Raw genomic sequence first — 72,089 nt, 5'->3', positions numbered from 1 at the left:
TTATGATTAATCTATCAACTAATTTTCAACAATTTTACTTAAAACATTTAATTTAACTTCCAACTTTGGCCTTCAGTAGTGTTCTATAAAAAAGTATAGATGTAAACAAGCCCTTGACAAAATGTAAAAAGGTACAAATTTGTAAACCAACATAACAAAAAAAGAGAATATCAGCAAATACTTTTTATATGGAATATTGTTGTAATGATACCAAAATTATGACTTCGATATGATACCAGACTAAAATACCTCAATACCTTTTAACTCAATACCTAATAACTTTTTACTTTTTATTTTTATATTTTAATGCCTCAACTTTCTGGCTAATTGCTGCCCGTTGCCTTCACCTTCTCAGCTTCTAAGTTTTGCTGGATTTGTTAGCTGCTGCTGCCTGCCTGCGTTGACCTGGCTAATTAATTAACCCTCACTGCATGCTGCTCTTGCTGTTTGGCTTGCACCGTCTTGCTGTTGTTGTTGCTGCCCATGTCTCCCCGCCGCATGGTCTTCCATAGGCTTCCTGCTTGGCCTTACTGGTAAACTACGGTACGCTTATTGCTGCTTCACCTGGCTTCGACTGGTAAGACTTTTCCTTTGCCTGCACCTGTGCTTGTTTGTTGAGCCACCAAACTCTCCAGCCTTCTATTGCCTGCACACGCGGTCATCTGCCATGCAAATTGCATTCCAATTCAAGCTGCAACTCTACAGTGCCGATAATGACACTTTTTCTGCTGAGTTTTGTCTTGCTCTGGGGACACGGGCATATGAATGTCTCTTATGAAACCTCTCTAGTGAAGGCTTGGGGTCCCTCATTTGTTCCCAGTATGACTTGTTCCAGGCCAGAGTTACCTGTGCAAACACTACAGCCCCTCTATGGTGCTCCTTCTGAATCCCTTCTCCACTCTTTGTGCCTTGCTATTCTGAAAAGCTTCACTGTTTTATCTGACAATGATCTTATGTTGTTTTTTAACTCACTACATACTAAAAAAAATGCTGTGAGCCTTGGTGCAACTATGAAACAGAGATGTTTGATTATTATGTTATTAATTTACCAGCAGCCATATCACCCTGTAGCCCAAGACTGGTTTCCCACTGAAGCTAAGCAGGGCTTAGCCTGGTTAGTACGTGGATGGGAGACCAAACTGGGAAAACTAGGTAGCTGCTGGTAGAGGTGTTAGTGAGGCCAGCAGACTCACCCTGTGGTCTGTGTGGGTCCTAACCCAGTATAGTGATTGGGACACTATACTGTAACAAGCACCGACCTTCGGATAAAACGTTAAACCGAGGTCTTGACTCTCTGTGGTCATTAAAAATCCCATTTGGATGTCCTTCGATAAAGAGTAGGGGTGTAACCCCGGCATCCTGGCCAAAATTTGCCCATTGGCCCCTGTTCATCATGGCCTCCTAATCATCCCCATATATATATATACAATTGGTATCATCCCTCAGTCTCCTCTCCACCAATCAGCTGGTGTGTGGTGGGGGTACTGGCGCAATATGGCTGCCGTCGCATCATCCAGGTGGATGCTGCACATTGGTGGTGGTTGAGGAGATTCCCCCCTTCTATGTAAAAGCGCTTTGAGTGAGTGCCTAGAAAAGCGCTATATAAATATAAATGTAATTAATTAATAATCTGTGGTGATGTGCAGCCAAATCCTGATGATAATATGCAGATATTATAATTATTTCAGAAAAATGGCTCTCTAAATCAGTCACAGACAAAGACATTGCTGTCAGTGGATACAATGTCTTTAGAACTGATCGGCCTCGTAAGGCTGGGGGCTTGGCTATATATATAAAGAGCAAGTTCATTGCTAATGTAGTTTTGTCCATATCTGTGAGTAAACAACTTGAATTTCTGGCTCTAAATGTTGAGGTGTACAAAGGCATGACTGTCACTGTTGTTGGAAGCTACAGATCAAATCCAAATCCAAAACATCCAGAGAAATCTACTCTAATTGATTTGCTATTGACAAATGCCCCCCATAAATTCTCTGAAATTGGTGTGTTTGCTAATGACATCAGTGATCATTGCACGATTGCTGCAGTTAGAAATGCCAAAATTCCAAAATCTAGGCCTCGATGCATTGAAAAACGTGATATGAAACATTTCTCCTTACAAGGTTATACGATTTATTTTATTTTAATTGGGACAGCATTAGGCTTATTGATGATGTTGAAATAGCCTGGAAATACTTTCATAATGGATTTTTGCAACTTATTAATAAACATGCTCCATTGCGTAAGTTTAGAGTCAAGGGACGAGACAACCCTTGGTTTTCGACGGAGCTTAGCAAACTTCTTCATGAGAGGGATGTGGCTTGAGCAAAGGCTAGGAAATCTGCCCATGTCCTCCCCTTGTTAAAGGGAGGAGATCCTACCTTGTTAAACAACTATAGGCCTATCTCCAACTTGTTTGTGCTGTCAAAGGTCCTAGAACGACTAGTAAGTGAACAATTGAAAGAATACATGAGTGTTAATAATATTCTCTCAGAGTTTCAGTCGGGTTTCCGAAAGGAACATAGTACCATCTCTACGTCACTGAAGGTTGTGAATGACATCATTGAGGCACTGGACAGCAAAAAGATGTGTGCAGCTCTTTTCATCGATCTTTCTAAAGCTTTTGATACGGTGAACCATTGTATTTTAAAACAGAGACTGCTCAACATTGGTCTTTCTGAGAAGGCAGTTGGTTGGTTTGAAAATTATCTCTCAGATAGGACTCTGAGAGTCCTCGGTGCGTCACTTTTGACTGTATCTCTTCAGGTTTTTTACAAGTATCAGGGGTTCCTCAGGGATCGGTGCTGGGCCCACTATTATTTACCATTTATGTAAATGACCTCGGTTAAAATGTCCACAATGCTCTGTTTCATTTTTATGCTGACGATACAATCATTTATACCTATGGAGAAACCCTTCATCAGACTTTTCAGTACATGCAGGATGCCTTTGAAAACTGTACAATCTTGGTTATCTGACTTGAAGCTTGTGTTGAATGCAAATAAAACTAAGACGGTCCTGCTTTCAAATAATAGGAACTCTACAGCTATTCCTCCAAACATTGTTACCCTGCAGGGAAATCTAATAGAGCGTGTGGCTGAGTATAAGTACTTGGAGCTTTTACTTGACGACCATTTGACTTTTAAGGCTCATATCCAAAATTTAGCCCAGAAACTTAGGTTACAGCTAGGGTTCTATTTTAGGAATAAGGCATGCTTTTCTCTTGCAACAAGGAAGAAATTGGTTGAGGCTACTTTCCTGTCTCTTATGGACTATGGTGATTTTTTATACATGCACGCCCCTAATAAATATTTGCAACAACTGGATTCAACTGATCATGGTGCACTGAGATTTATTACAGGGTGCAAACCCTTTACACATTGTTGCACTCTGTATAGTCTAGTCCAGTGGCCCTCCCTTGCCCAGCGCAGGCTAACCCGTGGCGATTATTTATATATAAATCCATCATTGGGACACTGCCCCCTTATTTATGTAGGCTTATGTCCTTCAAGGCCAGCACTCGCTCTCTGCGGTCTAATGATAATCTCCACCTGGTTGTGCCTAGGGCTCGTACAGAGTTAGGGAAGCAAACATTTAGAAGTTCTGCCCCATCAGCGTGGAACCTGTTACAGAATGACTTAAAACTTGATAACTTGGTCTCCTTTGGTCAATTTAAGAGGTTAGTAAAGTACCGGGAAGCAGGCACAATGGGCACCTGTCCCTGCTTCCCAAATTAGGATAAGTCTATGGTGACAATAGGATTTTATGTCTTGTATGTATGTTCATTGTATTTATTGTATTTTGTATTCTATGTGAAACTTTTATTGCTGCTTTCTTGGCCAGGGCTCCTTCGCAAAAGAGACTTGTTCTCAAAGGATTTCCCTGGTTAAATAAGGGTTAAATAGATAAAAAAAAATCACTACACTAGATCTTGTACATTGACCTTCTTTTCCGGAAGTGCTGCGCTTTCAGGGCTGTTTGACATGGTGTTGTATTTGAGGTAAAAAATTATATAAATACTGTTCGGTTTATCACACAAACTGATCGTTTCGAGTCTTAAGACATTAATGTGTCGTCATGAGCTGCATGGATTAGTTTGAAGTTGTCTGTGCATGTTTCTTTTACCCTAATAGATTTAGTCACCATTGACATCCATTATATGAGTGACACACAGCAAAGGTTGAAGTTAAAAATCTCCATTTGTGTTCTTCTGAAAAAACAAAGACACCTACACCTTGGATGGCCAGGGGGTAAGCAGATAAATGTCCAATTTTCATTTTTGGGTGAACTATCCCTTTAAGAGCTGCACAGACCAAAATTCATTGTAACACCCGATTTCTCATTCAACTTTGTATATGTTCACTAAAGACATATTCGACTGCGTTTAGCCGAATACTCACCGGACATGAATTTGCACATATTTTTAACCATTCAAAACCAATAATCCGCGAAACTGGCATAGCAATCTGTCTGAGTGTGCACGGCTGCTGATTTATACTTCTGCGTCGTCGCAAGTTACACGTTGGTTTTTCTTTTATACTGACCGCTAGTTAGCAGTGTCCATGGGCATGTTGATGGTGTAACCTACAGTATCAATAAAAGCCGAAGAAGAAGCGGCTTGTTTACATTGTCGAACTATCAGCAGCAGTGATGGCAGCAGACAACGGCTTTTCTTGTAGCTTGAGTTGTAAAAATTAAGCATCTCTAGTTGATTAGTAGAGTTACATAAGAGGCGATCTGGCGCTGGAGTGCGTTTTTGAAATCATGCGGAGCTCGTGGCATTTTACCGGTCAAGTACAGGTATTAATACAATTTCATATCGTAACCAACTTACCCAGTCGACTAAAAATATTGACGTCGACTAAGTAACAGCGTCGACGTAGTCGATTATATCGACCCATCGCGACAGGCCTAATATCAAACACACTTGCACATACATGTATGAAACTCGGTACACATCTATAAACAATCACAGATCTGTAAACAACCACACATCTGTAAACAATCACAGATCTATAAACAATCACACATCTATAAACAATCACAGATCTATAAACAATCACAGATCTATAAACAATCGCAGATCTGTAAACAACCACACATCTGTAAACAACCACACATCTGTAAACAATCACAGATCTGTAAACAATCACAGATCTATAAACAATCACACATCTATAAACAATCACATATCTGTAAACAACCACACATCTGTAAACAATCATGCATCTGTAAACAATCACAGATCTCTAAACAACCACACATCTGTAAACAATCACAGATCTATAAACAATCACAGATCTATAAACAATCACAGATCTATAAACAACCACACATCTATAAACAACCACAGATCTATAAACAATCACAGATCTATAAACAATCACACATCTATAAACAATCACACATCTGTAAACAACCACAGATCTATAAACAATCACACATCTATAAACAATCCCAGATCTGTAAACAACCACAGATCTGTAAACAACCACACATCTATAAACAATCACAGATCTATAAACAATCACAGATCTGAAAACAACCACACATCTATAAACAATCACAGATCTGCAAACAACCACACATCTATAAACAATCACACATCTATAAACAATCACAGATCTATAAACAATCACACATCTATAAACAATCACACATCTATAAACAATCACAGATCTATAAACAACCACAGATCTGTAAACAATCACACATCTATAAACAATCACAGATCTATAAACAACCACAGATCTGTAAACAATCACACATCTATAAACAATCACACATCTATAAACAATCACAGATCTATAAACAACCACAGATCTGTAAACAATCACACAGGTTACAGATTATAATACTTCATTTTAGGGATGCACCGATATGAACATTTTGGCCGATACCGATAACCGATAATTCTTAATATTTGAAAGCCGATAACCGATATATTGGCCGATAAATCTAAATACAAATTTTAATAAACTCTGAGAGCCTGATTACAAAAACAAAAGGCTCACCATTAAAAGCCATGTCCCAAACACTTCAACATAAATCAAACCTATACACTACAGTAGCCTATTTGAACCAGTGTGAGATTCCTTACCTTTTCAAATTAATTTTACACTCCTATGGCCAAATTTTTTTTTTTAACACTTTACAATAAGGTTTAATTTTTGTTAGTATTAGTTAACCGACAATGAATGAACAATACTTCAACAGGATTTATTAATTTTAGTTCATGTTAATCTCAACATATTCAGACCCAAAGTTGTGTCTTTTAACATTAGGTATGAACTGTGAATGGACTGTTACAAAACACAAACATTTTATTACTAAAAGAAACAAAGGTTATTGCTCTCTGTTTGTTCATGATAGTTAATGCATTAATAAAATGAGACCTTATTTGTAAAATGTTACAAAAAATTATATTGTCTAAAAAATAAAAATAATATACCTAAATAATGCAAACAAGTAATTTGAACAGCATTACTTAGGCTGCATAATAAAGAATCAGAATGCAAGTGCATGAAATAACCTCCGCACAGACGATAAAGAAATGGTTTTAATCAAACCATATTGTTGATGGAAATGATACGAGAACAATAAAAGTGCTAATTATAAAAAATAATGCTTCTGTGTTTTTGAAAAAAAAAATATGTTTAATATTACAGTAATAGTAAACATCTGTAATATTAGTCTAGTCTAGGAATAATGTTGCTGTTTGAGAGCGCGCTGAAGCTGGAGAGAATGAACGAACAACCATAAACTGAAGCGCTTAGAAGTTTAATTAACAACTAAACGCATCATATATGAGAACAATCAGATATTTATACAAAATAAATATAATATTACAACTTATATTAGCACAAAATCACGCATAGGTGAAGGGTTATAACTCCTGTGGATGCTCTTCCCCTGTTTGAGAGCGCGCTGAAACTTAAGATGATCACCGGTACAGTGAAGCACTGCGGGTTATTGACTTAACGAAACACATCCTATATGACTTTAATCAGATGTTTATACTACAAAAACGTAATATTACGACTTACATATGCTTAAAATGACGCGAATGCACAAGCGAACTTGACTGTGCTGGTCAGAATGCGTTGTTGACGCTTCCCACAACAGCGCGCTGAAAAACAACTAAACCCAGAGAATTCACTACGTTTTATAACAGAAATATTCTCATTGCAGTGTTATGTATAGGACAGTCCCAGTAGTTATTAATGCTGTGCATTTCTGTTTGAAATGCGCGCGCCGGTACAATGAAGTGCTTTACTGCATCGTTAATTAACTCAACCAAACGCATCCTATATGGGATTATATACACAAAATAATAAATATAATATTACAACTTACAATGGCACAAAAGGCTGTGAATGCACAAGCAAACTTGACTGTGCTCGTCATGAAGGTGTAACTCCGTGGGCGCGCGCTGAAGCTAAAGACCGGTACAATGAAGTGCTTTACTGCATCGTTTATTAACTCAACTAAACGCATCCTATATGATATTACATACACAGAATAATAATAAATATAATATTACAACTTACAATGGCACAAAAGGCTGTGAATGCACAAGCGAATTTGACTGTGCTCGTCATGAAGGTGTAACTCCGTGGGCGCGCTCTTCCCTCAACAAACGCGCTGAAACACAACGCTCTTTTACAGCCTATTCTATTCTCATTATCATTTTATGTAGATTATAGAAGACTTGCGCTGCACATGTTGCACATAACTGTATTTTCCTTTTCGAAGTCATTCCAAACATATTTAGAGCAATTCAAACCCATCATGGTAGACAGCGCGTCCGTCTCAGCTGAAGGAAATAATACATTATCTATCGGCTTGACTATATCGGTCAAATTTTCTTATTGGACCGATAACGATAACATCAAAAATAATCATTTATCGGCCGATAACGATATGTTGCCGATATATCGTGCATCCCTACTTCATTTTATCCAATCTCAACAGGGCCGTCCTGTATGAGTGGACGAATACACAGGCTAATTACCTTGTATGCAGTTCAAAGTAGGGCTGGGACGGTATGGATTTTTTCTTACCGTGGTTGAAAAGCAAGAAATTCCCGCGGTTCAGCGGTAAACCGCTTTAAACGGCACCCACTCGACTTTCGTGCACAGCCGCACACGCACACACCAGCACAGGCAATTGAACATAATAAGGAACATGTTTATTTTACATTTATTTTTTCATGTTTAGAACAGGAACAATTAGAACAGAAATGGAATGATATCTGAAAAAAAAGTGCTGGCAAAACGAAATGACTAGACTATGGTTTACATCCCAGCCTTCATATTTTTTGCTGAGAGAGCAGATCAGATCACGACTGAGAGATATGAAGATAGAACAGCATAAACAAAGACAAACAAACACATTTTTATTTATCGGTATTGATCAGTAATATATATTTATTTGTTTATTTATTTCCAATATTTTTACTATAACGACTTTCGCGCACACCCGCCCATAAAATATAATATATTATTTATTTTTATAGTATTTATATTTTTATATTACATATTTTTAAATATTCAGGCTATTAATTTACATTTACAATTTACATTGCGTGTGCGCTTTTGTCTCAAGGTGGTTCAAGGCTATTTAACGAAGACTTTAGGCTAATGATTGTACATACATATATACATATATATATATATATATATATATATGTACGCTACTGTCTCTAGCTTAACACCATCACATCGTTATGAACCAATTGCTAAACGTTAAGCTTTCAGCTTAAAAGAGGGGATTGAAAGATTATATGTGTATATATTCTGAGTATACGTTTTCTGCAAACTTCATTTTCTGAGCATGAGAGAGGCAACAGGTGTCTCCTGTTTTTTCAGCTCTTGGTGTGTGCGCAAGCACATTCCATTCTCCGGCCGTGTGTACAGAAACGCACAAACCTAGCTGTTATCATTTCTATGCGACCAGTCTGTTCCTGTTTTTTGTTACTACCAAGGACGTTCAACTGTTGAACTTATCTCTATGTATGGTGTTACTCTTCTGTTCTTATAACGGACACACACACCTAACTGTAAGGGCGTGGATTAATGGTATAAATATCACTGTCTTTTTGCTGTATCTCTGAGAGCTGCATTCTGAATAAACCATATTGACTTCATTCGTGTGATTCGTTGACTTGCACTCTCCCAGGATCCTGAAGCTGTTTACTGATTGCTGAGCAGAGACTGAGACACACAAAGACACAGGGAATTAAATTTCTTACAATATATATATATATATATATATATATATATATATATATATATATATATATATATATATATATATATATATATATATATATATATATATATATATATATATATATTATTTATGTTTATGTTATTTATATTACATAAATAATTATATAGGCTATATGTATAATAATAATTTATATTTATGTTATTTATATTACATAAATAATTTTTACATATTATATTATTATATTAGGCCTATTTTTACATTTTAATTTATATATAGGCCTATATGCCTCTCGTGTGCGCTTTTGTCTCAGTGGTGCTATTTAACGAAGGCTATTTAATTTAACAAAGTGTCGCTGCTCACACTACCGTGATTGTATATTACTTATTATTTATATTTATATTATGTATGTTTACATATTCATATTAATTTATATATCTCGTGTGCGCTTTTGTCTCAGTGGTTCAAATATTTAACGAAGGCTATTTAATTTAACAAAGTGTCGCACACTACTGTGATTGTAAGCCTGCCAGACGGATATCTTTTTCGATAGCCTTTTAATGAAATTGGAATTTCAGAATCACATAGCCTACTTATATTTAATTGCCTACAATAGATTATTTATTGATTATATTGAATGAAATTTCGCAGGCCCAGCTTATTTGTAGTCAATCTTTCCCAAACAGAGTTGGAAGAGAGTTAAAACTTACCAGTACTAAGGAGTGCTGAGGCAGGTCCAGCTCAGTTTGTTCTTTCTGAAGCCGTGGCTTTTTTTTTTTTTTTTTGCAGCTATGGGAGAAAGCGGTCACCAGCGGTCGACACAAACCCATGGCCCGGGCGGTGCGTTCTTTTTCTGCTTTCATGACTTCTATCTCCCTACCCGCTATTGTCGGCTGCGCAACCACGTGAGAGAATTGTGTTAAGCACGTGCAATTAAAAACTGAGGCCCTGCTTATGCGCCTGTATTTTATGCTTTAGTAAAATTAAATTCAAATTATAGGCTAAAAGACATAACACAGGTACAAATGGAATGTTATAATGGAACATTGCGCTCCCCAACTCGCGAAAGGTCGGATTTGCTCCATCTTTTGATTAAGTTTTGTTTAGAAAACCTTGAATCCATATAAGACACACGTCATTAGACACAATCCATGTCATTAGAATCAATGAATCCATGGAATTAGAATCAATGAATCCATGGAATTAGACACAACGTGCACACATGGGCAGGCCAATGTTTTTTTTTTTTTTTTTCTTCGGTGATGGCGGTGACCATCTCAGACCCGCGGTAGGCGTCACGTGACCGCGGTATTGCGGTAACCGTCCCAGCCCTAGTTCAAAGCAATAGATGTAAAAAATAACTTTTTCTCATCCGAGCAATTCAAGTTAAGATAATACAGCAGAGCAATTTGAGCAAATACTCCTAGAGAACTAATTTCTCCACAAGGATGCACTTATCAAACAAATCAAACGATGCACAACCAAGAAACAAAAGACAGGGGTATTTATACAGAATCGCTTACATTCATCTCAATGCAGTTTCTTTGGGTTTTTCCAGAGGAACTGAAACTGCTGACCGGCTGTCAGTTGTCTTGTGTCACCCCAACGACAGAGGATGCTGGTTTCTTCATTCTTTGCCATATTTGGATTAGGGTCTTGTCTCATGTGTTTGTGCGCGTGTATGTATCAGGAAGTGTATTTGTAAGTTCACAATACCTTTCAATATTTATATAAGAATCCTCTCTTACAATAATCACAGATCTATAAACAATCACAGTTTATAAACAATTACACTCTATAAATCCCAGATCTATAAACTATATGATGTAATCTTTCTCTTATTGGTTAAATGCACAATCTGCCTCTTTTACTCTTTCCTATATCTTTCTGATTTTCTGTAATAAACTAAGATTTTATAACCTCCTTTAATTATTCCTTTAACTGCCAAATACACTGGACTGGGAAGGGCACGCAACAGGAAATAAAACTTATCAAGCATGTTAAAGAAATAGATATAACCCTGAATATATGAATAAAAACTTAATCAAAGTCTCACTTGTGTGACTAATATTCCCTGAGACACAGTTTCAAATCTACACAATATAATATAAGTGCACATCAAATACTTCACCAATAAAGAACACAGGAAGACTATATGACATTAAGACAATGTATTTAGGCGACAAGATAATGTGCAAACCGAGTTATTAATGTAAACATTCAGACGCTCCTTATAGTAAACAATATAGTAATCACTAATGAAGATAAGATACTTACACACAATCCACAAAGTCTGTCCCTTCTGACTACTTTAACTGTTAATAACTATACACAAGCACATCTCTGCATTCTCAGAATTTCTCACTCTCTGGTCTCTGGTTCTCCGCGGGAAGTTTTGGAGCAGTCCAAATCACCAGCAGAGGTGGGGGAGTTTGGAAGAGTCCATTTGAGAGGGTGGCCTTCTTAACATTACTGATGTTTTATCCATAAATCACAGCATTGTCTTTCAGTAGAGCAGTTTAATAGTCTTTTGTCATATATCCTGACTGGAATAATGTGTTTGTAAGAGCAAACAGTCAGAATAAAGTGAGATGATCTGCTGATGATCCTGAATGTCTTGTTGAATGAGTGTTGATAGTCTGAGGCTCATCAATATTAACAGAGCTGCTGAAAAGACTCTTTATTTCATCTCAATAGAAATTTTTTCACCTCATTTATTATGATGATGTCTTCACATCTCCTGTAAAATCACACTTAAAGCTCATTTCATTGCTGTCAACAGACTGAGGTGTTCTCATGTATATTTATTTTTGCTCACCTCTAAAATTATTGAATTACTTACTCTCTCTAACGTTATTCCAAACCTGTATTCATTTCTTCTGTTGAACACAGACGGTTGAATACCAGACAGTTAATTGATATCCATATTATTTCCTACAATGGGGACCAGCAACTGTTTGGTTTCCAACATTCTTTAAAATATATTTTATGTCCAACAGAAGAAAGAACTTTATTCTGGGTTAAAACAGCTTGAGCGTGCGTAATCGATGACAGAATTTTCTATGTAGTGAACTATCCCTTTAATGTTACTAAAACAACAAAAGACAAAGAGAAAAATCAATCCGTGCGCTTGACTGAAAAACATTAATACTGTTATGGTTTGGCTCAGGCAGGAAGACAGGCAGAGGCAGAGGAGTATCTCAAATGTAGTTTACTGAGGGAAGATTCAAAAACACATACAGGGATTGCATAGTGGGTGGAATAGGGGGTCCACATAACGGGGGGTCCACACAACGGGGGATTCACATAACGGGGGATTCACATAAGGGGGGGTCCACATTACGGGGGATTCACATAAGGGGGGGTCCACATAACGGGGGGTCCACATAACGGGAGGTTCAAATAACGGGGGGTTCACATAACGGTGGGGCCACATAACGGGGGGTCTTTTAAATTTGACTAAAAACTCATTACTAAGGCTCTTACAAACACATTATTCTAGTCAGGATACTAAAATCATATAAAAGTGCTTAATTAAGGGATTAAAGGATAATACGATAATTTACCACACAATGACATTAACACAATACAAAAACACTACACTCAGTTAAATAACTACCATAATGTCCAAATTAATCTAATTATAGTTTGACTTTATAATAACTACATTCAATATAATAAATTAATTAGATCATTAACACGTTAGTTATGTGCATGGTGGTCCAGTGGGTTAAAACCATGGAACTGATATGCAGAAGGTTGCTGGTTCAATCCCAGCGGTCACCACCAGTGTGTCCTTGAGCAAGGCACTTTACTCCATGTTACTCCAGGGGGATTGTCCCTGTAATAAGTGCACTGTAAGTCACTTTGGATAAAAGCGTCTGCCAAATGCATAAACTGACAATGATCATAAAACCTTTAATAATAAAGAGCACCACAAAGCAATATTTAATGTTCCCAGTTTCAAAATTAACATTTATGTATAGATTTAAAATGTCTCATGTGGCTCAATATAATGCAGTATCTGTTTTATTATATTTTAACAATGTAAAGCAATTAACAAATCTGATCTGTTAAAAATGTGAAAAGAATAAAGTAAAGATAAAATGTGAGCTCAACACTTGAGGTGATTCCCATCAATTCCCCTCACAGATCTCAAACTTTGACTTTTGACTTTACATTCAGTCACAGTTCTCACTCAAACATCGAAACAATCACACACACACACACTCGCTCAGGTCTGAATTAACTCAACACATGTTCCTCTCATGCACTAAATGTTTATTTCAGGAGGAAGACGCCAGAAAAGATGTTCCAGTAGCGCTGAGCCCGATGAGAACAATACAGAACTGAGCCTGTCGCTTCATCAAACTCTATAAAGTGTGTGTGTGTGTGTGTGTGTGTGTGTGTGTGTGTGTGATGGCGTGTAATTATGAGGAGAAATACCGCAAACTGCTCGACTCACCTCAGAGACTTGACGCTGAAACTCAATGGGGGAGGGGCGGCGCGCGCGTATGGGACACCCCAGAATAGCATATTCACATTTTTACAATTTAATTTTTTAGAATTTAACTCCAGTTACTAAAGAGATTCTACATTATACAATAGATAATAGAATGTAGTGGTAAATTATACCATAGTTTCTGAAGTGGCTACTTCAGCTCCGAAAGAGTTTGAGATCATTCGATTTGGTTAATTTACTTTAAACTTTATTTCTCTTTTGACAGATCAAATATTCTAATATTTACTTAAAAGTGTTGACATTATATAATTTATACATTGTAAATTACCCACACAGCAGGAGTCTCCTATGCAGATCCGCTTTCAAGTCGCCAAACCCGCGTGACTGTCACATTCGTTTTGGCGCTGCCCAGAGGACCAGCTCCGCCTCTGGGCGGCTCCGTAAATTCTACTGTCAAACAGCGGGTCCTGAGCGGACCCATGTCGGATGCGCGGACGTGGCTTTACTGCAAGGGTTGAACTACGTAGCATGTCACCAAGAGCCAATATCAGTCGAGAATATTTTTGCTGCGACACGGCTGTGCTGAACCCTCTTTTGAGTAAGCATTGATGTATTGACATATTGCGACATTCACAGTAAACATTGTTTTTTTATCACTGTATACTAATGATTGTAATGATGTTGTTTGATATTAGGACAACTTTAGAATGTTCACTCGTGGATAATGGTAGCTTCTAGCTAACTTAGCTGTGCATTTTCTAAGTTTGCATTTTGCCAATTTTGTTCTTGTGTGTGTGTCTGCCATCCTCTTTATAATGAAAATTAAGTTTCGGCATTTTAATCACTGTTTGAGTCGGTTCAGGCAACTAATGCCGCCCATTTGAACGTCAAAAGTGCAGGCTTCTGCTAGTTATACCGTCTATTACATTGAAACCATACCTTATGAACATACCATATGAATATAAACTTTTCTTGTGTCGTCTGGGGTCTGATAAACAGTAACGTTAAGTTAAATTAATCAAATTCAGTGTCCACAATGCAAAACTGTAACGTTAGCCGTCATATTTCACGGGACCCTTGTGCACGGATTTCATGTCACAGCTTTCGCCGCTGTTTGTCACTTTGCCTATAGGCAAATATATTATAATATTATATACAATATACTGTTAATTTGGCTGCCATGACTTCGCGAGTACGACGTCTTGTCGCTGTTCCAGTTGCTCGAGAGGGAGCGGATGACATTTCGCTTTAGTTCAGTAGAACAGACAGCTCTGCAGAGTCGTGTAATTACAACTTTATGACTTTTCATAAACAGCTGAAGGAGCAGCGGTGCGACACCTAATGACTTTTATATTAATTACATGTATTCATATAGCAGACACTTTTATTCAAAGGGACTTACAAATGAGAACAATAAAAGCAGTTAACTAACAGTACAACAATATGCAAGTGTTACGACCCTAATTAAATTTGTATTCCGAGAGGTCTCATATTACGCTATGGGAAAACTCCTTTTCTAGAGAATATTGAAGCCAAATTTTTTGTGACTCAGTAAAGTTGCACAGCAGACACAGATGAGCGTCTAGAGCGGCCATTGGCTGTGCTGCAGCAACTGCACGAACCTACGGCGAGGAGTCTCAGACACTTTAACCAATCAGGGCACTTTCCCCCCTGGCACGTCAGAGCCCGCCTAAATGGGCGTGGCTTATGGCTATAATATCCCTAGCCTAGGAAACAAAACATTAATAAATAAAAAAATCACACAATTGTGCACATCATTAAAAGTGTAGGCTATTGTAAGACAGGTTTGAATTAAAGGTCAAAATAATAGTAGTTTCTCACAGCAGGGGTTCAGCGAAATAAATCGACAGCAGGAAGTAACTGTTAGCTGCCCAGCTGGAAGCCCTGCCAAATTAGGAGGGACTATTTTGTGGCAGCCAACAGTATCGTAATAATATACAATATGATTACGTCATACTAGGCATTTCTTTATATATATATATATATACAGAAAGAAATGCCTAGTGTGACGTAATCATATTGTATGTATGTATATATATATATATATATATATATATATATATATATATATATATATATATATATATATATATATATATATATATATATATATGTAATTATTTAACAGACTTGTACACTCATTCATAAATTATATTTATACAGGTACAAATTCATAATTTCAAATGTAGCTTAATGTTTGTTTTTTGTATCATGTCTATGATCTTCGTTAATTTATATTTGATAAACCTTTTTTAATAAAATATAAAATAATTACTAATAGAAGTAGGCCTAGTTTATTTAAATAAGTAAAAAAAAAAAATATATATATATATATAAATTGATATAATAACTTATTTGCCTGGCTAAAAGCGGTATCCACCTCTGACTTCTGGTTATTAACAGCAGATAATGTCCGGTTATATTGGCAGGTATGGTTGACTCATCTGCCAGTGGCAGCTACTTCCTGCTGCCAGCGGCTGATTTTTTGCAGAACCCCCTCTCATGACATAATATATGATGATGGGATGGTGTACTGGCCAAACTTTAAGAGCACTGAACGTGTGAAAAGGGCAGCTGCTACAGGCACGTGCAGAGGGGGGGGCTTTGGGTGCTCGAGCCCCTGCCCTTTTTCAAAATGAATCAAAAGTGCCCCTCTCAGACAAATATCAAAGATAATATCGTGGTCAATAAAACGTGTATAATAAATAAATGTGATTATTATAACATGACAATGTATACAATAGTAACGAACGGCTCAAAAGTCGGATAATTTCTGTTGAGGCGTTGCCATAACGCGTTGATATGGGTTGCGTGCGTTTTGATGGGCAGCTGATTTTACACTGTTCGGAAATGGCTCTCGAGCCAAATATGGTCCTTTCAGAGAGTGTGTGGCCTCGCGGGAAAAAAGTAAGCCAATGTTTTTTTTTTTCATCCATAATCAGAGCTAATGTGTTGATTTAATTACAAATCTATATATTAGCTATATATTTTAAAGTATTACACAATTCACCAATGCCCGTTTGTCATGTATAGGCTATACAACAACCAATCGTGATCTGGCAAAGCAAGTTCAAATTCCATTGGGCGATGTGAAACGGTAATTTTCTTATTCATAAATCGGTTGAAAAATACATGGACAGACGAACTAACGTTTGTGGAACGATTTCCTGCGGTTTGTCTCATTTTATAAATTGCATCACTGACAAAATGGATTTTAACAGACAACAAACAAATCCCTGCACAAAACCACAGCAGCAAACGTCGCAATGGTAAGTAGTGTTAAATTCACTTGTACTTATGTATATTGATACACCGTTTACTATTTCATGAAACTATCAAAGTTAACAAAACCCAAGTGCCACCGGCTCCCACAGGCCTATTAAGCGAAGTGTAGGCTGGCCAAATGGTTACATGAAAGGACTGATTACCATTTTTGAATATTATGTAGCATTATGAAATAAGTCTCTTATGTTCATCAAGCCTGCATTTATTTGATAAAAAACAGCAATATTGCGTAATATATAAAAATAATGGTTTTCTATTTTAAAATAATTTAAAATATAATTTATTCCTGTGATCACAGCTGGATTTCCAGCATCATTACTCCACTCTTCAGTGTCACATGATCATTCAGAAATCATTCTAATATGAGGATTTAATGTCAATGATGGAAACTGTGATACTCTTTTCAAGATTCTTTAATTAATAAAAAGTTAAAAAGAACACAATGTAATAATATTTCACAATATTAGGCTACTGTTTTTTTCTGTATTTTTGATTAAATAAATGCAGGCTTGATGAGCATAAGGATATATATACATATATACATATATATATATATATTCAACTTTATTGTCATTACACAAGTACAGGTACAAGGCAACGAAATGCAGTAAGAGGCTGGTTCGCCCGAACAGGGTATATATATATATATATATATATATATATATATATATATATATATATATATATATATATATATATATATATATATATATATATATATATATTGCCCCTTTTTTACATTTGAGCCCCTGCCCCTGACGAACTCTCTGCACGGCCCTGAGCTGCTAACATGGAGAAGCATGAGCCAAACTGGCCAAAATATGATATAAAGGTCGTCGGAACTTGTGGTAAGCCAATTCATAAAATTCTTGTTTAAAAATAATTTCAAGGTTGTTTCTCCTTCTGCTTAGAATAACGTATTATTTCTATGTTCTGAAAATGCCCATGAAATTGTCTTTGCCTTGCATTGTTTAAAATTTTCCATTTATATCTACTTCTACTATTCTTGGTCAGCTCTCTTTTATAAGAGATATTTTGTGTTCTCAATGAGACCAACCCGGGGCCTGTACCATGATGGTAGTTCAACAAACTCAGGGTTACAGGATAAGTTTAGAGTTGAAAAAACCAAACCAATCTATTCAGGCTTTGTTGGTCCCATGATGCTGATCATCAGCTTTCTCTGTCAACTCAGGCTTTGATCCTGAGTTTAGGAGTTTAGCTGTGACATCAGTAGTGAACAGCCAATCACATGCTGTGGATCAGTGGAACTGAGATTCATTTCTCTCTTCTGCAGAATATTACATGATTGAAAAATATTAAAAATGTAAACAAATTTACACAGCAAGAAGAAAAGAGCTGTCTATAAAAGAGGACAACTTCAAGGCAAGTATGAAGTTAGTTTAGTTGATATATAATCATTCCAACCACTATAGATAGATTCTCAAATAGCTTACCTGATCTGGCTCAGCTGCTCAGTGAACCCAAACAAACAGATGAACTAGAGGAAATGGCTAGCAGTATGAGCACGATTTTATCTAGCACATTAGAAATTGTTGCACCAATTAGATTAAAAAAGGTTAGAGAGAAAACTAAAGCACCATGGTACAACAGTGCTACACATGTTATCAAGAGAGAAACTCGTAACTTAGAGCGTAAATGGAAACAAACAAATTTAGAGGTCTTTAGAATCGCGTGGAAAGACAGTATGTCACGTTATAAAAAGGCCCTAAAAGCAGCCAGGGCTGAGCATCTCCGCAAAATAATAGAAAATAATCAAAATAACCCAAGGTTTTTATTTAACACCGTGGCTAGACTAACAAGTAAACAAACATCGCCTGAGCAAAATATTCCGTTACAGTTTAGTAGTAATGATTTTAAGAATTTCTTCACTGAGAAAATAGAAAGCATCAGAAACAAAATTGTAAATGTACAATCTTTAATGATGTCTTATGATTCAACCGCAATTATCGTCCCTCAAGAACTACTACACCGCTTTACAACTATAGGACAGGAAGAGCTAAATAAACTTATCATTGCATCTAAACCAACAACATGTTTATTAGATCCAATACCCACTAAACTACTGAAAGAGTTGTTACCTGTAGTGGAAGAGCCTCTTCTCAATATTATTAACTCATCTTTATCTTTAGGTCATGTTCCAAGAATATTCAAGTTGGCAGTCATAAAACCTCTCATTAAGAAGCCACAATTAGATCATAATAACCTAGCAAATTACAGACCAATTTCAAATCTTCCATTTATGTCTAAAATACTAGAAAAAGTTGTGTCCGCTCAATTGTGCTCTTTCTTGCAAGAAAATGATATCTATGAAAAATTTCAATCAGGATTCAGGCCGCATCATAGCACAGAAACCGCGCTCGTTAAAATCACAAATGATTTACTTCTAGCTTCTGACCAAGGCTGTATCTCAATACTAGTTCTACTTGATCTTAGTGCTGCGTTTGATACTATAGATCATAAAATACTCTTAGATCGACTTCAAAATTATACTGGTGTTCAGGGACAGGCATTAAACTGGTTTAGATCGTACTTATCAGACCGCTACCATTTTGTCTGTTTAAATGGGGAAAAATCAAAGATGACGTCAGTAGACTATGGGGTGCCGCAAGGATCCGTGTTAGGCCCTCTGCTATTCTCAATATATATGCTGCCACTTGGTAATATTATAAGAAAACATGGAATTCATTTCCACTGTTATGCTGATGACACTCAATTATATATTTCATCACGACCGGATGAAAACGCTAAATTATCTAAACTGACAGCGTGTGTTGAAGATATTAAATACTGGATGACGTGTAATTTTCTGCTATTAAATTCAGATAAAACGGAGGTGTTACTTATTGGTCCAAAAAACTGCCCACAAAACCTCTCACAATACAATTTTACCTTGGAAGGATGTCCTGTCACTTTATCCACTACAGTAAAAGACCTGGGTGTTATATTAGACCGCAACCTGACATTCGAAAATCATATTTCATATGTTACAAGAACATGCATTCATGACCTCGAGATTAGATTACTGTAATGCTTTATTAGCTGGTTGTCCTGCATCCTCGAGGTTCAGACTCGCTGTCCCAGTTTAAAACTAGATTAAAGACGCATCTCTTTAGCCAAGCATTCACATTATAATTATCTTTTTATACTACAGTTAAATCGGATCAAAAGCATTAATATAATATTCTGAACAGCAGCTACGCTAATCATTTCCCATCTGCTTTTCTGTTGTTATCTCGGGACACTAGTCCCGAGGTAAATAGTTTGTCAGCTCCAGTTTGTATCAGCCTCTCATGGAGACTTCAGATGCCCCGACACCTGTGATGAGACGACTCCACGCCTGTGAAGAGACGACTCAACGCCAGCGTTGTTATGGCCTAAATTAATACACGATTGATTAACTTTTTCGAACATTATTCTTTAACATTGTCTTTCTAACATTTTTACTGTACATCTATGAAATGCACTTTCTGTAAAGCTGCTTTGAAACAATGTGTATTGTGAAAAGCGCTATACAAATAAATTTGAATTGAATTGAATTGAATGAGCCTCAGACTATCAACACTCATTCACACTCATCAACAAGACATTCAGGATCATCAGCAGATCATCTCACTTTATTCTGACTGATTGCTCTTACAAACACATTATTCCAGTCAGGATATATGACAAAAGACTATTAAACTGCTCTACTGAAAGACAATGCTGTAATATCTCACACTATCTCACACACATACTAATGACACTGAGATAAATAACTATCCCACAACACCATATGTCCATATTAATCTAATTATAGTTTGACTTTCTAATAATTACATTGATTGCAAGTTATTAAATCTAGGTTTTCTGCAGGTTTTGTGAAGTTAAATTTAAGACGTTTAAAATTTAAGAGCAGTTAAAGAATAAACTGAAGGGAACATAACACATCAATATGTTCTCTAAATGTCTCACAATGAGTTTTATTAGTGAAACTTCAAAATTTGAAAATATAATTTCCAACAGATCTCCATAACTTCTGAATTAATTTTACCAAAAAAAAAAAGAAATCTTGTAACTAAAACAAGAACAAATATCTGTCAATGGATTTATAAAAATCAAGTTAATTCAAACGCAAGTAATTTTCATACCCAATGACAGATATTTGTTCTTGTTGCATAAACGTGGAGTCTCCAGAAGTGCAAGGTGCCAGGATCTCAGAGACTTCCGTTAGGTAAAGAATCCTAAAAAATGACCCCCACTAGATAAGAATCACAAGCTGAAGTGTTGTAAAATACATGAAGAAGGTTTTTTTATAGGCTTTATGGACAGATAGGTTGAGAGTGACTCTTGAAGGACCAGCACCACATCCTCTAGCACCACTGTTTGAAGAATTCATCTTCCAGAATCTGGCAGTACGTTTTGGGAGTTCATTTTTAGTCCATCTCTGCAAAACGGACTTCAGGATGGACTAAAATGAACTCCCAAAACGTACTCCCAGTTTTATCCTTACCAAAACCCACAATCGTGATCTCTTAAATATGTTGTTAATTTCTTTATTTTATATGCAAAACATTTCATCCACAAGCACCCACCCTCAAGCTTATGAAATAACATTTAATTGCATTATAATGAATTATTCAAAGATATCTAACCTTGTTATTGTTTTTTCTTTGTATATAATGTATGCAAACCCATGATATTTGTTTTATTATTAGGATTGTTAAAGATACAACCATGTAATTATAAAATAAAAGATAGGCCTATGAGTGACAGGTGCAGTAACAGCTCAAAGCATCAGTAACTCCACAGCCTGTGCGGTTTCCCTCAGAGTCTGCAACGAGGACCTCTTTCAGCTGCTCGAAGATCTCACCTTGGGAGAAAACGATACTCGGTTACTTAACGTAACCTCGGTTCTCTCTAGAAGAGGGAACGAGTATTGCGTAAGTTCCTTACGCATCGGGAAAGTATTCTTTCTTCGAGATTTCTGAAAAACCCAAAATTATCCTTAATTTTGTAACATTGTCAACGCAGTGCGGCAGCCTGGCAGACCATAGCAGGCTATTCCAGCGTGCTATTGGCTGCTCTGCTGGCAACTGCAGCAGCCTATCGGTGAGCCCGCGTGACGTGGCGACCAATGAGGGCGCTTCGCGCCCACCTGGCTTCATTTGCCTACAGGTGGGGCGTGGCCACGTGTATATAAGCAGGGCTCACGGGCTGCATATTCGGTTTTCGTAGTTCTGAAGCGTAAAAGCCCGCGGGGCGCACGGCAAGGAACGCAATACTCGTTCCCTCTTCTAGAGAGAACCGAGGTTACGTTAAGTAACCGAGTATCGTTCTCTTACGAGAGGTTCTCTCGTATTGCGTAAGTTCCTTACGCATCGGGAACACATTGTCAACGCTGTGCGCACCTCGCGTACAGCATATGTATCCCAGGGAACCGGGGACCATAACACTGCTCGGGCAGGGTGGACGGTAAGGAAAACGGGCCACCACATATACAGACACTTCGTTCGAACTGACGGGTGGTTACAACGGGTGGTTACAACACCCTGTCTTATGAATGAGGGAACGGCACCTGCCGGTCGCCTTCAAATTCACCACACCTTGTCTCATGAATGAGGGAACGGCAACGCCGGTCGCCTTCAAATTCACAATATCTTGTCATATGAGTGAGGTAACGGCACCGCCGGTCACCTTCAAACTCACAACAGCTCTTTTCGTAAATGAGGGAACGGCACCGCCGGTCTCCTTCAAATTTACATAAGCCTCGTACCGAACTTACTACCAGTATGTGAGCTATGTCTGCGCAGAATCACTGGGCAGAACCAACAGCCTTATTGAACTGATAACACTTTCGCCTGTAAGGCAGGAACTTCCAGATTGTAAAATCTCACGAACGTAGACGGGGAGGCCCAGCCTGCCGCCATACAGATATCGTGGATGGAAATCCCTCTGGCCCAAGCCCACGAAGAGGCCATGCCTCTAGTGGAGTGTGCTCTGACACCTAGTGGGCACTGCAGGTGTTTGGAAGCGTAAGCTACTGCAATCGCGTCCACTATCCACCTGGACAGGGTCTGTTTCGAGGAGGCGAGACCTTTAGTGCGCCCTCCAAACGAAACAAATAGCTGCTCAGAACGCCTGAAGGCGGCGGAGCATGTGACGTAAACCCTCAATGCCCTGACAGGGCAGAGGACATTGCCACCGTCCCCCTCGTCGGGTGCTGGCAGAGGCGAGAGGGAGACAATCTGCGCCCTGAAGGGAGTGCCTATCGCTTTGGGGACATAACCATGCCTCGGCCTAAGAATGACCTTGGAGTCATTTGGGCCGAACTCCATACACGTCGGGCTCACTGAGAGCGCGAGTAGATCCCCCACGCGTTTTACTGAAGCCAGAGCTATCAGGAACGTGGTTTTTAGCGAAAGGAACCTTGGTTCCACAGTCTCGAGCGGTTCGAAAGGATGAGCCTTCATGGCCTCTAGGACCAAGGCCAGATCCCAAATAGGAACCGATGGGGGCCGCGGGGGATTCATCCGTCTGGCTCCTCTGAGGAAACGGATGATGAGCTAGTTCCTTCCTAGCGTGCTGCCTAGCGTCGTCTGAGTGAACGCTGCTATTGCCGCTACATACACTTTGAGCGTGGAAGGGGACCTGCCCAGTTCCAACAGCTCCTGGAGGAAGGAGAGCACCCGCTGGACCCCACATTGCTGTGGATCCAATCCCTTGGAAGCACACCACTCAGTGAACACCGACCACTTAGAACTATATAACCGCCTCGTCGAGGGGGCTCAAGAGTGTGAAATCGTGTTCATAACGCCTTCGGGCAGGTCAACGGGTATCCGTTGGTCACCCATACATGCAGAGACCATCGCTCTGGATGGGGATGCCAAACTGACCCTCCTGCTTGAGAGAGGAGGTCTGCTCTCAGCGGAACTGGCCAGGGGGGTGAGTGCGACAGCTTCACCAGCTCTGGGTACCAAATCTGGTTCTCCCAGCGCGGCGCTATAAGGAGCACCGGACGGCGCGTCTCCCTGATTTTCGCTATGACCTGGGTCAATAGGGAAATCGGCGGGAAAGCATACAGCGGGAGGCTGGGCCAAGGTTGGGACAGCGCATCCTCGCTTTTGGACAGAAACGTCGGGCAGCGGGCGTTCTCTTTTGTTGCAAAGAGGTCGAGCTCCGCTCTGCCGAATAGGCGCCATACCAGCTGGACTGTCTGGGGGTGCAGGGACCATTCTCCTGGGAGAATGAGGCCCCTGGACAGCTTGTCCGGGCCCACATTGAGGTGGCCCGGTACATGCGCAGCTCTCAGCGAGCGCAGCGAGCTGTGTGCCCACACGAGCAGGCGTTCCGTCAGATTGCCCAGACACCTGGACCTGACACCGCCCTGCCGGTTCACGTAGGACACCACCGTGGTATTGTCCGACCGGACCAACACGTGGTGTCCTCGTATAAACGGGAGAAACAGCTTGAGCGCGTTCTCTACCGCTATCATCTCCAAACAGTTTATGTGTAGGAGTTTTTCTCCGCTCGACCAGAGGCCCGAGGCCGGTCTGCCCTCGAAAACGGCGCCCAAACCCGAGGTGGAGGCGTCCGTCGAGATGACTTTGCGGTGTGAGATAGCTCCCATTGTCACTCCCCGCTGGTACCAGTCGGCTACTAACCAGGGCTCTAGGGCTGAAACGCAGCCCTGAGTCACTCTGATCCTGAAGCCTCCGGACGCCCAGGCTCTGTGAGGCACTCGGGCGTTTAACCAGCGTTGCAGCGGGCGCATGCGCATTAAGCCCAGCTGGAGCACAGCTGCAGCTGAGGCCATACGTCCCAGCATCCTCTGAAAAAGCTTGAGAGGTGCGATTTTGCCCGGCCGGAAGTACGCAGCCATGCGCCGAACTTGGCGCGCGCGTAGGGGTGACAGGCGGGCTGACATTGCCGCAGTGTCCAGATTCAAACCCAGAAATGAGGTTGATTGCGTGGGCACTAATGAGCTCTTGGTCCAATTGACCGTGAGCCCCAGGCTGTCCAGATGGCTGAGCAGCATTGCCCTGTGGGCGAGGAGCTCGGCCTCTGATTGCGCCAGGATGAGCCAATCGCCCAGGTAGTTCAATATTCGCACCCCTCGATTTCTCAGGGGAGCGAGGGCCCCGTCCATGCACTTCGTAAATGTACGGGGTGCTAGTGACAGGCCGAACGGAAGGACGGTGTATTGATAAGCCTGGCCGTCGAAGGCGAATCGTAAGAATGGCCTGTGACGCGGCGTTATCTTGATTTGAAAATATGCATCTTTCAAATCTAGGGAAATTAGCCAGTCTCTCGGGCGAATATGCGCGAGGATCTGCTTGGTCGTGAGCATCTTGAACGATCTCCTCATAAGAGCTTTGTTCAGACGCCTCAGATCCAGAATCGGTCTGAGCGACCCATCCCTTTTTGGCACGAGAAAATACCGGCTGTAAAAGCCTGACTCGCTCATAGAATGGGGAACCGGTTCTATAGCCCCTTTGCACAGCAGCGTGGCTATCTCCGCTCGAAGTAGATGTGCTACTTCCTCGCTCACTCTCGTCTCTGTACGCGCACAGAAGCGCGGAGGGCGGCGAGCGAACTGCAGAGTGTAGCCGTGCTTCACTGTTCTCAGCACCCATTCTGATACACCTGGAATGGCTTCCCACGCTTTCGCGTGTGCCACACGGGATAGAACGGCCTCCGGGCTCGAAACGCTGCGCTTCGCGGGTTTGACGGCCTGTATAGGAGGGGCGCACTCTCTGTGCTGTGGGCCAGCCGATCGCTCTCGATGGCTGGCCGCCTTACACACTGTATCTCTGCCGCTTTGAGCGGGGAATGGCTTGTGTGTGGCCCTACACTCATCACTCCGGCCACCCTGGGCGGAGAACAAATGGTGTGTGGCGGGGCGCGTAGCGCCTGAGGCATAATGTTCGCGAAAATATGTGAGCGCGTTTGAGCGGGCACAACTCTTACGCGTCGAACATGACCGGTAAAGAGTGGCTGTGTGACAGCGCGTGTGGTGGCTAGGCGTGGACGCGAACAAGCGGACATGTGACCTAACTCTAGCACTCGAGCGAACTGTGGCCGCTTTATGTGAGTGGGGGACACGGGGTTTATAGTGCTTGTGTGCAGGGGTGAACACAGAAAAGTGGGCACATTTACTGCATTTGAAACACATACGGCGTGAGCCGTGCAAACAGAAATAATGCAACTTTTGTGATTTCTCTGGTTCGCCGTAAAAACGGCAGTTATTGACAAGCGAGAGGGCATTTTTGCCGGCTCGTTGGCTGCGTGAAATCCATCTGCAGCAGCCACAGTGGTGGGGGCTGACAGGAAAGAGAGTTTTGACTGTGGTCCGGCCGCGGCGGGACTTAACCGTCGTTTCTTGCCTCTGGCTAGGAGGACTTTGAAGGCTCGGACTTCAGCGCGATTCTAGGCCGGGGGCCCCGAGGGGGAGGCGGCTTACCACGGCTGGAAGAGCGCGATCTGGGGCGGCCGCTCGGTCTTCGCTGAGACGAAGGGGGCCGCGCTGGGCGCTGCGCGGAGCTCGGTGCTGGCTGGTCGCGAGGACGGCGAGCAACGGAGCTATTGCTGGCGCCGGGGCGTTGAGGCAGGAAGACGTTCATGGCCTGCGTCGTTTTCTGTACTTCAGAGAAACGATCGACGATCCCCTTGACCGCTGGTCCGAAGAGCCCAGACGGGGAGAGCGGGGCGTTTAGGAAGGCCGCGCGCTCTGTTTCTCGCATGTCCGCGAGCGTGAGCCAGAGGTGGCGCTCAGCTACCGTGAGGGAGGCCATGGAGCGTCCGAGGGCCTGTGCTGTGGTCTTGGTAGCGCGGAGGGAGAGATCCGTCGCGCTTCGCAAATCCGTGATCAACTCAGCGTCACAGCTTTTCTCGTCCAAGTCGCGGAGGAGATTGGCTTGGAGGATTTGCAGCACGGCCATAGAGTGCAGAGCAGATGCAGCTTGACCGGAGGCAGCGAAAGCGCGGCCGATCAGCGATGACGTCACTCTGCAGGCCTTAGACGGGAGGGCAGCCTTTGAGCGCCAACCAGAAGGCGGGCAAAGGTGCGCTGCGACCGCCTCTTCCACCGGAGGGATAGCATTGTAGCCTTTCTCAGCCGCGCCGTCAACTTGTGAGAGCGTCGAAGAAGCCTGAGACGAGACCCTTGCGGAGAATGGCTCGTTCCAGGACTTCGCGAGCTCCTCGTGAAGCTCTGGCAGAAAAGGTGCAGTCCTGGAGGTGGGCGCACGGCGGCGACTGTTTAGGAAGCATCCGTCAAGTCGATTCGGCGCTGCCACCTTGGGCGGGGCCCATTCGAGGCCTAGCTGCTCGACAGCCCGGGTGAGAAGGCGCAACAGTTCGGCGTCCTCACCCGCTCGAGAGTGTCCGGAGGCTCGGACTGAAGAGGTCGCGGAAGACCATTCCTCGCTGTCGGAAGCCATGATGGAGCAGCTGTCGGCGCGTTCCGCGGCCGCATCCGCCTCATCCCCGGAGGCGGCAACAGAAAAGGCGGCCTGGGGTGGGGAAGGCGAGAGTGAAGCGGGCGGGAAGGGTTCCAGCGAGCTTCTCTCAGCGAACGCCGGTGATCACGGCCCAGGCAGAGAGCGCAGATCACATGGCGGTCCCCGGAACTGAACTGCGCGTGACACGAGCCGCAGGTGGAACGATACATTTTGGAACAAACGCTCGGCTCTTTTTGAGAAAGTGTGACGCAGCAGCGACAACACTGAGCGAGAAAAAGGATATGGGCTGCCGGATAGCAGAGCAGGCATGGATGGCTGAAGGTGGCGCGATGCTGCCGGCTTCTTCAGGCGCTGTCCTCTGCTTGCTCGTCTGCACGATCACGGCGGCGGGTTCCAGATCCAGCGATGCGAAGGGCTTCGCTGAAGAAAAGAAAATCGAATATGCAGCCCGTGAGCCCTGCTTATATACACGTGGCCACGCCCCACCTGTAGGCAAATGAAGCCAGGTGGTCGCCACGTCATTGGTCGCCACGTCACGCGGGCTCACCGATAGGCTGCTGCAGTTGCCAGCAGAGCAGCCAATAGCACGCTGGAATAGCCTGCTATGGTCTGCCAGGCTGCCGCACTGCGTTGACAATGTTACAAAATTAAGGATAATTTTGGGTTTTTCAGAGATCTCGAAGAAAGAATACTTTCCCGATGCGTAAGGAACTTACGCAATACGAGAGAACCTCTCGTAAGAGAACTGTTGATTTTATACTCTTAAAATGTAAGTTATCACTATTCAAAATTAAGAATACCCCAGAATGAATTGCATTGCTAGCCCACTAAAACACTTACAATAATAATAATAATAACAAATGCTGACCAATACTTAATTATATTACTTTTTTTTTATTGTTTTAGTAATTATAAATTATATTGTTTTAGTAAAACAAGCAAAATGCAACTTGTTGTCATATGACATAGCGATGCATGAATACACACAAGACAAATGCAGCCGATGTGAATACCAATTTTCAGTCAAGCAATGAATAAATGCATGAGTTAATAAAATATTTTATTTACTGACAACAATAGGAAACATGAATTAATGAGTAAAAGAATGAATAAAAGTAAACATCACAAATGAATAAGTCACCATGAAACAAAGCTTTATTCAAACGTATTGTTCTAACAAACCATCACACATTTACAGACGGTGAACCCCACATCTGCTGCCATCTCAACACAACTTGATGAAGCAGTTGACCACCGTGAACACCTTCGCCTGTCCTAGCCGTCCATCATGTCCCTCCTATCCCTCCTGAACCCCACAACCTTGAAGCAAGAGTGGAGAACATGTGTGGAACAATCTGACTGCTGATGTCTGCTCCAAACATCCGTGTGCCTGCTCTCCATCAGCATGACTACTTAAAACGTTTTACAATTCATGTTGTCAGCATCCCATTTCTTGCCATATTTGATTTAATATTTTTACAATTACATGCTATTTGTATTGTAGCTTTATGACTTTTGTGGTGTAGTGGGCTAAACACTGAACTGATAAGCTGAAGGTTTCTGCTTGGATCTCCGCAGCCGTCACCACCAGTGTGTCCTTGAGCAAGGCTCAACCACAGAAGCTCTGCAGCAAATGCACAGACATCAAGAATCAGAAAAGTGCTGAAATAACTCTGTTTGAAATTAAAATAAAATACAACTTAAGATTTAAATGTATGTTTTATTCATTTCTGTAGTATACTCAAAGCCTTTGATGACAGCCTCCCTTCATCACCCTCTCTCCAGTCTCCACCAGATAAACACACACGTGCTCTTCTGGCCCTGTAACATCAGACAACTTTCATGTTACCTGGATCGTAAGCAACACCTTGATAAAAGCATAAAAGTGTATGTGCTCAATAGCCTTAAATGTTGAGGTAGTTGCTGATGTGTTAATGTTCCTCAATTCATCAACAGTATAATGGACAAATAAAAAAGATAACTTATGTTTAGTTACTTTATGTAGATCTATTAACATTACTGACGTTTATGTAAAGCAGTGTTGACCACAGTGAACTCTACATTATAGCACACACACATCACTCTGATCAGATGTCTATTTCATGCTGTGATGTCATCTGCAATACTTATCGAAAATGTTCCTGTCAGATGTTAAATAAACATTTAGTAAGCATCTTTATCGTTAAGTATATTGTTTATGTAAATTCACTTTGGAGACGTGTGTGTGTGTTACTGGAGCTCATACATAATAAAACGTGTTTTTACAGCCCAATCACAACTACACTATACTGTCTGTCGTCTTTACACTTTTAACAATTCAACAGTTTAACGTTACTCTACAGTAGTCCAACAAATGCGATTTTAACACAAGGAACCGTGATTTTGGTTTGTAATACTCACATTTGATTGGCTTTTCTCCGCCTGACGTATCCTTTCCTGTGGCCTCGTGGGAAGGCAGGGATAGAAATGTATCCGACGATGGGTACTTCACAATCTGGGCGGAATCAGTAAGCCATCCGGGAACTTCTCGCCTACTCTTTTATGATTACTGAGGTTTCGAACATACTTCTCCTTTCACGTACTATTTTCGCCTACTATATAGTAGGTAAGTAGGCATATTCGAACGCAACATCAGTATACGCACGTCCGAATCTCGCGAGAAATATTCCAAAACCCTGGTAGTTCTCGCCTACTCTTTTATGAATACTATGGATTCGGACATACTATTCTCTCGCCTACTGCTTTTTACATACTATATAGTAGGGAAGTATGCGGTTTCGAACGCAGCCAGAGATACTAAGAACGGTCATTCTGCGACTTGCGCGTACAGATATACAAGATTATCACAGTTACTGGCATACAGGTTTAGATTTACATACAGTAAATATCCTAGTTATTCTAATACATTGTATAAAGACATGAAATCAACGGATTATATATATTTGAACATTATTGAGACAGTTCTTTCAGTCCCCATGTTTTAAGTAACACGTGTTGTGCAAGAATTGTCTTCTTTCCCGCGTGCTATGTGTGTGTGTGTTTGCGGACGTGAAGTCATGTGTATGTCTCGGGGCTATACCACTCAATGCTCCATTCTTTTACATTCTTTACGACAGACATCATCATGGCTCCTCTGGTTGTTAATTAACTTCGATATCATGATCACACACAAAAGTCCTTTGTTTGTGGTTGATTTGATTAGGAAAGTCACGAGAGACTGTGCAAAGGCCCATTGGTGACGTATGCATTCGGCCAAAATCTGATTGAATCAGGTCATTGTTGCTACAGTGCTGTTAGACTAGACAAGAGAAAGAGGTAAAATGTCTTTTCACCAGCTTTTTTATAATACCAACATTATTCTGTTTCTTCATGAAAGTAATGGCAGATATCTAGAAAATTAGATATATAATAGTAGAATTTATTTGGGAATATTCTCATAGATTACATTCAAGTCCGTTCTAATCAATAAAACATTATACAATATGCAGACATATAGAAAATAATGAATAACTTAATTTAACTTAAATTAACACTTCCAAATATAAATAATGCTAAGAAAAACAGTTGATAAAGCATAAACTCAAAAGATAATTTGTGACCATCAAACCCCCTCAGTCTGTTGACAGCAATGAAATGAGCTTTAAGTGTGAATTTACAGGAGATGTGAAGACATCATCATAATAAATGAGGTGAAAACTGGAAATATTGAGATGAAATAAAGAGTTTTTTCAGCAGCTCTGTTAATATTGATGAGCCTCAGACTATCAACACTCATTCAACAAGACATTCAGGATCATCAGCAGATCATCTCACTTTATTCTGACTGATTGCTCTTACACATTATTCCAGTCAGGATATATGACAAAAGACTATTAAACTGCTCTACTGAAAGACAATGCTCTAATATCTCACACTATCTCACACACATACTAATGACACTGAGATAAATAACTATCCCACAACACCATATGTCCATATTAATCTAATTATAGTTTGACTTTCTAATAATTACATTGATTGCAAGTTATTAAATCCAGGTTTTCTGCAGGTTTTGTGAAGTTAAATTTAAGACGTTTAAATTTTAAGAGCAGTTAAAGAATAAACTGAAGGGAACATAACACATCAATATGTTCTCTAAATGTCTCACAATGAGTTTTATTAGTGAAACTTCAAAATTTGAAAATATAATTTCCAACAGATCTCCATAACTTCTGAATTAATTTTACAAAAAAAAAAAAAAAAGAAATCTTGTAACTAAAACAAGAACAAATATCTGCCAATGGATTTATAAAAATCAAGTTAATTCAAACGCAAGTAATTTTCATACCCAATGACAGATATTTGTTCTTGTTGCATAAACACGCTGACTTTTGTTCACTTTCTCAGAAAACACACAACACTATATTTGTACTGGAATACTAAAATCCTTTGGTAGATTTATTATTATTATTGTATTGTTTTCTCTTTAATCGCTATATTACATTCCTCATTCCCCCTAGGATCTTCTCCTTCTTTTCCTTTTACATGAGGAATGCATTTTATTGGCACATTTTGTGTAACTGATGCAATCTAAGGAATCAGGTCAATATACATTAACATTTAATTTTCGGATGTATACATATATTTTATGACAATATGTTTTGAGCAGACACTGATGTAATGCTCAGACTGATGTCTTTCTGCAGAAGAAACAGACGATGATGTGTTTTCCTACAGGCCAGACTCAAGCTAGTGTCTCACACGCCTCTTCCACGACTGGAGCCATGTTTATCCACTGGATTTCTGTCTGAAAACCTTTCACAAATCATCCTCTTGCTGTCGGCATATCCTTAAGGTAAGTCAAGGAATCAAGTCTTTGTAAAAGGATGTTTTTTCTTCATTACCTTGGATGGAAGGTAGAAGTCCAGGTACTGTTAAAAAGATCGGCCAATTCATCTGAATTCACACAAGAAGATCTGGCAGAAGAAGAATTAACACACCTAGAACATTGTGAATGACAGGATTTAGTCAGAGTACATGACAACACAACACAAAACCAAGTGAAAACACTAAATCCAGAGTGTGACCCTTCTGATGTGTAGGGCTGGGTACAGAGCAAAATACTTTTTAAGCACTGACCGAACTGCCTCGATAACATTGAGTATCAAAACATTTTACCAAAATTAAGTAGTCAAAGTAGTCAATCCCTCTGTGTGAGGAAGATTTGTGTACAGTGTGTGATGTGAAAGCAACTGATGACGTAACATCTCATAATGACTCTCATAATAACGGCTCCATGTCTCGTAATAATGAGACACTTTCTTGCTATGATGAGACACTTTCCAAGCAGTCAAAAAAATTGTTCTGTCACAAACTAACTTTGTTGCTTAGCACAGTGGTTTTCAAACCTGTCCTGGAGGACCCCCAGCACTGCACATTTTGTATGTCTCCCATATTTGACACCCACTTCAGGTCTTGCAGTCTCTAATAATGAGCTCATGAGTTGAATCAGGTGTGTTAGATGAGGGAGACATACAAAATGTGCAGTGCTGCGGGTCCTCCAGGACAGGTTTGAAAACCACTGGCTTAGCACAAAGAATAACGACTTATTTCAGACTGTGGCGATGTGGTTTCTCCACTGCATGGATCTTCATGTGTTTCTTCAAGTGACTTTTAAAAGAGAAACTCTTCCCGCACTAATCACACATGTGCGGCTTCTCTCTGCTGTGGATCCTCTCATGTCTTTTCAGATGTGATGACAGACTGAATCTCTTGTCACAGTGTGAACACTTGTAAGGTTTCTCTCCAGTGTGAATCTTCTCATGTCTTTTCAGATCTGATGACAGACTGAATCTCTTGTCACAGTGTGAACACTTGTAAGATTTTTCTCCAGTGTGAATCTTCTCATGTGTTTTCAGATGTGATGAAAGACTGAATCTCTTGTCACAGTGAGAACACATGTAAGGTTTCTCTCCAGTGTGAATCTTCTCGTGTTTTTTCAGATCTGATGACTGACTGAATCTCTTGTCACAGTGTGAACACTTGTAAGGTTTTTCTCCAGTGTGGATCCTCTCATGTGTTTTTAGATTTCCTAACTGACTGAATCTCTTGTCACAGTGTGAACACTTGTGAGGTTTTTCTCCAGTGTGGATCCTCTGGTGCACTTTTAACTCACCCCCTGTAGAAAAAGTCTTCTCACACTCAAAGCACATGTACTCTCTCACACCAGTGTGTATTTTATCATGTCTATGTAAATGTTGCAGCCGTGAAAAACTCTTTCCACACACAGAACATGAATGTGGCTTCTCCTTCGTATGAACTCTCATGTGTCTCTTCAGGGCTGATGCATCAAAAAATGTTTTGCTGCACTGATCACATGTGAACGGCTTCACTCCGGTGTGGCTCTTCATGTGACTTTTAAGGTTTGATGATTGATTGAAACTTTTTCCACACTGAACACAAAAGAATGGCTTCTCTTCAGTGTGGATCCTCATGTGAATATCAAGATTTGCTTTTTGTGGGAAACTCTTCCCGCACTGATCACATGTGGACGGCTTTTCTCCGGTGTGAACCATCATGTGAATCTCTAGATGAGCTTTCCTTGAGAATCTCTTCCCACACTGATCACATGAGAATGGCTTCTCTCCAGTATGAACTCTCATGTGCCGCTCAAGATTACGTTTTGTTCTGTAACTCTTCCCACACTGAGTGCAGGTTGTAGATTTCTTGGCTCTTGTTTTCTTTATAAATGTCTTTTTAGTCTTTGAGTGACTCAAAGGTTTTTCTCCAGGTTTGACATGATGTTCCTCCTCCACTTCACTCAGTTCTTCACTCTCCTCGCTCTCTTCCATCACGTCTGAAATCAAAGAAAATATATATTTGATCAATGACACAATTATCTAATGTAATATTTAACATTGCCGCTTGCAGCATTGCCATGATTTTGTCACCAAATTTTAGATTGATATTTAATTAATTTGACTAAAAACTGTCATTACTAAGGTCCGGTCATGCTGCGTTTCATTTAATTGATTTCCATACAAACAAAAGTTTGCCCTGCACATTCTAATCAAGGATAATGAGGATGACATATCAATTAAACAATTATTAAAAAGGAATATTTTAAAGATCAGAGTCATCACGCCAGAGACGGGTTTATTGAGGATGCCGTATCTGTGAGGCAATTTCAGGGGGAGTCTAATTCACACTGTCTCTGCACGACGTGTCACAAAATCCTTTAAATGTAACAATATTCATAACATATCAAGAATGAAAAAATATAAATAACGATAAAACCAAAACCAAATCATTTATTGAGAAATTGAAAGTAACCAGCGTTAGGCTCACGTAGCTCATTCGAATCCAAATGTTTCCATATTCACTTGCTCCCAATATAGAAAAAAATTTGCATGGAAAGTGTTAGGTTGACTATTGTATGTTGATAATGAACAGGCTGCGATGTCAAGTTTGAAATGCTGAAATATGATGTTTGCGGATGGGGGGGGGGGATTTGCGTTCATTGATTGTTATTATTATATTTATTATATATATATTTATCTCAGTTCAGCAGGAAAAAGCACTTTAGTTGCTTGTAATGTTGAAATTAATGTATTTTCAGTGCAGATTTAGATATGAAGGCATTTTTAGTTCATCATATTTTTTGTCAGACATGGTTACTGGTTGAATTTAGATATTTTGTACCAAAGCAACTTAAAGGACAAAACAGAACAACAACAAAATTAAATCAATTTTGTGAAGGATTACCCAGGTTTGCTTTAACAATATGAACAGACAAGTTTTGTCCATATGAGAACATATTATATTTTGTTAAATTAAGAACAAATGCTATCTACACTAATTTCTTTAGTCTTGCAATAAACAAATGATTGTTTTTAGGTATATAATTGTCCGGACCTCGGGACGAGGGTTCATTTACTAGACTTCAAGCAATTTTAGTTGAAGGCCCCTGTGTTAGACAGTATTCTAGGTTACTACTTGTGGAGCTTTTTTGTCCGAAAATTAAAAATTCTGTTTTTTCTGAATTAAATTGCAGGAAATTACTAGTTATCCAATTTTTTATATATCAGCCATGCATTCCGTTAATCTTGTGAACTGTTTCTCTAAATGTGATGAAGTGTTGAATCTCACTAACATGAATGTTCTCCAACATCATGAATGAATGAAGAATAAACACCAACCTCTTTGTTCTGCAGGATCTTCAGTGTGTTTCATTCTGCAGGTTCTGGATCACTCGTGTTCTCACTGTCCTCTTTAATAAACTCAGTCTTTGCAGATTTCAGCTCTTCCTGATGCTTTGATGCTCATCTCCACTTGTAGCCTGACGGGAATATTCCAGCATTTATTGATCAACTGATGTGGGAGGAGCTTCACTGATGATGTGATTGCTGTGGGAGGAGCTTCACTGATGATGTGACTTTTGTGGGAGGAGCTTCTCTGATGATTAAATGCAGTAGGAACAGAGAATCTGACAAAATCAAAAATATATGAGTTACTAAATATAAAAATAAATAAATAAATAAATGGAAAGAAAAAAAAAAGTTAAAAGCACCATCAAACCCCCTCAGTCTGTTGAGCCCAATGAAATGAGCGTTAAGTGTGAATTTACAGGAGCTGTGAAGACATCATCATAATAAATGAGGTGAAAACAGGAACTATTGAGATGAAATAAAGAGTCTTTTCAGCAGCTCTGTTAATATTGATGAGCCTCAGACTATCAACACTCATTCAACAAGACATTCAGGATCATCAGCAGATCATCTCGCTTTATTCTGACTGTTTGCTCTTACAAACACATTATTCTAGTCAGGATACTAAAATCATATAAAAGTGCTTAATTAAGGGATTAAAGGATAATACAGTAATTTACCACAAAATGACATTAACACAATACAAAAACACTACAAATAACTACCATAATGTCCACATTAATCTAATTATAGTTTGACTTTATAATAACTACATTCAATATAATAAATTAATTAGATCATTAACACATTAGTTATGTACATAAACTGACAATGATCATAAAACCTTTAATAATAAAGAGCACCACAAAGCAAGATTTAATGTTTCCAGTTTCAAAATTAACATTTATGTATAGATTTAAAATGTCTCATGTGGCTCAATATAATGCAGTATCTGTTTTAGTATATTTTAACAATGTAAAGTAATAAACAAATCTGATCTGTTAAAAAATGTGAAAAGAATAAAGTAAAGATAAAATGTGAGCTCAACACTTGAGGTGATTCCCATCAATTCCCCTCACAGATCTCAAACTTTGACTTTACATTCAGTCACAGTTCTCACTCAAACATCGAAACAATCACACACACACACACACACACACACACACACACACACACACACACACACACACACACACACACACACACACACACACACACACACACACACACACACACACGTACAGGTCTGAATGAACTCAACACATGTTCCTCTCATGCTCGCTGCTGCTGCACTAAATGTTTATTTCAGGAGGAAGACGCCAGAAAAGACGCTCCAGTAGCGCTGAGCCTGATGAGAACAATACAGAAATGAGCCTGTCGCTTCATCAAACTCTATAAAGTGTGTGTGTGTGTGTGTGTGTGTGTGTGTGTGTGTGTGTGTGTGTGTGTGTTTGTGTGTGTGTGTGTGTGTGTGTGTGTGTGTGTGTCTAAGTGAAAGCCAAATTAGATAATAGAATATAGTGGTAAATTATACCATAATTTTTTGAAGTGGCTACTTCAGCTCCTAAAGAGTTTGAGATCATTCAATTTGGTTAATTTACTTAAACCTTTATTTCTCTTTTGGCAGATCACATATTCTAATATTTACTTAACAGTGTTAACATTATATAATTTATACATAGTAAATTATATTTATAATTTTACTATAAATATTCAATTTGTATTGCAATAAAATTAAAGTAGTTATTAAAAAATCTGAATTCAGATCCATATGCTGCAGTAGTTATTAACCTGTGGATGTTCATGAAGATTAGAGTTGTTTAATTATAATTTATCCATGTCATATTGTGAGATATTACAGCATTGTCTTTCAGTAGAGCAGTTTAATAGTCTTTTGTCATATATCCTGACTGGAATAATGTGTTTGTAAGAGCAAACAGTCAGAATAAAGTGAGATGATCTGCTGATGATCCTGAATGTCTTGTTGAATGAGTGTTGATAGTCTGAGGCTCATCAATATTAACATTTTGGAATTGTTCCAATTTGGAGACTTAAAAGGAATTTAGAAATGTATATATACAAACATGTATATACAAATCATATACAAACATACATATAAAAATTGTATTTGGTCATGAGCTGACATTATTTATTTATTAATTTTTTTTTTTTGCTAATTGAAAATATTTTCCAATTAATTACTTAATATAGTAAATATGTAAAATAAATATTTTATTGCAACAATTCTGAATCACATAAACGTCGCACAACTGTGTGTGATAGGTGCGTAGGAGAGCAGGACAAAAAAAGTCCAATTATCAACCAATGCAAGAAGTCCCGCACACTATCAACTTACAATTAAAAATGATATATTTTTTCATTGCAACGTTTCGATCTTTTGATCTTCCTCAGGCATGATAAAGAATAAGAAACTTCCGTTTCTTTTAACAGGTACCGTTGACCAATCACAATCTCCAGGTCAAGGTAAACCAATCAAAATTAATAATAGAACACATGAACAAAATCCTCACGTCACAATTAATCGTGAAATCATCTTAAGCTCATCACATTACCATGAATGAGTAGAGCACATCCTCAGGAACTCATTATATCACAATTAATGGAAAAACCAATCATCATAAACTCATCACATCACAATGAATGGCAGAACACATCATCATCATAACCTCATCACATCACAAAGAATGGTAGAACACATCATCATCATAAACTCATCACATCACAATGAATGGCAGAACACATCATCATCATAAACTCATCACATCACAATGAATAGCAGAACACATCATCATCATAAACTCATCACATCACAATGAATAGCAGAACACATCATCATCATAAACTCATCACATCACAATGAATGGCAGAACACATCATCATCATAAACTCATCACATCACAATGAATGGCAGAACATATCATAAACTCATCATATCACAATGATCCAGACATTATTATAAAACCAGCAGACAAAGGAGGGGCCATCGTAGTACAGGATAAGAGTAAATATCAGCAAGAAATTCTTTCACAACTACAAAACCCGAGGTTTTATAAAAAACTGCCAAATGATCAGACCAGTGTGTATCAAACTGATATTCTTGCTTTTCTAGAGAATGCAAAAGAACGAGGTTGGATTTCTCAGCCAGAATTTATTTTTCTGAACTGTCAATATCCCATTAGACCGGTTTTTTACACTCTTCCTAAAATACATAAAAAACTGGTTGATCCTCCTGGCCGACCTATTGTGGCACAGACAAACTCTCTGCTATCTCCTTTGTCCCACTATGTGGATTTTTTTCATTCCAGATTCCACGGATTTTGTGAACAAGATTTCTGAGATAGGTGATCTGCCTGACGAAGCCCTTTTATTGACTTTGGACATTATGAGCTTATATACCAACATCTCACATGAGAGAGGTCTTGATGCCCTCAAATATTACCTTTCCAGGCGAAGTGACATTACACCTCCCACTGACTTTTTACTTGAGATGGCCTCATATGTGCTGAAGTATAATTATTTCAGTTTTGACAAAGACTTCTATCTTCAGATCAGTGGTACGGCAATGGGCTCAATTTTTGCACCGAATTATGCCAATTTATATATTGTTTTTTTTGAGAAATGTTATGTCTTTAACCCTGTAACCAATCCTTTCTATTCACGTATCATCAAATGGTACAGGTATATTGATGACATTTTCTGTATCTTTGTGGGAAAAAAAGACGAGGTTTGTGATTTTGTGTCTGTTCTGAATAGTTTTGTGGAGAATTTAGAATTCACTCTAGAGGTTGATGATTCAAAAGTACATTCTCTAGACATGTGGATACAAAAGAATGATAGACTTTTGAGCACCACTTTATTCACTACGGAAACCGATCGTAACACGTTGTTACTTGCGACCAGCTTTCATCCTACCCCTCTTAAAATAGGTCTACCTGAGAGTCAATTTTTTAGATTAAGAAGAATCTGTCATTCAGATACAGATTTCATTGAAAAATCGACAATTATGAAGAAGAGATTCTTAGAAAGTGGTTATCCTGTTGAATGGATTGAGGAGGCTTTTAATATTACATTACACAAGACTCGTGCCGAACTATTGAAAAAGAGAACAAAAAAAGCTAAGAAACATTCTTTCTCATTTATTACGACCTATTCTTCTAATTCTTTTGCCATAAGATCTATTTTTAAAAAACATTGGCATTTGTTATCTTCAGATCCCGAATTGAGTACGGTTTTTCAACATCCTCCACTGATTGCATATAAAAACGGGCGAAGAATTTAAAAGATCTTTTAGTCCAGTCCGTCGCAGAGACTATTGAGTCCATTGCCAAGTGGTAATTATCGGTGTGGTAACTGTGCTCAATGTAATAATACTACAAAAACATCATTCTTTTGTCATCCTAGAACGGGAAAAAAATTCAGGATTAAATCTGTGATAACCTGTGTATCTACGCATGTTGTGTATTTGATTCGTTGTCCTTGTGGATTGGGGTATGTTTGAAAAACTTCACGTCAGTTAAAACAAAGAATTAGTGAACATAAGAGTACCATCAGGAGAAAAGATTTAAATTATCCAGTGGCAGCACATTTCTTATCTCATAACCATGATGTGTCAACTTTACGCTTCTGTGGGATAGAGGCAGTCAGAATGCCACCTAGAGGCGGAAACATTGAACTGCTACTACAGAGACGTGAGTTATTTTGGATTTTCACTTTAAACACTTTATCTCCTTTGGGGATGAATGATGAAGCACTATATAATGTAATGTTATAATCTCATACTGTTAAAAATATTACTTAATGTGATGGAGACTAGTGTATGATGATGTGTTCTGCCATTCATTGTGATGTGATGAGTTTATGATATATTCTACCATTCTTTGTGATGTGATGAGGTTTTGATGATGATGTGTTCTGCCATTCATTGTGATGTGACAAGTTTATGAAGATGTGTCCTGCCATTCATTGTGATATGATGAGTTTATGATATATTCTACTGTAGCGTCTGGAGTGTCTCTCTCTCTCTCATGGGATCAAAGTGATCAGAGATGCTTTCCTCCAAACAGCTCTGCATATAAATTAAATTCCTGCTCCAACGGCTCCAAAAAGTCTGAGTCAGATTGCACCTCCGACTGTTTAATGACCAGCTAGAGTGTGACCAGAAGACACTATGATGGCCCCTTTTGAGCTTCAATCAGATTCTAATCAGCCAGGACCCCTACCCCACCCTTCATTCGGAGAACGGCCGGGGGATGACACACACACACACACACACACACACACACACACACACACACACCAGAATTCCTCTCTTTGAGCCTTTAATTAAACTATCCCAGAAATTACATATGTGATGATTTCTTAAGTATATGCATGCTCCCCATATTTCTTATGTTTGCGTGATGTAAGAGCTATCTTAAACGCTCAAAATTGCTCTGTATAGAAGATGCACTGCATTCATGTCTTTAAACCAAGGCATGTTTGATGTCTAAATGTTCCTTTTTCTTTGTCTTAGTCAATGGTACAAAGTATATGATTATGAGATGTACCGCTAGTATGTTTAGTCCTGTTTGAGTGAAACTTTACTAGTTCTGGCTTCCAGCAAGAACATTCCATTGAGTAATATAGTCTGAACAAAGAAACACTCTCCCGCCTGAAATTCACACCAACGATTGGTCGTCTCAAGGAAGAGGGGCGTAGGTTAATGGACTTCAAAAGACAGTAACACTAGCACATTTGTTGCTCAGTCGACTTGCAAGGACCCCGACGAGACAAATGTCCTTTTCCTCCCATCTCATCCGCGCGGCTCACGGGTTTCGACTGCGAGCCCGCGCGGTCCAGCCAAGCTGTTGTTTCCTTTGAAGATTGACGCGCTCCGCGACACAGCCAGCGGCACGCTCCACCAGACAGAGGAACTTAGCTTGGACGAGAAGAACTTTCCCTTCCAAGACGCTCCCTTCCCAAACACCTTTAAAACTCCCGCGGACCAACTAAGCTCCGGAAGAACCAAACAGAGAGAGCGCTTCAGCGCACGAACACTCTGAGAAACGCCAACGCATGCATCTTGCTTTACACAACACCAAGAAACCATGCAAGTATCAATTCTATCGAAATTGAGATGCGTTTTAAGATTGTACCCCTGTTTAAGGTGATATGGTTCTTGCTGGCTCTAGTGGTTATGTCTGGGAAGGTGTCGGATCGTACACGATCATACCCTTCTTCCTTTCCCTTCTCCTCTGTCCTCCCTCTATTTCTATCCTTTTCGTCCTCTTTCGTTACTTCCATTATTCTGTAAATACATGTATTCTTTATTTAGTCATATGTAATCGTAGTATTAATCTTTATTAAAACCATGATATCCACGTTTTGATTGTCATTGTTTTGCTCACAGAACACGAGTCCCTTTAATGTCAGATCTAAGCTACGAGCTCTTATAAGCATCGTTGAATGCTTTAATTAATACCATAACTCGGAAAGTTTTTCCTTTGTGGCCAGAGGGATAAACTTCCCGAAAATTGGGTAGGAAGAATAGACCTGGTGAGTGGATAAAGAATTACCGCTCGTTCTTTAAACGGAACGGAGAGGAATTTTGGATCAGCTCCCTAGGTTATTCTGTGATTATTTAATATAGATATATCTGTAGTTAATTGCAATAAATTGTTGTTAACCATATATATATTGTATATTGCATAAATACCGAGGTTAGGTATTCCCCTTTTGGGTGATTTTGGAGATTTGTGATTAGATTATAACCCGTTATGATTAATCATAAATCCCTAAATATTAATACCCACAATTCCCTATTGAGCTAATTTTTAATTTAAGTATATATGTAACCCTAAGACGCTACACTACCATTCATTGTGATGTGATGAGCTTATGATGATGATGTGTTCTGCCATTCATTGTGATGTGATGAGTTTATGATGATGATGTGTTCTGCCATTCTTTGTGATGTGATGAGTTTATGATGATGATGTGTTCTGCCATTCTTTGTGATGTGATGAGTTTATGATATATTCTACCATTCATTGTGATGAGGTTATGATGATGATGTGTTCTGCCATTCATTGTGATGGGACAAGTTTATGAAGATGTGTCCTGCCATTCATTGTGATGTGATGAGTTTATGATATGTTCTACCATTCATTGTGATGTGATGAGTTTATGATGATGATGTGTCCTGCCATTCATTGTGATATGATGAGTTTATGATGTGTCCTGCCATTCATTGTGATGTGATGAGTTTATGATGATGATGTGTTCTGCCATTCTTTGTGATGTGATGAGTTTATGATGATGATGTGTCCTGCCATTCTTTGTGATGTGATGAGTTTATGATATGTTCTACCATTCATTGTAATGTGATGAGTTTATGATGATTGGTTTTTCCATTAATTGTGATATAATGAGTTCCTGAGGATGTGCTCTACTCATTCATGGTAATGTGATGAGCTTAAGATGATTTCACGATTAATTGTGACGTGACGATTTTGTTAAAGGTCCCATGGCATGAAATTTTCATTTTATGAGGTTTTTCAACATTAATATGAGTTCCCCTAGCCTGAATATTGTCCCCAAGTGGATAGAAATGTTGATCGGTGTAAAACCGAGTTGTGGCTGTCTTTCTCTGCCTTTGAGAAAATGACAGGCCAGACTAGCCAATCCTGAAGTCTCCTGGTTTGACGTCCAAGCAGGCACGGTTTCCTCCCTTTCCTCCGCCCAGAGAATCTGGCACGCCCATGCAAACGCTCGTGGAGAGATCATTGCATCATTGCTTGTGAACGAGTGAACGCTGGCAGTTTCTCAGTGTTTGGATGTACAAATGAAAACAGAAGTCTTTTTTCAGTTCCTTCTGATCTGTGATCAGTGATTTCTGATGTGTAGCTAATTATTTATTATTCGTGCACACAATGCGGCTTCTCTCTCTCCAGACAGAACGGTGTTTTCGTGTTTTATATCTTGTGAGTCAGTGTTTTTGTACGTCCTCGTCGCGTCTATCGGTTCTAAAATGTGCATGCAGTCATGAGTTTCTGCTCAACATCAGCAGAGATAAACCTCACACACGCCGAAGCTCGGCCTTCAACATCCCCGACCCACAGTACTGCATCTGGCCCACAGCGGAGGCACCAAACGCGGCGTGAGATTAAGCAGAAGGGGGGTAAGCTTGAGCATATCCGGGCTAGCCAGCTATCCCCACAATAAACTGGATTACATCCGATTACTGCTGTTGTGTCTTTGTTTGCGCTGTGTACTCAACGCGCGTCACTGACGCTTTTATTTTATTTTAAAAATAATGCTATTATCAACACTTACTTTTAACTCGTTCATCTCGACAGCTGTAATGGTACTTTGCATGTGTTACAAAGTTGGTAGAATAATGATGAAGAGACGGACTCGGTGTGAATGTTTATTCAGAACTCTCAGATACAAACACAATAAACTCGCGCTGACTGACAGCGCTCTCATAACTCAGTAGTTACTATAAATAACTTTGTTAGCAATCGCTGAGCTCAGTCTCTGATACATTAGTGATGTCCGGTTCGCGAACGATCTTTCTTTTGAACCAGTTCTTTTTAGTGAACCGAATCAGTTCACCAAATCGGACTGAATCGTTCTAAACGGTTCGCGTCTCCAGTCAGCGCTGATCCATAATTTACTAAAGTTACTAACTTTCTGACATGAGTGACAGTCCCTCCGACTAGAAATAGACTAATAACCTAAAGTATATGCTGTAACTAAAACAGTTCAGACATGCTGAGAACTGATGTGAAGTGAACTCAGGTCCATCCGTCTCCCTGGCAGACTCGTGCCTGCTCGTGCCTCGATAAACCACGCCCCCTCCGCTCATATAAAATGCAAAGATGTCAGCCAATCACAACAGTGGGTGTTTTTACTGAAGTCTCACAGCAGACACGCCTCTTGAAGCAGGGCATTCAGCCACAGGGCAAACAGCAGTATAGAAAAAATGCCTTTTATTTCTAAATTATGACATTTTATGATGTAAAAGTCATACTAACAATATAAGTACAGCTCAGGAAACATTATAAAATAATAGAAAAATGCCATGCCATGGGACCTTTAATGTGTTCTATTATTCCTTGTGATTGGTTTACCTTGACCTGGAGAGTGTGATTGGTCAACGGTACCTGTTAAAAGAAACGGAAGTTTCTTATGTTTTATCATGCCTGAGGAAGATCAAAAGATCGAAACGTTGCAATGAAAAAATAAATCATTTTTAATTGCAAGTTGATAGTGTGCGGGACTTCTTGCATTGGTTTATTGCAACAATTCTGCACATATTTATTTCCCTGTCACAAGATCCTTCAGAAATCATTCTAATATGCTGTTTTATGATCAATGTTGGAAACAGTTGCACTGCTAAATATTTGTTTGGAACCTGAGTTCATTGATGAATAAAAAGTTTTAAAAAATCATATTCATCATATGAGAATGATTTCTGAAGGATCATGTGACACTGAAGACTGTAGTAACGATAAATTCAGCTTTGCATTACATAAATAAATTATATTTTAAAGTCTATTAAAATAAATAAAAACACTATTTTAAATTGTAATAATATTTCACAATATTACAGTTTTTTTTCTCTATTTTTGATCAAAAGTGCATGTTATGGAGGAATGCTCAGTGCATGCAGGGGTGTGGCCTCAGTAGTGTGTGTGTGTGTGTGTGTGTGTGTGTGTGTGTGTGTGTGTGTGTGTGTGTGTGTGTGTGTGTGTGTGTGTGTGTGTGTGTGTGTGTGTGTGTGTGTGTGAGTGTGTGTGTGTGTGTGTGTGTGTGATAAAGGTAGATATTCAACTGAAAGTGCATTAAATCTGGTTGTTTTAACCAAGATTATACTGCTTTTTTTCAAATACATTTAAGTTCCCTGTTACAGGATAACCTGTATTTTTGGAAATTCACAGTTTATTCCCATTAATTCCCACTGAAAGTTTCCGAGCCTGAAAATTCCCGGAATTTTGCAAGCTTAGTGTCAACAGACTGAGGGTATTTGTTGACTACAAATATGTGCATTTATTTATGTTTATGCTTTCAACTGTTTTTCTTACCATTATTTATATTTGGAAGAATTTGGTTTCATTATCAATATATTTATATATATATATAAAAACAAACTGATATATTTTTGATTTTGGCAAATCAGCTCCTCCGACATTGGAATTCATCATCAGTGAAGCTCCTCCCACAGCAGGCACATCATCAGTGAAGCTCCTCCCACATCAGTTGATCAATAAATGCTGGAATATTCCCATCAGGCTACAAATTGAGATGAGCATCAAAGCATCAGGAAGAGCTGAAATCTGCAAAGACTGAGTTTATTAAAGCGGACAGCGAGAACACGAGTGATCCAGAACCTGCAGAATGAAACACACTGAAGGTCCTGAAGAACAAAGAGGTTGGTGTTTATTCTTCATTCATTCATGATGCTGGAGAACGTTCATGTTAAGATTCAACACTTCAGCACATTTAATTAAACAGTTAAACTATCAAATAGGTACAAAAGTTTTTTAGTTTTTGGTTTTCAACAAAAGCTCAGTAAATGGAGGTTTGAGAAACGTTCATATTGATTGTCAAACTAAATATTACTTTAGCTCTTTTATTTTACATTTATATCTGGTTCACATTTTTTATAGCCATGTTATCAAACTTTTATATCTCAATATAGTTTACAACATATATTAGCAATAAACCCCAAACTGTATCATAAAAACTGAGCCAATGGATGGAGATTATTTTCTTGTCCTCCCATCATGCTTCAGAAAGAGCTCAAGGGCCGTATTCACAAAACATCTCAAGGCTAAAAGCAGTTCCTAACTTGCCGATTTAAGAGAAACTCTTAAAAATAATGGGTGTCAGTCCTAATTTTAGAACTCCAAAAATTTTGCTCTAAGAGTATTTCACAAAGCATTTTAGCGCTAAAATTAGCTCTTAAATCCATGAAATGCTAGCTAGGAGTAATCAAAAGGACTCCTAAGTCACTAAACCCGCATCACAAAACAATCTGGCTGTTGCCGCAATCCACCCAAAGACACTATACAACACTGAGGCAATATTGATAATAGATGTATCTTTTAGCTGAATTAGCTGAACATATACTAGTTTAATTTGATGACGATTTCAAAACACGGCCTCATGAAGCTTCGAATCGTTATGAATCAATGAGTCGAATCATGATTCGGATCGCGTGTCAAACCGCCAAACTGCTGAAATTTGTCGATTTAAACTGCTGATTCGCCTCGCTGATTCATAACGCTTCGAAGCTTCATGATGCTGTGTTTTGAAATCGTCATCACTATGTAAGTCGTTATTTAGGGGTGTTTTGCGCACAAAAACTATTGTCGCCGATTCATAAAGTTATTTTAGAACCACTGAAGTGAGATGGACTTTGTAACGACGTCTTTAGTACCTTTTAAGGGTCTTGAGAGTGTACCGTGCATTGTACCAATGGAGGCCTTTCAGAGCATCAGATTTACACTAAAATATCTTCATTTCTGTTCCGAAGATGAACGGAGGTCTGACGGGTGTCGAACGACATGAGGGTAAGTAATTAATGACAGAATTTTCATTTTTGGGTGAACTAACCCTTTAAGGTAAGTCAAGGAATCAAGTCTTTATAAAAGGATGTATTCTCTTCATCACCTTGGATGGAAGGTAGAAGTCCAGGTACTGTTAAAAAGATCGACCAATTCATCTGGATTCACACAAGAAGATCTGGCAGAAGAAGAATTAAAACATCTAAAACATTGTGAATGACAGGATTTAGTCAGAGTACATGACAACACAGAGTGACAACATGAAACCAAGTGAAAACACTAAATCCAGAGTGTGACCCTTCTGATGTGTAGGGCTGGGTTTAGAGCAAAATACTTTTTAGGCACTGACCGAACTGCCTCGATAACGTTGAGCATCAAAAAATGTTCCAAAACGGTAACAAATCTCGATATCTAAGGGGTTAAGTAGTCAATCCTTCCGTGTGAGGAAGATTTGTGTACAGTATGGGGTGTGAAAGCCACTGATGACTTAATATCTCATAATGAGACTCTCATAATAATGAGACACTGTTATGATGAGAAATTTTCCAAGCAGTCAAAAAAAATTTCTGTCACAAACTAACTTTGTTGCTCAGCACATAAAGAATAACGACTTATTTCAGACTGTGGTGATGTGGTTTCTCCACTGCATGGATCTTCATGTGTTTCTTCAAGTGACTTTTAAAAGAGAAACTCTTTCCGCACTGATCACACGTGCGGCTTCTCTCTGCTGTGGATCCTCTCATGTGTTTTCAGATGTGATGACTGATTGAATCTCTTGTCACAGTGTGAACTAGGGCTGAACAATTAATTGCATTTGCGATAATATCGCGACATGATAAAACACGATTTCCTAACCGCAAAGGCTGCGATTACAGTCTGGTCACGTGACACACGAGAGTAAAGTCTGCAGAAGAAGCATCAACTTGGCACGTTACACATATCATATGCCTGGCCTAAAAGGAAAAAAAACTATTTGTGTTTGATCTATCTAATATTGCGTTGTTCATACTATAGGCTACTATCAACTCTCCAATGATTCTGGATCGATTCTGAGCTTAGATTTTAACTGCAGGTGCGCGGTGGCGCTGCGTATGTTTTAGAAACACCCGTATTCTGATTGCTTCCATTCTCTGTCTCTGTGGCGAGGTGGACGAGCGAGAGACATGGGAGGAGCGAGCGAGATCGGTGTGCGTGATTGAGAATGAACGTCATCTGCGAGGCACACCGGTCTCGAGTCCTCTCATGAGGGAGCACGGACACATAAAAGGACGAGCGACTCCAGTGAAGGACGAGAGAGGACCAGGCCTGGATTTTAATTTGAGTTTTATTTATGTTTTGTTTATGTATGTGTGCGGCAGTCGTCCGTGAGGGGCTGCCGCTTTTACTTTCACTTTGTGTTCATTTATTTTATTAAAAGTATGTTGACCGTTCGCCGGTTCCCGCCTCCTTCTTCCCACACGAACAAACATTACTACACTCTCTCTCTCTCACACACACAATCACGCACGAACCATAAACTAATATTTCATAACGTTCGGAAAGGTTGACGGCGCGAATTGCATTGATATTCGCAGGCTTCTTTGCACAGGATATGCGCGGTGAGAAACTTTGCTTGATGTCACGCTTACAGTGTGTGTTCTCGCCCGCCGGTGTTTTCCTTACAAACGCTCAACGAAGGCTTCATTCATGTCGTTAGAAACTCACTGACAGAAGGCTTTCCATTTCAAATGCTCACACGGCACTTTGTGAAGAGTGCTCGCGAGCACGCATCTTTTATGACGCAAAATTAATGTAAACACCATCAGTAATGTCTTAATGAATTAAACAGACAGGGCAATGATGATGTCATCATTAATAATCAAACAACAGTAAAGCTGAGAAAGAGAAAAATCACTCACAGTTCAGACACTCTTAAATACTGAAAGCACTCTTTGTTGATTGCTTGTAATATGTTTTTTTGTTTCTCTTTATGATTTATTACTTTATGTTTTGCAGCTATATTAGGTTATATATTTAAAATTATTAACATGCAATTGTTTTAATTAAAATGTTATAATGTAGTTATTTTAAAAAGCTTATAATTACATATATCATAAAAAACATATTAATTATTAATATTAATCTTATTAAAAACTTAAAAAGGAAAAAGTTCAAGAATTGTTTTGGAATCGGATCGTGACTCCCAGAATTGGAATCGGATTGTGAGGTACCAATTAAAGATTTCCACCATTACTATACAATTATGTATTGTTGAATAATACAGAAGAAAGACTTTTTTTTAAAAATTGCATATTAAATCGCAATCGCAATATTGGTTAAAAAAAAAAAAAGTTCGCAATTAGATTTTTTTCCAAAATCGTTCAGCCCTAGTGTGAACACTTGTAAGGTTTGTCACCAGTGTGAATTCTCTGGTGCACTTTTAAATGGCTCGCTGTAGTAAAAGTCTTCTCACACTCAAAGCACATGTACTCTCTCACACCAGTGTGTATTTTCTCATGTCTATGTAAATGATGCAGCCGTGAAAAACTCTTTCCACACACAGAACATGAATGTGGTAGCCTGACGTCGTCATACTCAATTCTAGTCAGAATATGAGTCTGATCTGCTCTGTGATTATGGGGCGTGTTTCAACCGAACCAGGAAAGATCTCAATTGGATAGACCTACAACCAATCAGAGCAACGGAGCGACGCACAACGTTAGTTGTCAAATGTCAACAGAACTCAACTGCACTGTGTTGCCATGTCCGCGGGTTGAAGCGACCCCAATTATGTGATATACAAACCCAGGAATGCGATTTTTAGCTGCCAGCCCTGCCAAAATAACACATATTTTACCCCCCAAATGCCTTTTTTTCCCCGGAGAACCCCCCCCGGAAAGCTATTGGGCTTGTTTTTGGCTAGTTTTGAGGAACGTTAGCAATTGGGCGGGTTTTGTTGTAAAAACTTGGCAACCCTGTCTGCACGCACGCTGGAATAAGTAGCCTAATGTTAGAAGAACAAGATTAGTGTACGATCTTTGCCGGTGTTGTAGAAAAAATAATTTAAGGATACACACAGTACTTACCAACACGATCATCATTTCTGAGAGAAATAGTAAAGGTGAATGTATATACGAACAAGTTCTCCGTTTAGGATTAGAACAAACTCAACCCAAGCGGCTTTTGATGACGTGGATGATTACGTTACTGTTTATCATCTGTCCATCATCGTCTAAAGCCCGCCCTGACAATTTCATTGGTCCGAACAGTTTCTGTTCAGGCATAATTACTTCTCTACCGATCAATTCCAGACCGAACTGCCCGAGTAAAAATGTTGTGGGCGGGGCTAAGTTCAGCTGGCATCCAGGCTATGAATGTGGCTTCTCCTTCGTATGAACTCTCATGTGTCTCTTCAGGACTGATGCATCAAAAAAAAATTTGCTGCACTGATCACATGTGAACGGCTTCACTCCGGTGTGGATCTTCATGTGAACATCAAGATTAGCTTTTTGTGTGAAACTCTTCCCACACTGATCACATGAGATCGGCTTTTCTCCAGTGTGGATCCTCATGTGGCGTTCAAGACATTGTTTTGTTGTGTAACTCTTTCCACACTGAGTGCAGGTTGTAGATTTCTTAGCTCTTGTTTTCTTTATAAATGTCTTTTTAGTCTTAGAGTGACTCAAAGGTTTTTCTCCAGGTTTGACATGATGTTCCTCCTCCACTTCACTCAGTTCTTCACTCTCCTCGCTCTCTTCCATCACGTCTGAAATCAAAGAAAATATATATTTGATCAATGACACAATTATCTAATGTAATATTTAACATTGCCGCTTGCAGCATTGCCATGATTTTGTCACCAAATTTTAGATTGATATTTAATTAATTTGACTAAAAACTGTCATTACTAAGATCCGGTCACGCTGAGTTTAATTTCATTGATTTCCATACAAACTCATATGAATGCGGGACATCGGAAGGTTTGACCTGCACATTCTAATCAAGGATAATGAGGATGACATATCAATTAAAAAATTATTAAAAAGGAATATTTGAAAGATCAGAGTCATCACGCCAGAGACGGGTTTATTGAGGATGCCGTATCTGTGAGGCAATTTCAGGGGGAGTCTAATTGACACGGTCTCTGCACAATGTGTCACAAAATCCTTTAAATGTAGCAATATTCATAACATATCAAGAATGAAAAAATATAAATAACGATAAAGCCAAAACTAAATAATTTAATGAGAAACTGAAAGTAACCAGCGTGTCCAAATGTTTCCATATTCACTCGCTCCCAATATACAACCCCAAATCAGAAAAAGTTGGGACAGTATGGAAAACGCAAAAAAAAAAGAAAAAAAGAAGTGATTTCTAAATTTACTTTGACTTGTATTTCATTGCAGACAATATGAACACAAAATATTTCATGTTTTGTCTGGTCAACTTCATGTCATTTGTAAATATGCATCCTTTCCTGTCATTCAGACCTGCAACACATTTCAAAAAAAGTTGGGACAGTAAAGCATTTACCACTTTGTAATGTTGCCATTCCTTTTCACAACACTTAAAAGACTTTTAGGGACTGAAGACACGAAGTGATGAAGTGTTTCAGGTGTAATTTTGTCCCATTCTTCCTGCAAACAAGTCTTAAGGTGGGCAACAGTACGGGGTCTTCGTTGCCACACATTCTCTATTGGAGACAGGTCGGGACTGAGGCAGGCCAGTCAAGTACCCGTACCCTCTTCCTCCACAGCCAGGACTTTGTAATGTGTGCAGAATGTGGTTTTGCATTGTCTTGTTGAAATATGCATGGACGTCCCTGGAAAAGATGTCTTCTTGAAGGCAGCATATTATGCTCCAAAATCTCTATGTACTTTTCAGCATTAATGGTGCCTTCACAAAAGTGCAAGTTACCTTTGCCAAGGGCACTGACACAACCCATACCATGACAGACCCTGGCTTTTGGACTTGTTGCTGGTAACAGTCTGGATGATCCTTTTCTTCTTTGGTCCGGAGCACATGGCGTCCATTCCTCCCAAAAAATACCTGAAATACTGATTCATCTGACCACAGTACATGTTTACACTGTGTGATGGTCCATCCCAGATGCCTCCGAGCCCAGAGAAGTCGACGGCGCTTCTGGACACTGTTAACATAGGGCTTCCTTTTACATTTACATTTAGTCATTTAGCAGACGCTTTTATCCAAAGCGACTTACAAATGAGAGCAATAGAAGCAACTACAACAGTCAGAGGCTACAGTATGCAAGTGCTGTAACAAGTCTCAGTTAATCTAACACAGAACACACAGGATTTTTTTTTTTTTTTATATATATATAAATAAATTAGACAGACAGAAAAATGAATAGAATGTTAAGTGCTATTCTTGATTGGTCAGGTGCTGCTGGAAGAGATGCGTCTTTAGATGTTTTTTGAAAATGGCTACAGACTCGGCTGCTCGAATTGAGATAGGCAGGTCATTCCACCAGGTGGGGGCAGTCCAGGAAAAGGTCAGTGACAGTGATTTCATGCCTCTCTGGTATGGCACCACAAGGCGTCGTTCACTGGTAGAACGCAAACTCCTGGAGGGTGTGAATGTCTGAACAAGCGAGTTAAGGTAAATTGGTGCAGAGCCAGTGGTTGCTTTGAAGGCGAGTACCAGTGCCTTGAATTTGATGCGAGCGGCTATTGGTAGCCAGTGGAGTCTGATGAAGAGAGGCGTGACGTGCGCTCTCTTCGGCTCGTTAAAGATCACCCTCGCCGCTGCATTCTGGATCAGTTGCAAGGGTTTGATAGTGCATGCCGGAAGGCCTGCTAGAAGAGCATTACAGTAGTCCAGTCTGGAGAGAACAAGAGCTTGGACCAAGAGTTGTGTGGTCAGCTCAGATGGGAAGGGTCTAATCTTCCTAATGTTGTATAATGCAAATCTGCAGGACCGGGTTGTTGCAGTAATGTGGTCAGTGAATTTTAGCTGATCATCGATCACAACTCCAAGATTCCTGGCTGTCCTGGACGGAGTTATGGTTGATGATCCTAGCTGAATGGAGAGATTGTGATGAAGTGCTGGGTTGGCTGAGACCACAAGCAGTTCAGTCTTTGCAAGGTTGAGTTGCAGGTGATGCTCCTTCATCCAGGCAGAAATGTCTGTTAGGCAGGCAGCAATACGAACACCAACCGTGGGATCATCTGGTTGAAATGAGAAGTAGAGTTGAGTGTCGTCTGCATAGCAGTGATAGGAAAAGCCATGTTTCTGAATGACCGATCCTAGTGATGACATGTAGATGGAGAAGAGAAATGGTCCAAGCACTGAGCCCTGTGGAACTCCAGTGGCTAGATGATGTGACTTAGACACTTCACCTCTCCATGACACCCTGAAGGACCTACCTGAGAGGTAAGACTTGAGCCACTGGAGAGCAGTTCCTGAGATGCCCATCTTCATGAGAGTTGACAGGAGGATCTGGTGGTTAACTGTGTCAAAAGCAGCAGACAAATCCAGTAAGATAAGTACTGTGGATCTGGAAGCCGCTCTTGCCTGCCTAAGTGCCTCCGTAACCGAGAGCAGGGCAGTCTCAGTTGAGTGGCCGCTTTTGAAGCCTGATTGGTTGATATCCAGGAGGTTGTTCTGTTCAAGAAACGTAGAGAGCTGGTTAAAAACAACTCGCTTGAGTGTCTTTGCAATGAAAGGCAGAAGGGATACCGGTCTGTAGTTTTCTAAAAGTGCTGGGTTCATAGAGTGTTTCTTAAGCAGTGGTGTTACCCGAGCCTGCTTAAATGCTGTGGGGAAGGTCCCGGTGTGAAGAGAGGTGTTGACAATGTGAGTGAGCGCAGGAGTAACAGAAGAAGAAATGGCCTGAAGGAGGTGAGTGTGGATAGGGTCAAGCGGACAGGTAGTGGGGTGGTTGGAAAGGATGAGTTTGGAGACTTCAGCTTCAGAGAGCAGAGAAAAAGAGGGGAGTGTATGTGTTATGGTTGTTGAGATGTGCATGTCGGTTTGTGGTGCGGAGAATTGGCTGCTGATGGAGGAGGTTTTTTGTGTGAAAAATGATGCAAAGTCATCAGCTGTAAGAGTTGATGAAGGAGGGAGGGGGGAGGACAGAGGAGCGAAGAGAACGTTCTGAAGAGTGCACGAGAGTCAGAGCAGTTGTGTATTTTGTTGTGATAGTATGTAGTTTTAGCAGTGGAGACGTTACTAGAGAAAGAAGCGAGAAGAGACTGATACAGGGTCAGGTCAGTAGTGTTTTTAGTTTTGCGCCACTTCCTCTCTGCCGCCCGGAGCCCAGAGCGATGTTCGCGGAGAACATCAGACAGCCAGGGGGCAGAGGGGGTGGTGCGGGCTGGCCTGGATGAAACGGGACAGAAGTTGTCTAAGCAAGATGTTAGAGTGGAGCAAAGAGTGTCAGTAGCACTGTTAGTGTCCAGTGCTGAGAACTGAGCAGGTGGAGGGAGTGAGGAGGAAACCATAGTGGATAGACGGGAGGGAGAGAGTGAGCGTAGATTACGCCGAAAGGTAATCAGCGGAGGAGTGTGTGTTGTGTTAGGAGTTAGTAGGAGGTTAAGAGTGATGAGAAAGTGATCTGAGGTGTGTAAAGGAGTAACTAAAGTGACGTCTGTGGAGCAGTAGCGTGTGTAGATAAGATCAAGATGGTTACCTGATTTATGAGTAGCTGTAGTAGATACTCGCTTAAGATCAAATGAGGTCAGGAGAGTGGTGAAGTCAGCAGCCTGGGGTTTATCAAGGTGAATGTTGAAGTCACCGAGCAGTACCAGAGGAGTGCCATCCTCAGGGAAGTGAGAGAGTAACATATCCAATTCCTCCAGGAAGTTACCCAGTTGACCTGGAGGACGATAAATAACTACAACATGGATTTTAGCAGGGTGAGTGACAGTGATTGAGTGCGATTCAAATGAGCAGTTGCCAGATAGAGAAGGAATGGGCTCAAATTTCCAATCATTTGAGATGAGCAAACCAGTACCTCCACCCCTCCCAATCTGGCGAGAGGTGTGTGAAAAAGAGAAATTATTTGAGAGGGCCGCAGGAGTGGCAGTGTCTTCTGGTTTGATCCAGGTTTCAGTTAGAGCCATGAGACTGAGATGTGAATGAGTGGAAATAGATGAAATAAAGTCTGCTTTGTTTACAGCAGACTGGCAATTCCAGAGACCAATTGGAATGGACATTAATGTAGCAGAGGAAATGGGTACACTACGCAGATTAGTAGGATTACGGCGTCTAGAATGTACAGAGCGTGATTTACGGGTGTGTGTGATAATAGTAGAGATTTGGAAGCACATTGTGAATACGGGTCAGAGAAATTAGCAGATGAAAACAAGCAAAAACACAAAAGTGGACAAAGTATATATATATATATAGCTATACTCAAGTGCCTTGTCGGTGTCCTTGCTCAAGTGGAGTCGCGCAGAGTAGAGTCGAATGGTCTTTACACTCTTCGGTCTTTACACTCTTCGGTCTTCACACGAGGGCTGCCGCTTCCGCTGCCGCGGAGTACTACTCAATTTATACTCGCATTAAATGTCGTTATTGAATACAGCTGGCTACTCCCAGTGAAACGCGTTAGTTCGCACGAGGTCAAACAATAACAAACCAGACTACAACAAACAGCCAACTACAGCAAACAGACAGCGTTCTAAAGAACAGCTGAACTACAGATCAAATGAGGAAAATGTAAACAGAACTCACACACTAGCTGTTTTCCCTGATGTTCGATGCTTCTCTCTGACTCAAAGTAAACAATGAACGCTCTATATACCACGCTGGCTTATGGCCACGCCCAGTGAAACGCGTTAGTTCGCACGAGGTCAAACAATAACAAACCAGACTACAACAAACAGCCAACTACAGCAAACAGACAGCCTTCTAAAGAACAGCTGAACTACAGATCAAATGAGGAAAATGTAAACAGAACTCACACACTAGCTGTTTTCCCTGATGTTCGATGCTTCTCTCTTTTGGCCTTTTGGCACAGTACAGTTTTAACTGGCATTTGTAGATGTAACTACGTATTTTGGTACTTGACAAAGGTTTGCCAAAGTAGTCCTGAGCCCATGTGGTGATATCGCTTCTAGATGAATGACGATTCTTGATGCAGTGCCGCCTGAGGGATCGGAGATCACGGTTGTTCAGCTTAGGCTTGCACCCTTGTCCTTTACGCACTGAAATTCCTCCAGATTCCTTGAATCTTTTAATTATGTTATGCACTGTTGAATGTGAAATATCCAAATCTCTTCCTATCTTTCTTTGAGGAACATTGTTTTTAAACATTTCAATTTTCTCACGTATGGTTGGCAAACTGGCGATCCTCGGCCCATCTTTGCTCCTAAAGGATTAGACCTTTCTTGGATGCTGCTTTTGTACCAAATCATAATTACAATCACCTGTTGACATCACCTGTTTCAAATCACATCATTATTTAACCATTTTACCTCATTACTAGCCCTAAATTGCTCCTGTCCCAACTTTTTTTGAAATGTGTTGCAGGTCTGAATGACAGGAAAGGATGCATATTTACAAATGACATGAAGTTGACCAGACAAAACATGAAATATTTTGTGTTCATATTGTCTGCAATGAAATACAAGTCAAAGTAAATTTAGAAATCACTTCTTTTTTTTATTTATTTGCGTTTTCCATACTGTCCCAACTTTTTCTGATTTGGGGTTGTAGAAAGAAATGTGCTTGGAAAGTGTTAGGTTGACTATTGTATGTTGATAATAAACAGGCTGCGATGTCAAGTTTGAAATGCTGAAATATGATGTTTGCGGATGGGGGGGGGGGATTTGCGTTCATTGATTGTTATTATTATATTTATTATATATATATATTTATCTCAGTTCAGCAGGAAAAAGCACTTTAGTTGCTTGTAATGTTGAAATTAATGTATTTTCAGTGCAGATTTAGATATGAAGGCATTTTTAGTTCATCATATTTTTTGTCAGACATGGTTACTGGTTGAATTTAGATATTTTGTACCAAAGCAACTTAAAGGGTCAGTTCACCAAAAAAATGAAAATTCTGTCATTAATTACTCACCCTCATGTCGTTGGACACCCGTAAGACCTCCGTTCATATTCGGAACACAAATGAAGATATTTTAGTTGAAAGCTGATGCTGAGAAAGGCTTCAGACAGGCCTCCATTGGCACTCAGTACATTGACACTTCCAAGATCCATGAAAGGCACTTAAAATGTTGTTGCAAAGTCTATCTCACCACAGTGGCTCTACAATAATCTTACGATGCGACGACAATAGTTTTTGTGCGAAAAAAAAAAATCAAAATAACACCTTTATCCAGCTTGTTCTCGACTTCCGTGTGTGTCTCCACGACGCATGCGCGAGAATATGACGTAGCGCCAGCGTTCGGGAATCCATGAAATACACACTTAAGCCCCATTTTGAGAACTACGCCGAGACCTAAAGCACGATCAATGTAGAATTCAACAGCTTAGACACGCGCATCTTCCTCTGCTCGTAAACAAATCGCTTCTGGGTCATATGTCCGAACGCCGGATCTGCGTCATATTCTCGCGCATGCGTCGTGGAGGCACACACGGAAGTCGAGAACAAGCTGGATAAAGGTGTTATTTTGATTTTTTTTTGCGCACAAAAACTATTGTCGTCGCATCGTAAGATTATTGTGGAGCCACTGTGGTGAGATAGACTTTGTAACAACGTTTTAAGTGCCTTTCATGGATCTTGGAAGTGTCAATGTACTGAATGCCAATGGAGGCCTGTCTGAAGCCTTTCTCAGCATCAGCTTTCAACTTAAATATCTTCATTTGTGTTCCGAATATGAATGGAGGTCTTACGGGTTTCCAACGACATGAGGGTGAGTAATTAATGACAGAATTTTCATTTTTGGGTGAACTAACCCTTTAAAGGACATAACAGAACAACAACAAAATTAGATCAATTTTTTGAAGGATTACCCATGTTTGCTTTAACAATATGAACAGACATGTTTTGTCCATATGAGAACAGATTATATTTTGTTAAATTAAGAACAAATGCTATCTACACTAATTTCTTTAGTCTTGCAATAAACAAATGATTGTTTTTAGGTATATAATTGTCCGGACCTTGGGACGAGGGTTCATTTACTAGACTTCAAGCAATTTTAGTTGAAGGCCCCTGTGTTAGACAGTATTCTAGGTTACTACTTGTGGAGCTTTTTTGTCCAAAAATTAAAAATTCTGTTTTTTCTGAATTAAATTGCAGGAAATTACTAGTCATCCAATTTTTTTATATCAGCTATGCATTCCGTTAATCTTGTGAACTGTTTCTCTAAATGTGCTGAAGTGTTGAATCTTCCTAACATGAATGTTCTCCAGCATCATGAATGAAGAATAAACACCAACCTCTTTGTTCTTCAGGATCTTCAGTGTGTTTCATTCTGCAGGTTCTGGATCACTCGTGTTCTCGCTGTCCTCTTTAATAAACTCAGTCTTTGCAGATTTCAGCTCTTCCTGATGCTTTGATGCTCATCTCCACTTGTAGCCTGATGGGAATATTCCAGCATTTATTGATCAACTGATGTGGGAGGAGCTTCACTGATGATGCGATTGCTGTGGGAGGAGCTTCACTGATGATGTGATTGCTGTGGGAGGAGCTTCACTGATGATGTGACTGCTGTGGGAGGAGCTTCTCTGATGATTAAATGCAGTAGGAACAGAGAATCTGACAAAATCAAAAATATATCAGTTACTAAATATAAAAATAAATTAGGGCTGCAACGACGTGCGTGAAATGCGTCGACGCGTCGGCGGCACATTATTTACGTTCTAGAATGGAACAGAAGATCTAGAATAATGGCAGCTTCTGCTCCCGGGCATAGTGAAAATGATCATTTATCATATAAAGCCAGACCGCGACATTCAAAAGTGTGGGAGTACTTTAAACAGAAGCCGAATAGAACTGTGCTTTGTTCGCTCTGTAACGCCGGTTTCACACTGCGCGCGGTGGCAGAGCAGAAGCTGTGTGTGTGTGGAGAGCGGGAGCTGTGATTGGTCTGCCAGAACCCTTCCCTCAGGTCAATAAATAAATAAAAAATCTGCGATAGGAGTGTGTGTGTGTGTGTGTCCAGAAATTGGATGATAGTTCCTTACGTCTGCTATAACACAATATTTTGCAGTCCAGCGATTCTTTATGGTAGTAAATAAATACATAGATCCGCTGAGTATAGTTTATTTATTTTCTCATTAAAACCAAAGATGTTAATCAGTAATTGTATATCAAGAACAGGGACACATTAGGGTATATTTCGTGAATGAAGTCTCCGCAACAGCAATCGATTGCTCGAGCCACCGCTGCTGAAAACAGCGGCCACGAGCTCTGCATGATTTCACAAACACATTCCAGCGCTAGATCGCCTTATTTAACTTTTCTAATCAACTAGAGATGCTTAATTTGTATTAGATACAACAACTCAAGCTGCAAGAAAAGCCGCTCTCTCACTACTGCTGATATTCCGACATGAATGTACAGATGCTACACAACAAGCAGCTTCTTCTTCGGCTGTTCTCTTGTACTTAAATCAGTACTCATCACAATAGATACTCATTACATCTCTTTTCCTTTTTTTTATTTTTTTTTTTAATACAATCTTAACACAATTTTTTAACACATTAGATTTTGTACTTATCATTCACATCAGCCCAACTGTAACAAATGTCAACAACCAGTTCATATCCTTTTTTTTTTTTTTTCATAAGTCCATTCGAACAGGAGCTTTTCGAACTCGATTAGTTCTCCGCAAGAGAGGCATGTCAGTCTTTGGTCCAGATAATTTGAGTTCAGGAATTTGTTCTGCAGAATTAAACATACCTGGAGATAGCATTTCATGCCATTGCAGATCAACAGGGGGCATTTCACAAGATTGCAGTTCTGCAGACAGGGTTGTCTCATCAACAAGAGGACATTTCTCTGCAGTCTTAAGCAAGCTCTGTCGATTTCTCCGCAATGTCTGTCCATCTTCTGTTTGAACCAGATATGATCTTGGGTTTACCTCTTTTAGGACTGAAGCTTTCTTTTTCCATCCAGTAGGCTCCGCAATTCTAACTGTATCTCGTTCAAAAAGGTTTCAAATGTCGAGCTCCCTTGTCATAATATTCTTTCTGCTTCTCTTTAAGATGTTGCATCTCTTTCAATAATAGACTGTTGCTTTCTGTTTTCAGGGATAACTTTGGCAGTGTATCACGCAGTTTTTGGTTCATCAATAACTCACCAGGAGATAATCCACAACTGAGTGGAGAAGAACGGTAACTCAGAAGAGACAGATTTATATCAGACCTGCTTGCTGCGGCTTTTTTCATAAGTCTTTTTACAATTTGTACCCCTTTTTCTGCTTTACCATTTGCCTTTGGATAAAGTGGGCTTGAAGTAGTATGTTTAAACCCATACTGTTCCGCAAACAGTCTGAATTCACAACTAGTGTACTGAGGACCATTGTCACTTTGCACAATATGAGGAATTCCATGCCTTGCAAAGATGCTTTTCATGCATTGAATCAGATCATTCGATGTTGTATGATGGAGCTGTTCAACTTCAGGATAATTGGAATAATAATCAATAACCACCAAATAATCCTTACCATTCAACTGGAAAAGATCAGTTCCTACTTTTTGCCACGGTTCAGCAGGATGAGCAGCTATCATCATAGGTTCTTTGGCCAGTTTATAATGATGACTTAGACAGACGTCACACTGATTGATGTATTTCTCAATGTGCACATTAATTCCAGGCCAGAAAACAGCTTGTCTAGCTCTTCTCTTGCATTTTTCGATATCAAGATGTCCCTCATGAATTCTACGATGCATGTCGTGGCGCATTGATACTGGAATGACAATTCTGTTAATTCTCAACAGCATGCCCTCAACCACACTCAGTTCTGCCCTTAAAGGAAAGCACTTGCCTTTGATCCATCCATGTTGAAGGTGTGCAATAATCCTCTGCAATTCAGCGTCCTTTGCAGTTTCCTCTGCGATCAGCTTTAACATCTCATCTGAAACTGGTAACGCTGAATACACCATACTCACATGCCTCTCAACTTCGTCCATTTTGCTGATCTCCGAAGCTACTGGTGCTCGAGACAGTGCATCAGCCACAATGATATACTTTCCAGGTGTATAGACTAGATTCAGATCATATCGCTGTAATTTCATCATCATGCGTTGAATTCGAGGTGACATATCATTTAAGTTCTTTTGAATGATGGAGATTAATGGTTTATGATCTGTCTCTAATGTAAAAGTAGGTAAGCCATAGACATATCCATGAAATTTTTCACAGCCAAATACTAAACCCAGAGTCTCCTTCTCTATTTGTGAATATCGTCTTTCAGTCTCTGTCATAGATCGAGAAGCATAGGCCATAGGTCTCCAGGAATCCTCAAAGGCCTGAAGAAGCACCGCCCCAAATCCATCCTGAGAGGCGTCTGTAGAGATCTTAGTTGGTCGTGTGTGATCAAAAAAAACAAGGACAGGTTCAGTAGTAAGAGTCTTCTTTAACTGCTTCCATTCTTGATCATGTACTGAAGTCCAGACAAAATCCTGATCATTTTGTAACAACTTTCTCATATGGGTAGTTTTAGCTGACAAATTTGGCAGAAATTTTCCCAGGAAGTTCACCATTCCCAAAGCACGCAGAATTCCCTTCTTATCTGTAGGTGGAGGCATATCAAGGAGGGCTTGCACTTTTGCTGGATGTGGCTCCACACCTTTTGCAGACAACTTGTCCCCTAAGAACGCGATCTCTGTGACTCCAAATTGACACTTTTTCTGATTGAGCTTTAAATCATGTGCTCAAACTCTTTCCATCACTTTTACTAATCGCTGATTATGTTGTTGAATGGTGGACCCCCACACCACAATATCATCAATATATACTCGAACACCCTCTAGACCTTCAATAAGGGTTTCCATGGCTCGATGAAAAATCTCAGGAGCTGATTTGATTCCAAAAGGAAGTCGAAGAAAACAATATCGCCCAAAGGGAGTATTAAATGTACAATACTGGCTACTCTCAGAATCCAATCGGATCTGCCAGAATGCTTGAGATGCATCTAATTTGCTAAAAAACTTAGCTCCTGGGTATCTGGTAATGTTCTCGTTTGATGCTATCATTTAGGTCTTTAGGATCTAAGCACACTCTTAAGTCACCATTAGGCTTCTTCACACAAGTTATAGAATTTACCCAGTCTGTAGGTTTTTCAATCCGTTGTATTACTCCTGATTGGGTCATGCGATCCAATTCCTTTTTCAAGGCCTCACGCAGAGGTGCAGGGACCCGCCGAGGAGCATGTATGACTGGAGAAGCATCATCTTTCAGTTGTATTTTATAGGTAAATGGCAGTGTTCCTTGACCTTCAAAAACATCTGGAAATTGTTTGACAATGTCAGTTATATTGTCACAGACAGGCTGTAAGACTACGGTTTCCTTATTGACTTGATACACTCTTTTAACTAAATGAAGGTCTTCACACGCTTTATCTCCTAAAAGAGATTCATGACCATTGGGAACTACAACAAACATCAAACTCTTCATCTTTCCTTTTACTTGTACGTTTAGTCTGCATATTCCTCGCGTTTCAATTGGTTGTCCATTATAGGCTTTGAGGGGAACTGTACGTTTTTTAATTAGAGGTTTTTCTTTCAGTGCTTTCACATCTCTGATGTTAATTAAATTAACTTTTGCACCCATATCTAATTTAAAGGGTACTACAGTCCCATTAGTTACAAGAGGAACAATCCACATCGAAGACTTGACTGAATCATCACTTGACACACACGTTTCAGCATCCGGATTTACTTTCTCTTCAGAAACCATGTTCACATAAAATGAGTCGCTCAAATCACGGTCATCTGCCTCCTCCACTAAATGCACTTTATTTTCCCTCTTCATGTTTTTTGAAAAACACATTTTTGCAAAGTGGTTGGGGCCATTACACTTAGAACATCTTTTTCCGAAAGCTGGGCACTGTCTGAAATTATGTTTGGTCCCACAGCGCTTGCATGAGAATGTTTCATTGTCATTATCCCTGAAACCTCTTGTATCATTGTCGCTGAAACCTCGTGTTTTACCTCTTCTCTTGTCTCTGAATGAAATGGCATCAACTTCTACACTCTGAAATGACATAGCAGCTGTATTAGTCCCATCAAACTGCTTCACTTGCTGTCTCGCTACTTCACTGGATTGGCACAATTTGACAGCATAATCCAAGGTGAGTTCTGATTCTCGTAACAATCTTTCTCTCAGTTTCTTCTCATAGATACCAAAAACAATCTGATCACGAATCATTGAATCTCTCAATTCATTAAAGTTACAAGTCTTTGCCTTTATCTTGAGATCAGTCAGAAAGTAATCAAAAGCCTCTCCTTCATGCTGTACACGTGTTCTGAATACATATCGTTCATATGTCTCGTTCTTCCTTGACAAACAATGAGCATCAAATTTTTCCAGTACCTTATCCAGTTTCTTCTTGTCTGCCTCTTCATCAAAATGAAAGGTGTTGTAAACCTCCACGGCATGAGCTCCAGCAATGGTAAGTAACAGGGCGATTTTTCTTTCATCCACAGCCGCTTTTTGTCCAATAGCAACAACATACAACTCAAACTGCTGTTTGAAAGTCCTCCAATGTGCATCAACATTTCCACACAACTTCAACAATCCCGGTGGTTTAATGGCATCCATTGGGCTTTTCGGAACCCCACTCCTGGTACCATGTATTGTTCCAGAGACAACAAATAAAGATAAAAAGAATAGATGGTACTGGCGTCTTTATTCCATGTGGCACACAAAGCATGGCTGTTTCCCAAATCGCCCCCTATACCCTCATTCACTATTCCCTACATTAGTCCACTGATATAGTCCACTTCGAAAACGAGTGAGTGATTTCGGACACTAAGTGCGCCGGAAAGGCTGCCGTTTTTGCAGTTTGTGCTTGCTGTTTGGCAGCTCCAGTAATAATGAAAAGATTTATCCTGAACTCTGCTAAGGAAACTAGCATGTAACCTTAATCAAACAATATAATAATCATCTTAAAAAGGATAATTTATACCTGTATGCATGATATTGGGCTGGACCAGTGCGGTTTCGGAAGATGGATGGATGATTGATTGATTCAGCTGTGGGCACTATTTGAGGGAACAGCCATTTAGTGGTGTCCGAAACCATAGTGGACGTTATTAAGTGCACTCATACAATCCCACAATGCACCACAATAACGAGTTTGCAACCGATGTATGCTCGACGGCTAGGGAATACCCATAATGCACTGTGAGAGTCGCGCCGTGCATTGAATGAATTCCCGCGTTTCGCCAGGAGATGGCATCGACTCACACACTTTTTAAGACCAATGATATTGGGCGCACTCACTTGTATCGTCTCTAATTGAGCACGTCTGTTTACATACCCTGATAAACACTGATTAAACGCGTTAGTAGCTTTATTTTCACTTTTCTAATATTTTCTTCATATTCATAGAAAATAATTTCCTTTCCGATCTGATATATGATGGATAAACGATCAGTGCGAGTTTGGTAAAAGGCGGATTCGAACCTCTGATCAATTTGCGTCAAATCTTATTGCCATACGTCTTACCGCTACACTATTGCTGCTGTTGAAGATTGTGTGTTCCGTAGCTGTCTCTTCGTCAACCAGACGTTTAAACAAGCCGATATATTTAAGTATATTTTTTGTAAATTGCATCTACTCCAGTAAAATGTTTCTGTTAAAGGACCCACCGACATTTTTTTTGCTTCTGACGCCCATAATATAAATAGTAGCCTACTATAAAGTATGAAATATATAGGCCTACTACGGCATATACAAATATTATTGTTATTTTTTTAATTAAATGCTTATTAGTTACTTTATTATTCCCCTTTCCAAGTAAGTTCAGTGCCACACAAGTAAAGAGTTATAGGGTTAACTTTAAGCTTGTTGGCTCGTTTTTGGAGTAGTGGAGTAATGGAGAATGAGGGTACATAGGGCGAATCGGACAGCGGTAAGTTCATTCACCAGGGCGCGACTCTCAGTGCGTTGAGAGTACACCGTCTGGTTGAGTGAGAGAACGTTTCAAAAGCATAAGGAGTTGTTTCTCGTTTGCTCTCGAAATGCTCTCGCGGGACTTTGCTGTCATACGCCGATCGGGCATCGAACAAGCATATTCTCCAGCGCGTACATCTAATGTACACTCGTTATTGCGGTGCATGGTGGGATTGAATGAGTGCACTCAAAAACGTCCACTATTGTTTCGGACACCACTAAAAATGGATGTTCACTCAAATAGTGCCCTATTTAAGGGTATAGGGGGCGATTTCGAACACAGCCCATGGCTGCGTTCGAAACCGCATACTTCCCTACTATATAGTATGTAAAAAGCAGTAGGCGAGCGAAGAGTATGCTCGAATCCTTTGTATTCATAAAAGAGTAGGCGAGAACTACCAGGGTTTTGGAGTATTTCTCGCGAGATTCGGACGTGCGTATACTGATGTTGCGTTCGAATATGCCTACTTACCTACTATATAGTAGGCGAAAACAGTACGTGAAAGGAGAAGTATGTTCGAAACCTCAGTAATCATAAAAGAGTAGGCGAGAAGTTCCCGGATGGCTTACTGATTCCGCCCAGATTGTGAAGTACCCATCGTCGGATACTTTTCTATCCCTGCCTTCCCATGAGGCCACAGGAAAGGATACGTCAGGCGGAGAAAAGCCAATCAAATGTGAGTATTACAAACCAAAATCACCGTTCCTTGTGTTAAAATCGCATTTGTTGGACTACTGTAGAGTAACGTTAAACTGTTGAATTGTTAAAAGTGTAAAGACGACAGACAGTATAGTGTAGTTGTGATTGGGCTGTAAAAACACGTTTTATTATGTATGAGCTCCAGTAACACACACACACGTCTCCAAAGTGGATTTACATAAACGATATACTTAAAGATAAAGATGCTTACTAAATGTTTATTTAACATCTGACAGGAACATTTTCGATAAGTATTGCAGATGACATCACAGCATGAAATAGACATCTGATCAGTGATGTGTGTGTGCTATAATGTAGAGTTCACTGTGGTCAACACTGCTTTACATGAACGTCAGTAATGTTAATAGATCTACATAAAGTAACTAAACATAAGTTATCTTTTTTTATTTGTCCATTAGTACTGTTGATGAATTGAGGAACATTAACACATCAGCAACTACCTCAACATTTAAGGCTATTGAGCACATAAACTTTTATGCTTTTATCAAGGTGTTGTTTAAGATACAGGTAACATGAAAGTTGTCTGATGTTACAGGAGCAGAAGAGCACGTGTGTGTTTATCTGGTGGAGACTGGAGAGAGGGTGATGAAGGAAGGCTGTTATCAAAGGCTTTGAGTATACTACAGAAATGAATAAAACATACATTTAAATCTTAAGTTGTATTTTATTTTAATTTCAAACAGAGTTATTTCAGCACTTTTCTGATTCTTGATGTCTGTGCATTTGCTGCAGAGCTTCTGTGGATAAGCCTTGCTCAAGGACACACTGGTGGTGACGGCTGCGGAGATCCAAGCAGAAACCTTCTGCTTATCAGTTCAGTGTTTAGCCCACTACACCACAAAAGTCATAAAGCTACAATACAAGTAGCATGTAATTGTAAAAAATATTAAATCAAATATGGCAAGAAATGGGATGCTGACAACATGAATTGTAAAACGTTTTAAGTAGTCATGCTGATGGAGAGCAGGCAGACGGATGTTTGGAGTAGACACATCAGCAGTCAGATTGTCCCGCACATGTTCTCCACTCTTGCTTCAAGGTTGTGGGGTTCAGAAGGGACATGATGGACGGCTAGGACAGGCGAAGGTGTTCACGGTGCTCAACTGCTTCATCAAGCTGTGTTGAGATGGCAGCAGATGTGGGCTTCACCGTCTGTAAATGTGTGATGGTTTGTTAGAACAATACGTTTGAATGAAGCTTTGTTTCATGGTGACTTATTCATTTGTGATGTTTACTTTTATTCATTCTTTTACTCATTAATTCATGTTTCCTATTGTTGTCAGTAAATAAAATATTTTATTAACTCATGCATTTATTAATTGCTTGACTGAAAATTGGTATTCACATCGGCTGCATTTGTTCTAGTGTATTTTCATGCATCGCTATGTCATATGACAACAAGTTGCATTTTGCTTGTTTTACTAAAACAATATAATTTTCAGTAAAAAAAAAGTAATATAATTAAGTATTGTTCAGCATTTGTTATTATTATTATTGTAAGTGTTTTAGTGGGCTAGCAATGCAATTCATTCTGGGGTAATCTTAATTTTGAATAGTAATAACTTACATTTTAAGAGTATAAAATCAACAGTGTTCTCCCAAGGTGAGATCTTCGAGCAGCTGAAAGACGTCCTCGTTGCAGACTCTGAGGGAAACTGCACAGGTCGGGCTGTGGAGTTACTGATGCTTTGAGCTGTTACTGCACCTGTCACTCATAGGCCTATCTTTTATTTTATAATTACATGGTTGTATCTTTAACAATCCTAATAATAAAACAAATATCATGGGTTTGCATACATTATATACAAAGAAAAAACAATTACAAGGTTAGATATCTTTGAATAAGGGATTGAGGGATAAAACAGGAGTTAAATTTAAAAAGGAAAATATAAAGGAGATTTAGGCCAATTTTGCTTGTGGATGACATGTTTTGCATATAAAATAAAGAAATTAACAACATATTTAAGAGATCACGATTGTGGGTTTTGGTAAGGATAAAACTGGGTCAGATTAGTAGGGTTAATATCACAAAATAAATGGGCAGCTGTTTCTTCAACAAGCCCACACAATTAGCAAGTTTAATCAATATTAAGATAAAAAGAGTAGGTACTTTATTGCCTGATCTCGTTAAGTATGAATGCGATCCGCACTTTATGCGCCATGTTGACGTTATCATGTGACCTATGACGTTATCTCAAGCGCAACGACTTGAAAGACGAGTGACAGGTTTAATTCATCGATCTATAAATATCTTAATATTGATTAAACTTGCTAATTGTGTGGGCTTGTTGAAGAAACAGCTGCCCATTTATTTTGTGATATTAACCCTACTAATCTGACCCAGTTTTATCCTTACCAAAACCCAAAATCGTGATCTCTTAAATATGTTGTTAATTTCTTTATTTTATATGCAAAACATGTCATCCACAAGCAAAATTGGCCTAGATCTCCTTTATATTTTCCTTTTTAAATTTAACTCCTGTTTTATCCCTCAATCCCTTATTCAAAGATATCTAACCTTGTTATTGTTTTTTCTTTAATGTATGCAAACCCATGATATTTGTTTTATTATTAGGATTGTTAAAGATACAACCATGTAATTATAAAATAAAAGATAGGCCTATGAGTGACAGGTGCAGTAACAGCTCAAAGCATCAGTAACTCCACAGCCCGACCTGTGCAGTTTCCCTCAGAGTCTGCAACGAGGACGTCTTTCAGCTGCTCGAAGATCTCACCTTGGGAGAACACTGTTGATTTTATACTCTTAAAATGTAAGTTATTACTATTCAAAATTAAGATTACCCCAGAATTAATTGCATTGCTAGCCCACTAAAACACTTACAATAATAATAATAACAAATGCTGACCAATACTTAATTATATTACTTTTTTTTTTACTGAAAATTACATTGTTTTAGTAAAACAAGCAAAATGCAACTTGTTGTCATATGACATAGCGATGCATGAAAATACACTAGAACAAATGCAGCCGATGTGAATACCAATTTTCAGTCAAGCAATGAATAAATGCATGAGTTAATACAATATTTTATTTACTGACAACAATAGGAAACATGAATTAATGAGTAAAAGAATGAATAAAAGTAAACATCACAAATGAATAAGTCACCATGAAACAAAGCTTTATTCAAACGTATTGTTCTAACAAACCATCACACATTTACAGACGGTGAAGCCCACATCTGCTGCCATCTCAACACAGCTTGATGAAGCAGTTGACCACCGTGAACACCTTCGCCTGTCCTAGCCGTCCCTCCTGTCCCTTCTGAACCCCACAACCTTGAAGCAAGAGTGGAGAACATGTGTGGAACAATCTGACTGCTGATGTCTGCTCCAAACATCCGTGTGCCTGCTCTCCATCAGCATGACTACTTAAAACGTTTTACAATTCATGTTGTCAGCATCCCATTTCTTGCAATATTTGATTTAATATTTTTTACAATTACATGCTACTTGTATTGTAGCTTTATGACTTTTGTGGTGTAGTGGGCTAAACACTGAACTGATAAGCAGAAGGTTTCTGCTTGGATCTCCGCAGCCGTCTCCAGCAGTTTGTCCTTGAGCAAGGCTCAACCACAGAAGCTCTGCAGCAAATGCACAGACATCAAGAATCAGAAAAGTGCTGAAATAACTCTGTTTGAAATTAAAATAAAATACAACTTAAGATTTAAATGTATGTTTTATTCATTTCTGTAGTATACTCAAAGCCTTTGATAACAGCCTTCCTTCATCAGCCTCTCTCCAGTCTCCACCAGATAAACACACACGTGCTCTTCTGCTCCTGTAACATCAGACAACTTTCATGTTACCTGTATCTTAAACAACACCTTGATAAAAGCATAAAAGTTTATGTGCTCAATAGCCTTAAATGTTGAGGTAGTTGCTGATGTGTTAATGTTCCTCAATTCATCAACAGTACTAATGGACAAATAAAAAAAGATAACTTATGTTTAGTTACTTTATGTAGATCTATTAACATTACTGACGTTCATGTAAAGCAGTGTTGACCACAGTGAACTCTACATTATAGCACACACACATCACTCTGATCAGATGTCTATTTCATGCTGTGATGTCATCTGCAATACTTATCGAAAATGTTCCTGTCAGATGTTAAATAGACATTTAGTAAGCATCTTTATCTTTAAGTATATCGTTTATGTAAATCCACTTTGGAGACGTGTGTGTGTGTTACTGGAGCTCATACATAATAAAACGTGTTTTTACAGCCCAATCACAACTACACTATACTGTCTGTCGTCTTTACACTTTTAACAATTCAACAGTTTAACGTTACTCTACAGTAGTCCAACAAACGCGATTCTAACACAAGGACCGGTTGTGATTTTGGTTTGTAATACTCACATTTGATTGGCTTTTCTCCGCCTGACGTATCCTTTCCTGTGGCCTCATGGGAAGGCAGGGATAGAAAAGTATCACTGCATGAAAAGTGGGATTTTCGTCAGTATGTGACACTGTAGATTGCCGTGAAACTTCAGGTTTACGACTGTGCACGGCAATTTGCAGGCAACACCGAAAACTGCCGTAAATTGTCGGAAATTGTTGTGGGCCTTGCTTGGCAGTTGTCCCCCCATGACCCCCCCTCCCCTTAATTCTAGGGGAGGCTCTATCATGTAAATGAAGATGCTGTGAGCTACACAAATGCAAATCAGAGTAGCAGCAGGGGGAGTTTTATCTAGGTTCTGAATTTTTTTGACTAAAACAAGTTTAAAGTTTAAGTTAAAATGTTAACTTAAATTTAAGTTAAATGTACTCGTTTTAGTACACATTACTAAATTTTTAGGGCAACCAGTTTGCTCCAATTTTTTAAGTAGATTCAACTTGTCCGGGCTCACAGTGTAGATGAATTACTCTGTATGTCATTAGCAATAACCAATGTTATGTAAAAAAAATAAAAAAAATACAGGACAGCAGTTCATGTCTTCAACCTTTAGAGAGGTTATGTGATGCAACAAGACAATGAACCAAAGCACACAAATAAATCAAGTAAAGCATACAGTTTACATACCAACATTAATTTTTCCACCCTGCACTGTGAATGATTTTTTAAATGGCTATTAATCATAAATGTGAAAAGTACAAGTTTGTTTGTTTATAGTTAAGTCAGATTGTGTTTTTCTGTAATTGTCATTTAAATTGAGCTCACACCACATTTTATGAATTATCAATGCAGATTTTCAAGAGGTGGTTTCCTGGACAGGGTTTAAATTATGCCAAAAGTAGGCCTTAATCTATTTAATCGTGAGTTAAAAAATTGTTGCCTGGAACAAAGATTAAGCACAGATTACTAACACCTGGACTATGAGTCCTGAACTAAAATAAACTGGATTCATTTACAGTTTTATCTAATTGCTTACACACAATTTCTGAAAATATGGCTCCATTTCTTGTAACTCTACACACAAAACATCAGACATCTCTTGCAAAAGCAACACTTTGTGCAAAACTATTTTAACTATTTCCAAAAATGTTGTTTTTGCATATATCTAACTACACACAATGCACAACTGAGGAATTTACAGTTGAACTGAAATCAACTGAACTGAATCAACACTGAAGTCACTTGAGCTGAATATTGACACTATATTGGCTTGTTAGAGCCGGTTTACAGCAGAATTTGTTTTGAACTTGTTACTGAAGCTGCTATGAAACAATATATTTTGTTGTATGCATATTCTTTCTTTCTCAAACCTTAGTTTTGATTTCTAAGTGATCAATTTATGTATAAGTGTTTTCACACATGATCATTGGCTGTATGGGTCCTCAGTAAATGAATGTGGCATTTAAATGGCAAAAGTTATTCTTGTCTCTATAACTTATGGCTTCCTAAAGACACGTTTATGGGTAAATAAAATATTAATAATATAAATAAAATGAATATCAAAACATATTTTAAATATAATGAAGTCATTTTATTATGGCACTCATCAGATGTTCCTGGAAACAAAACAGAGACAGAACAGTATAAACAAACTATACAACAAACTAAACACCAAATTACAAAAACATTATTATGTGAAAGTGAATAAAGTTGTGTGTTTTCAGTTATAAATATGTGCTGTGTAAATTAGCCTA

The sequence above is a fragment of the Gobio gobio genome (genome assembly GCF_949357685.1).
Source record: "Gobio gobio genome assembly, chromosome: 1".
In the NCBI taxonomy this organism is placed as follows: Eukaryota; Metazoa; Chordata; class Actinopteri; order Cypriniformes; family Gobionidae; genus Gobio; species Gobio gobio.
This window is presented reverse-complemented; position numbering follows the sequence as displayed.